The sequence below is a fragment of the Hemitrygon akajei genome, chromosome 25 (assembly GCF_048418815.1).
Source record: "Hemitrygon akajei chromosome 25, sHemAka1.3, whole genome shotgun sequence".
Classification (NCBI taxonomy): Eukaryota; Metazoa; Chordata; class Chondrichthyes; order Myliobatiformes; family Dasyatidae; genus Hemitrygon; species Hemitrygon akajei.
This window is the reverse complement of record NC_133148.1, coordinates 11,910,656-11,982,744: the sequence shown is the minus strand read 5'-3', so window position 1 is coordinate 11,982,744 and position 72,089 is coordinate 11,910,656. Positions and strand designations below refer to the sequence as shown.

At 43.9% G+C, this 72,089-nt stretch overlaps 1 protein-coding gene across 4 annotated transcripts; it reads left to right on the top strand.

Annotated features, from left to right (window-relative positions):
* Positions 1–23,565: 23,565 nt before the first annotated feature.
* On the top strand, positions 23,566–42,419 carry LOC140716375 (uncharacterized). 4 transcript variants are annotated; one of them, XM_073029057.1, is made up of 5 exons: positions 23,566–23,618; positions 25,023–25,122; positions 28,250–28,335; positions 29,091–30,852; positions 42,331–42,419. In XM_073029057.1, the coding sequence occupies exons 4-5, from the start codon at positions 29,820–29,822 to the stop codon at positions 42,408–42,410; spliced, it is 1,113 nt and encodes a 370-aa protein (XP_072885158.1). In that variant the 5' UTR covers positions 23,566–23,618; positions 25,023–25,122; positions 28,250–28,335; positions 29,091–29,819; the 3' UTR covers positions 42,411–42,419. The 4 variants fall into 4 exon arrangements, with proteins under 4 accessions (XP_072885158.1, XP_072885155.1, XP_072885157.1 ...); XM_073029054.1 differs by lacking the exon at positions 42,331–42,419 and having other exon boundaries at positions 29,091–35,777; XM_073029055.1 differs by lacking the exons at positions 23,566–23,618; positions 42,331–42,419 and adding an exon at positions 23,881–24,148 and having other exon boundaries at positions 29,091–35,777.
* The last annotated feature ends 29,670 nt before the right edge of the window (positions 42,420–72,089 follow it).

Below are 72,089 nucleotides of genomic sequence, written 5' to 3'. Positions count from 1 at the left end.
CACACACACACACACACACACACACACACACACACACACACACACACACACACACACACACACACACACACACACACACACACACACACACACACACACACACACTCACTCTACCCCTCTCGTTCTCCCAGTCTTCCATTCCTCACTCACCCATGCGCGCACCGCTCTTGCTTCACCACCTCACTCAGCCACTCTGTCACGTCTTCCCCTCACAACCACTTCCCTGTCCCCTTCGATCTCAATCATCTCTCCTCTATCCTCTTGCGGTCTACACCCCTGCTAGTCAGTGAGCCAGGACCCCAAATTTGGGCCACCGGTACCATCTGGGGGACTAATTCTTATAGTGATTTTTGGCAAGGTATACACCCCTAGTGCTAGAAAATATATGATAGCATTGCAGCGGTGGTAGCTCAGCCATCCTAGGAAAGCCATTTCGGGATGCTAGTCTGAAGGACGTACGCATAGAGGCTGGAATTGTCATAGAAGGGTCCATCAATGCAGCCCTTGGTGGTAAACACCACAATCGTGCTGTCAGGGTCCACAAGTACATCTATGAAGCACTGATGAGACTCGCATGGGCAGAGTTCACACCGTGGGCTGAGGACAACGTTCCACAGAGGAGTGGGATGATCAAATCATTCTTAGACCATGTGATGACATGGCCTGTGACGTGAACCAACAGAAGTTAAACAATATGCCGCAAAGTCCACTCTTGGCTGAGCTGATAACCCTGTGGACAGACTTTCTGGAACACCTCCGTCACAATGGAGAGCTATCCGCATTCTGGATATCAGCATTGACATGGCAGAGAACGTAGAACGTGGGGTTCTGCACGCCTCTCGTGAGGGGGACTGGGAGTTGCACCTCCATGCTATAAGAACCATGATCCCATGGTGCTTTGCCTATGATAAGATGAATTATGCCAGGTACCTGTCCCCTCACTTTGTTCAGATGATGAACCTCCCAGAAAAGAATCCTTCTGTGTGTGAGGCCTTCCAAACAGGCCAATTCTCAGTGCAGCTGTCAAGTAACAACCCCTTTGGGCAGATCCCTGTGGACCAGGCTATTGAAGCCACAGTGAACAAAGACACACAGACTGCTGGAGGCACATCACGGTTCAGCCTGAATGCTGGAGCTATCAAGCGTTACTACATAACAGCTGAGCACCGCAGTGCATTCCTGGGTCAGTTAAGGGAGATGGTGCAAGGCAACAAATCAGAGCTTTGTCATGCAGAGCTACAGCGGCCAAGAATCCAGAAAGATGAGGAAGCTGTTTCAGCAGTGGTTAGCCTCACACACGAATGGGTCAACTCATTTGCAGAGAAGCGGGACCTCCTTCGCATCTCTACAGCAAAGGCAGCCCCCAAGGACATTTCCTCCGACCTGATGAAGACATACGAGATTGGTGAGCAATGCTATGCAACCTTCAAGGATGAGAGGCTAGAGGAAGACCCACCAGCAAAGATCTTCCATGACCCAATGAAAACCAACAAGCTGCAAACATTCAGTGATATGTGTAAGAAGAGAGAAGTGAAATCAAATGGGAGGGCGATCATCTTGAAAGCAGACAGGTCTTTGTTTGGACACATCATAGTGATGGCACAGGGGTGCAGTCTATGTATGGAGGATATCCTTTCTCATCCCCTTGGACCATTGCCCTCGGCCCTGTCCACACCAGAAGGTATTGCTGAGAAAGACAAATAAAGCTACTTTAGCCACAACCTTGCAGAAAAATGTAGCAGTAGAAGAGCAACTCCCAGGAAACTCTGCTACAGTGGCTGATGGAATGAACTTGGTCCAAAGAGTGAAAGGTGATCAAGTTACTTTCAGAGATGTTGCCACAGTGATTCTGGGTATGACTGAGGGAAGGCAGTCAGAGTAGCAGAATAGATGTTGTCTTTGACACATACAAGGAGAACTCTTACAAGAATAGTGAAAGATCTCTACAGGGTGAAGAGACTGGTCATGAGTTGCAAGGTAACACAGGCACACAGATGGTGAGGCAGTGGAGGAGCTTCCTGACCAGAGTTAGTAACAAAAATAGTCTCATTAGCTTCATTGTCCAGGAATGGAGGAAGGCGGAGTACAGAGCAAAGCTACAGGAGAAGATTCTGTATGCAACTGTGAATGACAAATGTTACAGAATCACATCTCAAGACAGTGAGGAGGTGTCAGCTCTTCAGTGTCAACAAGAAGAAGCAGATACTTCTCCATGCTGTCCATGCCACAAGAGAGGGATATCAATCTGTAGTGATCTGCTCAAAGACACAGATGTCTTTATCATCTCTTTACATTTTGTGACAAGATTGAGGCCCCATTGTTCCAGAAGTGTGGCACTAGAACCCGTACAAGGCTTGTAGACATCAGGAAGGTTGCTGCCAGTGTTGGCATAGAGGTCTGTAGGGCTCTCATTTGGTTGCATGCATATAGAGCATGTGACACTGTAAGCACTTTTGCAGGCAAAGGAAAGACAAATGCCCTAAAACTTCTGACCAGCAACAGGGAATCTCATGACATTTTCTTAGAGTTGGGTCAGGACTGGGACCTCTCCCCAGAACTGATGGACAAACTGGAGGTGTTTACATGTCTCCTGTATGCCCCAAAAGCATTGACCACCAAGTGAGCTCAGGTATCAACTTTTTTTGTGCCAAAAAAGGTGAAATTGAAAGTCATCAACTCCCACCATGCAAGGGCTGCTTAACAAAACATGCACAGTGAGCCAACTACCAGGCTGGTATATGGAGAAGATGTTTGGAGAAGGACCCACAAGTGCCAAGCCCTGTTGGCAGAGGATGGAAGATGGAGAGAGAAGAGGAAGCTGAACAGTTGGTGGTGCACTGGATGGAAGGCCAGCCAGCGCTCCATGTCGTCCTGGATCTACTGGCCTGTAACTGTCCAAATAAATGTTCACTCCCAAGATGTATGTCTGTTGCAAGTGGCCTCAGGTGTACTGACCTGTGTAGACTGGCAGACTGTGAGCACCAGGCATCCACCTCAGAGAGTGTAGAAAGTTCAGATGAAGATGTGAAAGATGTGGAAGACTTGAAAAATTATTCTGATTATTAATAGGTTATGAAAGTATGGAAAACAAAGTATGGAAACCAGTCTTTGATTAAATATATTCATTTTATAACCAAATGGGGCCTAGGTTATGGCTGTGTGGAACCCCACATTTGAATTATTGTACTGTAATTCTATATGCTATGACAAAACTTAAGATTGTTTTGATTTGATACAACAATATAGAACATATCATGACATTGATAAAACTCCAGAAATCTCTCCATGAGGAAATCTTCAGATGCTAGAAGTTTAAGCAACACACACAAAATGCTGGTGGAACACAGCAGGACAGGCAGCATCTATAAGGAGAAGCACTGTCGAGGTTTCGGGCCGAGACCCTTCGTCAGGACTAACTGAAAGAAAAGATACGAAGAGATTTAAAAGTAATGGGGGGAGGGGGAAATGCAAAATGATAGGAGAAGACAGGAAGGGGTGGGGTGAAGCTAAGAGCTGGAAAGGTGATTGGCAAAAGGGATACAGAGCTGGAGAAGGGAAAGGATCATGGGATGGAGGCCTACGGAGAAAGAAAAGGGGAGGGGAGCACCAGAGGGAGATGGAGAACAGGCAGAGTGATGGGCAGAGAGAGACAGAAAAAAAACAAACAACTAAATATGTCAGGGATGGGATAAGAAGGGGAGGAGGGGCATTAACAGAAGTTAGAGAAATCAATGTTCATGCCATCAGGTTGGAGGCTACCCAGACAGAATATAAGGTGTAGTTCCTCCAACCTCCATGTGGCTTCATCTTGACAGTAGAGGAGGCCATGGGTAGACATATCAGAATGGGAATGGGACGTAGAATTAAATGTGTGGCCACTGTGAGATCCTGCTTTCTCTAGTAGACAGAGCGTAGGTGTTCAACGAAGTGGTCTCCCAGTCTGCGTCGGGTCTTGCCAATATATAAAAGGCCTCACCGGGAGCACCGGACACAGTATACCACACCAGCCGACTCACAGGTGAAGTGTCGCCTCACCTGGAAGGACTGTCTGGGGCCCTGAATGGTGGTGAGGGAGGAAGTGTAAGGGCAGGTGTAGCACTTGAGCTGCTTACAAGGAGAAGTGCCAGGAGGGAGATCAGTGGGAAGGGATGGAGGGGGAACGAATGGACAAGGGAGTTGCATAGGGAGCAATCCCTGTGGATAGTAGAAAGGAGGGGAGGGAAAGATGTGCTTGGTAGTGGGATCCCATTGGAGGTGGCGGAAGTTACAGAGAATTTTACATTGGACACAGAGGCTGGTGGGATAGTAGGTGAGGACAAGGGGAACCCTATCCCGAGTTGGGTGGCGGGTGGATGGGTTGAGAGCAGATGTATGTGAAATGGGAGAGATGCATTTGAGAGTAGAGTTGATGGTGGAGAAAGGGAAGACTCTTTGTTAAAAAAAGAAGACATCTCCTTCGTCCTGGAATGAAAAGCCTCATCCTGAGAGCAGCTATGGTGGAGACGGAGGAATTGTGAGAAGGGGATAGCCTTTTTGCAAGAGACAGGGTGGGAAGAGGAATAGTCCAGGTAGCTGTGAGAGTCAGTAGGCTTCTAGTAGATATCAGTAGGTAAGCTGTCTCCAGAGATAGAGACAGAAAGATCAAGAAAGGGGAAGGAGGTGTCAGAAATGGACCAGGTAAATTTGAGGACAGGGTGAAAGTTGGAGGCAAAGTCAATGAAGTCAACAAGCTCAGCATGCGTGCAGGAGGCAGCGCCAATGCAGTCATCGATGTAGCGAAAGAAAGAGGGGGACGGATACCCGTATAGGCTTGGAACATGGACTGTTCCACAAAGCCAACAAAAAGGCAGGCATTGCTGGGACCCATACGGGTACCCATGGCTACACCGTTGGTTTGGAGGAAGTGGGAGGAGCCAAAGGAGAAATTATTGAGAGTAAGGACTAATTCTGCTAGACGGAGGAGAGTGGTGGTAGAAGGGAATTGATTAGGTCTGGAATCCAAAAATAAGCAGAGAGCTTTGAGATCTTCCTGGTGGGGGATGGAGGTATATGGGGACTGGACGTCCATGGTGAAAATAAGGCGGTGGGAACTAGGGAACTTAAAATCATTGAAACAATTCAAAGCGTGAGAAGTGTCATGAACATAGGTGGGAAGGGATTGAACAAGGGGGATAAAACAATGTCAAGTTATGCAGAAATAAGTTCGGTTGGGCAGGAGCAAGCTGAGGCAATGGTCTACATGGACAGGCAGGTTTGTGGATCTTGGGTAGGAGGTAGAAACGGGAAGTGCGTGGTGTGGGAACTATGAGGTTGGTGGCAGTGGATGGGAGATCCCCAGAGCTGATAAGGTTGGAGATAGTGTGGGAGACAGTGGCCTGGTGCTCCTTAGTGGGGTCATGATCGAGGGGTAAATAAGAGGAGGTATTAGTGGGTTGTCGCTGTGCCTCGGCAAGGTAGAGGTCAGTACACCAGACCACAACAGCGCCCCCCTTATCAGCGGGTTTTATAGTGAGGATGTGATTGGTGCGGAAGGAGTGGAGAGCAGAGTGTTTGGAACGAGTGAGGTTGGAATTGGAACAGGGTGTGGTGAAGTCAAGACAGTTGATGTCCCATCAGCAGTTATCAATAAAGAGATCCAGAGCAGGCAGAAGATCAGAGCGGGGTGTTCATGAAGAGGAGGAGGGTTGAAGATGGGAGAAGGGGTGTAGGAGAGTCCTTGTCAAAGAAGTAAGCTCGGAGACAGAGACGGCGGAAGAAGAGTTCAGCGTCATGGCGTACGCAGAACTCACTGAGGTGTGGCGAAGGGTGACAAAGGTAAGGCCCTAACTGAGGACAGAGTTGAAGGTTGGAGGGAATGGTAAAGACCCGGCACGGATGAGAGACGGGATCAGAGGGGGGAGGGAGGCTGGTGGTGTCAGTGAAGAGGGAAGGGTTGGGGTGAGAGGAAGATGGAGTCTCTGAGGGTCCAGGAGCTGACGATGGGATCTGAGAGAGAAGGGATTGCAGAGTGGTGGTGGGGGAGGGGGAGACGGGAGTCACAATCACAGCATGTGAAGACCCGGCCTGGAGTTCAATGCTGGAGTCGCAGTTGGAGGCTGCACAATCACTTTGAAGGTGTCCATGCTCGTTGGAACCCGCATAGATGGTGCTGGAGTCCGGGTTTTGAATATGCCCTGGGTTGCTGGGGCAGCCGAGATCGACAACTGGGACAGTGATCCAAAGTTCATGCCTGCTAATGGTGGAGCCAGCAGGCTCTGGGGTCTGCAGATGCAAGATCTTGCGATCCTTGCAGGACATGACAAAGTCAAAGAAACCGCGATTGCATGCATGGATCCGACGGAGGATAAAATAACGGACAGGTCCATTACATACGGAGAAGAAAGTGTCCCGGAGGCGTGGAAGGGATTGTGATAGGGAGGCCAAGTACCTTCTCATGGTGGAGAGTGTCGCCCTCAGAGCTCGACGGGAGAAACAACGGGAGGCAGAGTCAATTAAATGTGAATACCTGCGATCCTCAGAAGGTCCAAATTGAGAAGCTCGAAAATGGATCCTGAAGCCAACTGGAGTCAGTTGGCGGTGAAGACACGGTCAGAGGAAGGATATACGGCTGTAATAGCGGGTCTGGGTCGAAATATGATCAAAAAGTTGAAGGGCCAAAAAAATTATAGATGGGGAGCAGCGAGAGAGGGTTTCACTGTACTCCCATTGAAGAGAAGATTTGAACTTCTTCAGTGTAGGCATCACAGTAGTACTGCATTTGCAGTAGTGATCTCTCCAAATGAGGTTTTTTACCTTTTGGGGGGTGGAGTAACATTTTCTGCAGTTCTGATGTTAATATGGAATAGATACAAAAAGTGATTACTTATTTGAAGTAATAAAGCTAGCACTGGTGCAATGCTATCACATATTACTATGATACTAAGGTAGGTGGCGTTGTGGATAATCAAGTAGGTTTTCAAAGTTTGCAGAGAGATTTAGGCCAGCTAGAAGAGTGGGCTGAACAATGGCAGATGGAGTTTAATGCTGATAAGTGTGAGGTGCTACATTTTGGTAGGAATAATCCAAATAGGACATACATGGTAAAAGGTAGGGCATTGAAGAATGCAGTAGAACAGAGTGATCAAGGAATAATGGTGCATAGTTCCCTAAAGGTGGAATCTCATGTGGATAGGGTGGTGAAGAAAGCTTTTGGTATGTTGGCCTTTATAAATCAGAGGATTGAGTATAGGAGTTGGATGTAATGTTAAAATTGTACAAGGCATTGGTAAGGCCGAATTTGGAGTATTGTGTACAGTTCTGGTCACCGAATTATAGGAAAGATGTCAACAAAATAAAGAGAGTAGCGATAGAAGACTTACTAGAATGTTACCTGGGTTTCAGCACCTAAGTTACAGGGAAAGATTGAACAAGTTAGGTCTTTATTCTTTAGAGCGTAGAAGGTTGAGGGGGGACTTGATAGAGGTATTTAAAATTATAAGGGGGATAGATAGAGTTGACATGGATAGGCTTTTTCCATTGAGAGTAGGGGAGATTCAAACAAGAGGACATGAGTTGAGAGTTAGGGAGCAAAAGTTTAAGGGTAACACGAGGGGGGAATTTCTTTACTCAGAGAGTGGTAGCTGTGTGGAACGAGCTTCCAGTAGAAGTGGTAGAGGCAGGTTCGGTATTGTCATTTAAAGTAAAATTGGATAGGCATATGGACAGGAAAGGAATGGAGGGTTATGGGCTGAGTGTGGGTCAGTGGGACTAGGTGAGAGTAAGCATTTGGCACAGACTAGAAGGGCCGGGATGGCCTGTTTCTGTGCTGTAATTGTTATATGGTTATATTTTCTAACTCTAGAGATGTATACTTTGCCAAAAATCACTATGACCATTATTCCCCTCAGATGGTATCGACCAACCATACTGGCTCACGGACTATGCTGCTTCTAATGTCCCTAAGCTGGCAATGGATAGGACAATATCCTCAGGAATAACACCTGGCAGATCAGGTGGTGAATGTAAGGAGCTGAAGCCCAGGACTGGAGACACTGCGGCCGCTTCTGGGTTGTGCTCAGGCCACGGCTTTATTAATGAACCGAAGCACCGAGGTGACCGGATATTTCACCGTGCTAATCAGCTGCTCCCTGAATTTCGACTGAGTCACTGCATAGATAAATGTGTTTGTGCAGCAGCTGAAATTCATCAGCAAAGCCCCGACGTAGTGGAAGATCTTTTCAGAATCATTGAAATTGAATCCTATGCCCGAGACCTGATAATATATGACATGTACAACGTACGTCATCCACAGGAGGATGAAACTGCCAGAGATGGTGAAGAGTAAAACCACAGACCTCCTCCTGCTAACCATCTCTGGGTCACTACGGTTCTCCCCCTTGCTCTGACCCTTCAGCCCCTTACGGACCCGACTGGCCACTAAAATGTGCCTGACTGTCAGAGCATTGAGCAGAAGAATCACAGCGAAAGGGAGGAATGGAGTTAAAACAGTATTCAGCCAATCATATCCTATCCACCCGGGGTCAGTGAAAACATTGTCCTTGATCCTACAGAACCACGGTACGTTGTCGATGATCACTATGGTTTCCCGCATGAAGTAGCGGGGAACGTTTTTCAGACAGAATATTATGCCGGTTGTTGTTAGAACCACAGCTGCAATTCTCCCGGTGCAATATTTTGTTTTCAGCTTCTGGCAACAAATGGCGACAAACCGGTCAAAGGTGAAAGTGACGGTGAACCAGACAGAACAATCTGGGAATGTGTACCTCGGTATCTCGATAACTCTGCACACAGGGGTAATGTTTAGAAAACTCCATGGAAAGTAATACGATTTGATTCTAATCAAAATGACCTCAGTGACAATGGTCAGTAGATCCGCCACTGCCATGGCCAGCAGGTAGCGAGTGGTGCAGGTAGAGAGGCCGCACTTATCCCGGGACAGGATCACAATCGCCACTAAATTCACTGGAGAGAGAGAAGAGAACAGACACTGGGCATTACTGAGCACATTCTCATAGACTTCGGGTTTCGGCTAAAGATCAGGAGTGCAAGAGTCAGTGAACAGCTGCTAATCTAACATTAGACACTATCTCTGACATGCCTTCTTCGTTGTGGAGATAACACGATGTGTGGGTAATTGTCGGAGATAAAATCAAGCTGCAGGAACAACAATGACTGGTGCAGATCCTGACTACAGTCGCTGATGGGATTGGTTTCAATGATGTAACTGTGACTGTCCAAGCCTCTGGATATTCAACATCTGACAGGGCTGAGGAGGGATCCGGTGGGAAGAAACACACACAAAAAATGCTGGAGGTACTCACCAGGACAGGCAGCATCTATGGAAAAGAGTACAGTCAACATATTGGACAGAGATCCTTCAGCAAGGCTCACTTCCTTTGCTTGTACTCAGTGGAAAATGCCTGCCTACACCCCTCATAATTTTGTATACCTCTATCAAATCTCCTCTCAATCTTCTACATTCTAAAGAATACAATCCTAACCTGTTCACTCTTTCCTTATTACTCAGGTCCTCCAGACCCAGCAACATCCTTGTCATTTTCTCTGCACTCTTTCAACCTTGTTTACAACTGCACACAGTACTCCACATTAGGCCTCAGACAGACATACTTTATTGATCCCGAGGAAAATTGGGTTTCGTTACAGCCGCACCAACCAAGAATAGTGTAGAAATATAGCAATATAAAACCATAAGTAATTAGATAATAATGTTAACCATGCCCAGTGGAAATAAGTCCAGGACCAGCCTATTGGCTCAGGGTGTCTGACACTCCGAGGGAGGAGTTGTAAAGTTTGATGGCCACAGGTAGAAATGACTTCCTATGATGCTCAGTGTTACATCTCGGTGGAATGAGTCTCTGGCTGAATGTACTCCTGTGCCTAACCAGTACATTATGGAGTGGATGGGAGTCATTGTCCAAGATGGCATGCAACTTGGACAGCATCCTCTTTTCAGACACCACCGTCAGAGAGTCCAGTTCCACCCCCACAACATCACTGGCCTTACGAATGAGTTTGTTGATTCTGTTGGTGTCTGCTACCCTCAGCCTGCTGCCCCAGCACACAACAGCAAACATGATAGCACTGGCCACCACAGCCTCATACAGCATCCTCAGCATCGTCCGGCAGATGTTAAAGGACCTCAGTCTCCTCAGGAAATAGAGACGGCTGTGCCCCTTCTTGTAGACAGTCTCAGTGTTCTTTGACCAGTCCAGTTTATTGTCCATTCGTATCCCCAGGTATTTGTAATCCTCCACCATGTCCACACTGACCCCTTGGATGGAAACAGGGGTCACCGGTGCCTTAGCCCTCCTCAGGTCTACCACCAGCTCCTTAGTCTTTTTCACATTAAGCTGAAGATGATTCTGCTCACACCATGTGACAAAGTTTCCCACTGTAGCCCTGTACTCGGCCTCATCTCCCCTGCTGATGCATCCAACTATGGCAGAGTCATCAGAAAACTTCTGAAAATGGCAAGACTCTGTGTTGTAGTTGAAGTCTGAGGTGTAGATGGTGAAGAGAAAGGGAGACAGGACAGTCCCCTGTGGAGCCCCAGCAATGTCATATACAACTTCAACATAACATCCCACCTTCTGTATTCAATACATTTACTTCTGAAGGCCAGTGTGCCAAAAGCTTTTCTTTAAGTCAGCAGGTCTATGGACATTGGTTCAGGTAATCAGACCCAACTATTGACCAACAGGCAGTGGAATCTGTAAGTGACAGACTCCACAGGGAGACGTGAAAAACAGGACCAGGTGTTCACTCTGATCAATAACTCAGAAACAGTGCCTTTCACAATGTAAAACTCTCCCAGTCACGCCTTCCCAGAGAGCTGCTTGTCCACAGCACTGGTACAAATCTGGAAAAGTCCCATTAAAACCCTCTGAGTCACACTTTCCCGGGGAGCTGCCTGTCTCCAGCACCGGTACAATGCTGGAAAAGTTGTCATTAAAGAACCAGGTGTTCAATCTGATCAATAACTCAGAAATGTATAACTCTTCTAGCCACACCATCCCAGAGAGCTGCCTGTTCCCATCACTCATACAACACTGGACACGGTCTCATTAACACCGTCCCATTCTATCTTCCCAGAGAACTGCCTATCCCCAGCACTGGTATAACTCTCGACAAATTGCCATTAAAGGACCGTGTGTTCACTCAGATCAATAACTCAGGAACAGTCAACACTAAAATGTTTAACTCTCCCAATCACACCTTCCTGGAGAACTGCCTGTCCCCAGCATTGGCACCACTCTGGGCACAGTGTTATTAAGGCAAGAATAATATTTGATTCAATCCCAAGAGTTAGACAAGAGACAGAGGTTTAGATTCAATTGTCATTAAATATGAAAAATCAGAATGTTGAGTTAACAGGATCGATATCACTGACAGATATTTGTGCAATGAGCATCAATTTGGAAGCCTGTAAAATGATCATAAACAGGCTCACACCAGTTAACACACAGAAGTACCAAACATAAATTGCTTTGCTCACTTACCAGGAACACCAATGATGGCAATGAACATGTACAATATTTTCTCCACACTCCTGTACCTATTCCACATTGCAAACACTTTCCCTGTCCAGTGATTTGTTCCCCTGTGCTGCAGACGATCTTTCAAGTGGAAATGTTGAGGCAGTACATGCCTAGGGTTTTTAATATCATTTAGCGACTCCCCAGAGACAGATTTAAAAATAACGATTTTTTAATTATTTACCAACCGATTACATCAGACAACTGCTATCCCCATGATGACAGATCATGATTAATTTGGTGAATTAATTGTGAAACTGAAAACACTGGAAATTGTGATAGTACTGGGGCATTCTTTCAGCAAAGGGGATATTGTTTCAGTCACCATTAGACCCAAGTCTTATCCACTGAGCACAAAATGACCACTCCATTCTGATTCTCCACCAATTGTGATCACAGCTCACCTGACTGTAATCTCATCACTCACCAGTAACCACCCTCAGTTTGTTTGTGTGAAGTGTGCCAAACTTTGTCCTGAGTCAAAAACTTGTCTATGTTCTTCACCATTGAGAGAACGTATGCCCTGAGAAAAGAGCTTCGGCCCACAGTGTATGAGCCAAACATGACACCACATTAAGCGGATCCCACCGACAGACATATGATCTGTCTCCCTACGTGCCTTACCTATCCATGTGTCAACTCTCACAACAGTAACATTGGGCAACTGGGTTCTCTGTTCTCAGAAGCTTTTAGACCATTTGTGTGAGTTGGTTTGTCCCAAGAAAGCTGTCTGAACCTTCAGGAGTGTTATTAATTAAATGTGCTTCCACTGTAAATATGCACTTGAAAGAAACTATTTATGAGATATTATATATTATGTCATTGCAGCTTGTGAAATTGTATTGAATCACCTACTGTTACCATTCTCCTCAGGAACATAAACTTTTGAATGAGATGGTCAACCAAGATGGTCTCCAAGAAAATGTCTGTTTGTGGCGATGAATAAACACTTTCATATCCACGAACCCTTCTTCAGTGATTTAGTCTCAGTAACAACATTTGGGGGCTCATGCAGGAACCAGCCCCAATCCTAATGCATAGCCATCAAACTCAGCAGTTTTCGTGGGAGGGCTGCGCATGTTTTAATCATATCACCTAGAGTGTGCCAAAAAAACAGCAGAGAGCTGGATAAGAAAGTGTAGCCATGTCTGTGTATGTGTGCATCCGTGGGTGTGTGTCTGGGTGTGTGTGCTTCTGTATGTATTGTTTGTTCATGTGTATGTATATGTATATCTGTGTGTGAGTGAGTGGTTTGGCTGTGTATGTGCCTTTGCCTGTCATTGTATGTCCACACGTATGTGTGTATATTTGTATGTGTTTGTGTGTGTGTGCATCTTTGTGTCTGGGTGTGAGGGTCAACGTGTGTCTGTCTGTATTGTTACAAACACACAGGTTTCATTTACTGTTGACTGTCACTTTAAAAGAGTGCTTCAGTGAGGCAGGACTATGATGTTGTTCACTGACTGACTCACAGCTTGTTTACCTTTAAAACAAGGACACAGACAGTCACAGTCAGAAGTCAGAAGGAGAGAGAGGGGAGCGAACCTGGAAAAGGTAGCAGCTCCAGCTTGTTGAAGCTGGGGATTTGGAACTCTGCTACACCCACAAGGGTGGGTTTATTATTGATCCAGTGCACATCGAATGTGTGGCTGTCACTTCGTATAATCCACGGGAGTGGATTAAGGAATGTCCTGTGGGACAACTCAAAGTTAACCCTTGCCTGGGTATGTAATGTGGTAATCCCTTGAAGACGACATCCCTGTGACAGATCGCTTTGGTGGTAATTCGTGTGTGGATCTGGAACGGCTCAATGGAGGATCTTCGACAACTGATATTTATTAATACCATCATGGAATGTGTGGAATTCGATGTAACTGCCTTCTCTCTACATTTTACCTTGAATTACAAATATCTTTCTCCCAACATTTATTCCTTGGATCACTGAACTTTCCTACTTTACCATCTCAAGACCCTAAGCCATGTTCCCCCAGACTCAATATTTTGGGAGTTATATTTACACGTATTGATAAACATAACACTGATAACTTTTGTTTATCTTGTTTAAGTTACAATATTATAAGTAGTTACTAATGAAGATAGTGGTTTTAACATCAAAACCAAACTCCAGGTGTAATTTATTGCTGTTGGTTTGTTTCTAAAACGTTACATTTGGTAACAGAATTGGGGGCTCGTCTGGGATATGAACAAATTTGGGGGCTTATTGATTGATTAATTATCGATTTGATTAGGGAAATCCCTTTTGATTTACTTGTGTGTGGAAATAAGCGGCAATGGATATTGAGGCATTCCTGGAAGCGCCAGATCCTACGGAATTAGAGGATGCCAGAAAAGACAAATTGGTGGCTATTGCTGGAAACTGAGACTTGTTTCGATAAAACGGTCTATGAGAAAGCCAGAGATTCCGTGGAAGATAGCTGAGTACTATATTTCTTCGGGGAAGTTTGACGCTGAGGTATTAGAACTGTTCCCTGAAAGTAAACCAGTTACCCCTGAGCTTCAGTTATGGCTGGACCAATTAAGGATCGACCAAAAGAGACAGATTAGAAGCTGCAGAAAAAGACAAAGAGAGGGAATAAGCAGGAAAAAAGGTGTTTTGAAGCTGAGGAAGCAGAAAGACAGAGGCTGTTCTAGTTGGAAAAGATTGAGAAAATGCAGTAAAGGGGGTCTAGTGATTGACCCTGGTGAGAAGTTTGTTGCCAGTCAGGAAGTTAAATTGGTTCCTCCATTTAATGAAGCTGAGGTTGATAAATACTCTTGGCATTTTGAGAAGGTGGCTCAGAGTCAAAATTGACTGGAAGGAAGCTGGTCTCTCTTGTTACCGAGTGTATTTATGGGTAACGCCCAACAGACTTATTCTGCTCTGACAGTTGAAGAGGCAGCTGATTATGACATTGTGAAACAGGCTGTACTCAGAGCTTATGAATTGGTTCTGGAAGCCTATAGGCAAAGGTTTAGAAATTTGAGGAAATTTGTGAACCAGACTTATGTGGAATTTGCTTATTGGAAGTTTGTGTGTTTTGACCGCTGGTGCACATCTAAAAATGTGGATGATGATTTCAACTGCTTGAAAGAGTTGGTTTTAATTGAAGAATTGTGCGTCCCTGATGACATAAAGACCTATTTAGATGAAAAGGATGCTGCCCACTTTGCAGGAGTTTGCTAGATTAGCAGATGAGTTTGCTGTAACCCACAAGTTTAAGTTTACCCCGAGTAAGAGCTTCCGAAAGAGTAGCAGAGATAACCAGGGTAAACCAGAAATTCAATCTGGGGCTAGTGACAAAAGTAAGGATGAAAGGAAGCAAGTAAAGGAGAAATATTCTGGTCTTACTTGTTACTGTTGTAGGAAAGCTGGCCATGTTATGGCTGATTGTTCTGTCCTGAAGAAGAGAAAGGAAAAGGAGGCAGTCCCAAATGCTTGTATTCAGCAGGTTGAAACACCAAAAAACCCACAGGGTTCTGAACATTCTGTTGAGGCTCAGTTAAGGACTGAGGAGTCTGACCAAGTTAAGAAAGGATTTGATTACTTTATGTCAGATGGGTTTGTATCAGTAAAGGAAGGGTCAATCCCGGTACCAGTGAAAATTCTTCAAGATACTGAGGCTCTCAGTCACTTATATTAGAGAGTGTTCTAAAGTTTAATGATGAGACTGACACTGGTGAGGTAAATCTTATTAAGGGCATTGGGAGCAACATTGTTCCTGTAATTTTGCAGTCGGAGTTTGTGAGAGGACCTGTTAAAATAGGACTCTGGCCCAGTTTACCAGTTGATGGTGTTTCTTTGTTGTTAGGAAATGACCTAGCAGATGGTAAAGTTGTTCCTGCAATACAGCTGACAACTAAGCCAAACCACTGATGACCACAGATGGATTTTAACATTTATCCTTCCTGTGCAGTAACTTGAAGTATGGCTAAGAAGTCAGTCAATGCAGATAGTTCTGTGCAGCATGATTCTGGTACCCATGATAGCCAAAATCGGGATTCAGGTTGTGATGACTTGTCAGGGACTTTTCTGCCTTCATTGTTTCAACAGGATTCAGGTAATAAATCTGATGAGAAAGATTTGTCACTGTCTAGGAAGGAGTTTATAGCGGAACAGAACTGACACCCTGAGATTGAAGCTTTAAAAGAACAAGCTCTCTCAGATGATGAGATTAAGAAAGTGCCAGTAGGGTATTATCTCAAGGATGGAGTGTTAATGAGAAAGTGGAGACCACCTGCTATACCTGCAAGTGAGGAATGGGCGATTGTTCACCAAGTTGTAGTTCCTAAAGTTCACAGGAACGAAATTTTAACTTTGGCTCACTGTGTGCCCTTAGGTGGCCATTTTGGTGTGAATAAAACTGTAAACAGGATTATGAAAGAATTTTTCTGGACTAATTTGAGGAAAGATATTGTGACTTTTTGCAGGACGTCACACTTGTCAAGTTGTGGGTAAACCTAATCAGGTCACTTCAGTGGCCCCACTCCAGCCTATACCTGAATTCGGTGAACCTTTTTCTAAAGCTACTGTGGATTGTGTTGGTCCGTTGGCAAAGACTAAAGCTGGCCATCAGTATTTGCTGACTATCATGTGTACAGCATCCAAATTCCCGGAAGCCGTACCACTCAGAAATATCAAAGCTAAAACTGTGTCAAACGCTCTCATAAAGTTTTTTTTTTACTGTATTTGGTTTGCCTAAAGAAATCCAGTCTGATCAAGGAAGTAATTTTACATCTGGATTATTCCAGCAGGTAGTTTATGAACTGGGAGCTAAACAAATTACATCATCTGTGTACCATCCAGAATCACAAGGGGCTTTAGAAAGATTTCATTCTACCCTCAAAACAATGATTGTCATACTGTGTTGAAAATGCAAAAGACTGGGATGAAGGGGTACATTTGCTTTTTGTTCACTGCAAGAGAATCGGTATAGGAATCACTGGGCTTTAGTCCTTTTGAACTTGTATTTGGTCATCGAGTGAGGGGACCTTTGACTTTGTTAAAGGAGTAGTGGCTTAATAAAGACTTACATATTAATTTGTTAGACTATGTGCTGACATTCAAGGACAGGCTGTACAAAGGTTGCAAATTAGCAAAACAACACTTGAAAACAGCTCAAGGGAGAATGAAGGTTTGGTATGATCGACAGGCGAGAAAGAGAATTTTTAAGCCAGGAGATAAGGTTTTAATACTGTTACCTACAAATTCAAGCCCTCTTCAGGTGAGATTTTTAGTTCCTAATGAGATTGAATCTCAGATTAGTGATTTGAATTTCATAATCAAAATACCTGATCATAAATGAAAAACACAGCTTTGTGAGACCAATATGTTAAAACCTTATTATGAGAAAATGACATTGGTGAGACACATCCAGCAGCTGTGGTGGCTGTTGACAGCCGTAGTGAGACTGAAGACCCTGGGAAGGTAATTGTTGATTCTGCTGAGATTCATTTTAAACCAAACATCATCCCAGTAAGACTAACAAATGCAGCTATTTTAGAAAACATTGATAACAACTTGGCCCATTTGCAACCACAGCAACGACAACAAATGAAAGAATTAATTTTGAAGTTTAAGAATTTATTTCCTGATGTTCTGAATCGAACCACAGTCACATCACATGATATGGATGTTGGGGATGCCAAACCGATTAAGCAAAACCCCTATCATATGAATGTGGAAAAATGTAAATTGGCTGAGCAAGAAATTGAATATATGCTGAAAAATGGTATTATTAGGCCTTCAACTTCAAAGTGGAGTTCACCTTGTGTTATAGTACCTAAACCCGATGGTAGTATTAGGTTTTGCACTGACTATGGGAAGGTGAATGCGTTAACAAAAACAGATGCTTATCCCATCCCTAGGGTGGATGATTGCATAGATAAGGTTAGAAAAGCTAAATTTCTTACAAAGATTGATCTGTTGAAAGGGTATTGATGTGTTCCAATGATGGACAGAGGTAGAGAAATTTCTGCATTTGTGGCACCTTCTGGGTTGTATGAATATAATGTTTTGCCATTTGGGATGAAAAATGCTCCAGGAACATTCCAGAGAATGACAAATTCTGTAATTCGAGGGTGTGAACACACAGATGCCTATTTTGATGATTTAATCACAGGAAATGGCACTTGGGAAGTTCATATCTCTGCAGTAGAAAAGCTGATTGATAAGCTTTCCCAAGCCAACCTTACAGTTAATTTAGTTAAGAGTGAATTTGGCCATGCCACTGTGACCTATCTTGGTAATGTGGTGGGTCACGGTGAATTAGCTCCTGTTCAGGCAAAAGTTCAGGCAATTTCTGAAGTTCCCATTCCATTCCCATTCTGGGAAAAGGGCTCTCCTAAGATTTCTGGGAATGGTTGGATATTATCGTAAGTTCTGTAAGAACTTTGCTGATATTGCTCTTCCTTTGACTGAACTATACAGATCATATTCCATTGGTGTTTTTGAGTAAGATGAAGGATTGTTAAACTGGAGTCTGACTTCGCAAGAATATGATGTTATGATAATTCACATTAAAGGCAAGGACAATATAATTGCAGATTGTCTTTCCAGATGTTAAGCTTGCAATGTATTTTTAATAGTGAAGTACAATCTGGTATTTATTTGTATACACTTCTGCAATGTGTTATATAATAACCATATATGTATTGTTTTACATACTGTAGTTTGCAGTTAAAATTTTGCTCTTTTAGATCAAAATTTTCCTTTTTTGGAAGGAAGTGTTACGAACCTGCAGGTTTCATTTGCTGTGGATTGCAACTTTAAAAGCGTGCTTCAGTGAGGCAGGACTATGATGTTGTTCACTGACTGACTCACAGCTTGTTTACCTTTAAAACAAGGACACAGACAGTCACAGTCATGTCAGAAGGAGAGAGAGGGGAGCGAACCTGGAAAAGGTAGCAGCTCTAGCATGTTGAAGCTGGGGATTTGGAACTCTGCTACACCCACAAGGGTGGGTTGATTATTGATCCAGTGCACATCGAATGTGTGGCTGTCGCTTCGTATAATCCACAGGAGTGGATTAAGGAATGTCCTGTGAGACCACTCAAAGTTAACCCTTGCCTGGGTATGTAATGTGGTAATCCCTTGAAGACGACATCCCTGTGACAGATCGCTTTGGTGGTAATTCGTGTGTGGATCTGGAACGGCTCAATGGAGGATCTTCGACAACTGATATTTATTAATTACCATCATGGAATGTGTGGAATTCAATGTAACTGCCTTCTCTCTACATTTTACCTTGAATTACAAATATCTCTCTCCCAGCATTTATTCCTTGGATCACTGAACTTTCCTACTTTACCATCTCAAGACTCTAAGCCTTGTTCCCCCAGGCTCAATAGTTTGGGAGTTATATTTGCACATATTGATACACATAACACTGATAACTTCTGTTTATCTTTTTTAACTTACAATATTATAAGTAGTTACTAATAAAGGTAGTGGTTTTAACATCAAAACCAGACTCCAGGTGTAATCTATTGCTGTTGGTTTGTTCCTAAAACGTTACAGTTGGTAACAGTGTGTATATGTGCTCATGTCTGTCTGTGTTAGTTCCTGTGTGTGTGTGTGTGTGTGTGTGTGTGTGTGTGTGTGTGTGTGTGTGTGTGTGTGTGTGTGTGTGTGTGTGTGTGTGTGCATATGTGTCTGTCTGTGTATGTGTGTGTATGTATCTTTGTGTTGTCCATGTGTATGTGTGTCTTTCTATGTGTGCATGCATACGTCATTGTGTGTGTATTTGTGCATCTGACTGTGTGTTTCAGTGTATATCAACTGTGTGTCTCTGGGTGTTTGTATCTGAATGTTGTGCATATGTGTGTCTGCACATGTGTGATTGTATCTGCATGTGTCTTGTGTGTGTACGTATTTCTGTGTTTGTCTTCTGTGTCTGTGTGTGAGTGTGTGCGTGTTTCTGTGTGTGGGTATTAGTGTGCGTATCTGTGTGGTGGTATGTGTGTTTGTATGTGGATATATCTGTGCATGACTGAGTCTGTGTTTGTATGTCTGTGCTCGTGTGTAATATGTGTATGTGTGTGGATCTGCCTATATGTGTATGTCCATTTCTGCCTTTGTGTGTAGTGTGTCTGCACCCTTCACCTGCGTGCTTATTTACGAGTGTGTGTGTGTATATGTGTGTGTGTGCGTGTGTGTGTGAGTGTGCGCACGCGTGTGTGTGTGTGTGTGAGTGTGCGCACGCGTGTGTGTGTGTCTGTGTGTGAGTGTGTGTGTGTATGTGTTTCTGTAAGTGGCCAGCAAGCAGATAGCGCTCAGTCTTTGTCAAGACGTTATGGCTAGAGAGAACAGTTGGCTAGTGTGTAACAAACCATTCAGAGCACCAGAGGGATGTGTGTATACTGGTCTGGGGAACTATATAGCAATGTGAGTGGTACCTGTGTTCATGTGTCTCTGTGTGTGCGCGTGTGTCTTTGTGTGTTACTGCATGAGCAATGCATTGTTTGTAAGAGTGCGTCTGACTGCATGGAAAAGCCTTAGGAATCAAAACCCAAGTGGGATGTTAATGCAGGAATATTTTATGTGTTACACAAAGGGATGCAGCAATAACATGAGGCTTTGGAGGCAGTGCAGAGGAGGTTCACCAGGTTGATTCCAGAGATGAGGGGGTTAAACTATGAGGAGAGATTGAGTCGCCTGGGATTGTACACACTGGAATTCTGAAGAATGAGAGGAGATCTTATAGAAATATATAAAATTATGAAAGGCTTAGATAAAATGAAGAAAGGAAAGTTGTTTCCACTGGTAGGTGAGACTAGAATGAGGGGACATAGCCTCAAGATTTAGGGGATTAAAGGCAAGAATATGGAATGCGGATCATTTAGACCAATATCCGTTCTTAATGTAGATTATAGGTTATTTACCTCCATCATGGCCAAACGATTGGAGGAGTTTCTACCCATACTGATACATAACGATCAGACGGGTTTTATACAACAACGCCAGACACAAGACAATATACGAAGGACACTTCACATTATGGATCATATACTAAAAAATAAAATTGAAGCAATAGTGACAAGCGTGAACGCTGAAAACGCATTTGATTCGGTTAATTGGAATTTTCTTTAGAGTTTTACATAGATTTGGTTTCCAAGACACAATTATTAAAACTATACTGACACTATATTACAATCCTACTGCTAGGATTAAAATCAATGGATATTTATCAAATAGTCTTACCTTGGAAAGGGGCACGAGACAGGGTTGTGCATGGTCACCACTACTCTTTGCGTTATATCTGGAACCATTAGCTCAATACATCAGACAAAATGAAGATATCAGGGGAATTACTATTAAAGGGACAGAGCATAAATTGGCTTGTTATGCAGATGACATTTTGATCTAGCTAGGGCAACCAACATACTCTTTCCCACCAAGAGAAATTGAAAGTCGATACCCCTGGGCATGGCACACAGCGTCTTTCAAATATTTGGGCATCATTATGCCAAAAGATTTGGCAAAATTATCAGAATGTAATTATCAGCCTTTATATAAAAAAATTAATGAAGATTTGGCAAGATGGAACCTGATTCCTTTTTTCAGTCTCAGTTCAAGGATTGAGTCTATTAAAATGAATATACTGCCCAGACTGTTATATCTCTTTCAGACCCTACCAATAGGGATTAATCAAAATCAATTCAATGAATGGATGCTATCAAGGTATATTTGGCAGGGTAAAAGGCCTAGAGTTCATCTCAAAGCTTTGCAATTAGCAAAGGAAAAGGGGGGATGGGGCCTACCTACTCTTAGAGATTATTATTTTGCAGCACATTTGAGAGCTGTGATATGTTGGTGCAACCCATCATATGACACTCAACAGAAAAACATTGAGGAGCGGGTACTTCCCATCCACATACAAGCAATTTTGGCTGATAACAACCTGCAAAGGTACATAAACAGAATTGATAACCCATGGGTGAAATTGACTCTTAAAATATGGAAAACTACTATAAAAGAATATAATCTAGAGGGAGATATTGCAATTCTTAAATGGAGTGCATTTGACTCAGATTTTACACCAAATAAATTGGATGCTAGATTTAAAGACTGGACAGCTAAAGGAATAACAGTTCTTTGCAACATAATGAAAGAAGGAACACTGTTCAGTTTTGAAATGCTTAAAGAGAATTTATTAGAAAAACAAGATTTTTATCGGTATTTACAGATGCGACAATAAGATGCTTAAAAATGTAACCAAGGCAAATACATGCTTGATAGAGCTCTTTAGAAAAGCATATAATTCAGATAATGGTAGTAGAATCATTTCAAGCATGTATAAGGGGTTGTCAAATCTTAAAACACATTCGACTTCATACATTAAAACAAAATGGGAGAAGGAAGGAGGGACAATTATATCTGAGGAAGAATGGACAACAATATGGAGTTATCAATGGAAGTGTACCAGTTCACAGAAATGGAGGGAGTTTGGATGGAAAAACTTGATAAGATATTTTATTACACTCTCTCAGAAATCTCATTATGATAGTAACCTCCCTGTTTGCTAGAGAAATTGTGGAAATCAAAATGCAAATCATTATCATATTTTTTGGGACTGCCCTGTTATCAAAAACTATTGGAGTGGGATACACAATGCCCTACAAGACATCTTTAAATGTGAAATACCCTTGGAGAGTAAGACCATATATTTTGGATATATACCTCAAGAATGGTTGAAAAGAGATAAATATTTAATGAATATACTGTTGGTGGCTGGTAAAAAGACTCTTACTAGGAAATGGTTATCACAGGAGAGCCCAACTTTAAATACATGGATGGAAATTACAATGGACATTTACAAAATGGAGAAGATAACAGCATCTGTTAATCATAAGCTTGAACAATTTGATTCATACTGGGAAAAATGGTTTAACTACATAATGCCTCATAGGCCTGATTTTATTCTCACAAATCAATGAATCTGTTGTAAAAGAAAAGATCACTCCCTACTTGTACATAGTTCTTTGTACAAGTAGGGAGTGTGTGTGGGCTTGGAGAAAGAGAGAGATGTAAAGAGAGTGGGAGACAGGAAGAGAGAGGCAGAGAGAAAGTGAGAGGCAGAAAGAGATGGAGAGTGGGTGGGAGAAACAGCGAGGGAGGAAGAGAAAGAGAGCAAAGAGATATTGAAAGGGAGAGGTAGAAAGACAGAGGGGGCAGAGAGAGGAAGATGGAAAGAGAGAAGAGGTAGAGAGGGGTAAAGGGAGAAAGAGATGAGAGCAGAAAGAGAGAGGGGCAGAAAGAGCAAGAGAGAGACAGGCAGATAGAGAGAGGAGCAGAAAGAAACTGAGAGACAGTGAGCAAGAGGTATAAGAGAGAAAGTGAGAGGTAAAGTGAGAGGCAGAAATAAGAAGGAAAAAGAGGGAGAGAGAGGCAGGAAGAGGAGATGTGTAAGGAGTGCAGGTGAGAAGTAGAGAGAGGGGCAGCCAGAAAGAGAGGGTGAGAGGCAGAAACAGAGGGAGAATGAGTCAGAAAGAGTAAGAGAGAGAGAGAGGTAGAAAGAGAGAGGGGCAGAGAGAGAGAGACAAGGTTGAAAGAGAGGATGAGAGGCAGGAAGGGAAGGAGGGAGAGGCAGAAAGAGGGGGAGGGGGTTTGGTCTATAATTGCCACTGTAAGACCGTACCAGGATTTCTTGTATCTTATTTGGTCGCCAGACCTGAGAGACATTGATCTGTCCCTCAGCAGATTGAGGATAATATGGTTATAAAGAAATTCTGGCAGTAAATGGTTCAGGATGTATCCCATTTTAAGTGAGTTGGATTTTGATATTTGATACACAGAATATCTGTTGATATTGAGTATATTGTTTGTGGAAGCGTGCTGCACTAAAGTAGCTGTTGAGTGTTCTACATTAAAAACTTGGTCTGGTTTGAGGCATGAGGAAACAGGTGCTTGCAGAAGCCATTAATGGCACCTTGCTTACCCAGAAATCTCCGTGCTTCAGAATTCGCCGTCAATGACCCAACGATCAAATGCGCAGGCGCGTCGCTGTTAGCCCAGAAAATGCGCATGCGCGCAGCGGATAAAAGGCTCTGGAGAATCGGCAGTAGGTAGGAGTGGAACTAACCTCGGGCGCTGATTTTTCTTAAATGATAAAATTTACACCCGCTTTCGCACTGCGTTTGAGGGACAATTGCTGCCAGCTTTGCACACACCGTGACCTGTCAAACCCGGCGTAGAGTTGGTCTTTTTCCTCCGGTGAGGCCACAGTCTATATCCGGGCCCCATGTAGCTTTCTGTGTTGGGCGTAGGTGCTGGCGCCATTTCTGGAGCGCATGCGCATCGATGGGACTGTGGCGAACAGATGAGTATCTGCTGCGTGGGGATTTCTGGGTATATTGGCGGCCATGGGTAACACTTCCGGCTCTTTGCCCATTTGTTTAGAAGCGCAAGGGGAGGAAATGGGAGTGCTTGTATTTGTCTTCCACTACCGAGTTTCAGCTACCTAAATTCAAGGATTAGGAATTCGGAACAAAAATACAACTCTGCGTTAATCTCAGATGAAGAAGCTACTTCCAACCAATGTGAATGTCTGGAATGTCATATGGGAAAAACCCTTTCATCAGTTTTAGTTCTTGAGGTGATCATCTTTGTCTTGTTCTCTCTGGGTATATAATGATATCAAACATCTTTGTCCTGTGTATCTAGTGACCTGCAGCTTTCACATCAAAGTGCCACATTCCATTGAAAAATAGTACTGCCCTTCCCTTCATTGGCATTGCCATTGATTAGTTCACTGCCACCAGTCACCTGAAGCAGAGGTCAGGTAGTTACAAAGTCTCCAGGATCAGCCATGTAATATCAGTCCAGATGAAGGGTCTTGGCTTGAAAGATCAACCGTTTACTCTTTTCCATAGGTGCTGCCTGGCGTGCTGAGTTCCTCCAGCATTTTGTGTGTGTTACTTTGATTTCCAACATCTGCAGATTTTCTCTTAAATAGAAATACAGAAAACCTACAGCACAATACAGGCCCTTCGGCCCACAAAGTTGTGCTGAACATGACCCTACCTTAGAAATTACTAGGCTTACCCATAGCCCTCTATTTTTCCAAGTTCCATGTACCTATCCAAAAGTCTCTCAAAAGACCCTTTGCCGGCAGCCCATTCCACGCACACATTGCTCTCTGAGTAAAGAACTTAACCCTGGCAAATCTGTACCTACTCCCCAGCACCTTAAACTTGTGTCCTCTTGTGGCAACCATTCGGCCCTGGGAAAAACTTCTGACTATCCACACGATCAACACCCCTCATCATCTTGTACACCTCTGTCTGGTCACTTCTCATCCTCCGTCGCTCTTGTATAGAATACAATGACACCCCGTTTTTCAAAATGTTCGCTTTACGACACCTGGCTGTTTCAAAAGACCTGCATTAGTTACATTCTAGCCGCCATTGCTTAAACGCGTGCCTGTGAGTATCTGTGCTTTATCTCTATTTATTTTGTGCATCCGTTAGCAAGATGACACCCCAGTCTCCTCTACCTCCCACCAAACCAACCTCCGACGATTCAGCCTAACACACCATCATCAGTGTGCTCGCTGTCTTCCCAATTCCGGTAAGTGAAACTACACTATACATACATTATTTCTACTTTATATAGGCTGTGCATTTTTATGTGTTTGTGTTATCTGATATGATATGGCAGCTTCATAAGTTAAAGGTTACTGGAGAGAGTGCTTGCGTGAGATTTTCGCTATGCTAGACAGTGCTGCAGTGATTGCAGAAGAATATTTCTACTTTATATAGGCTGCGTATTTATCATATCATTCCTGCTTTTACTATATGTTACTGTTATTTTAGGTTTTATGTGTTATTTGTGTCACGTACCCCGTGACCGGGTTACCGAACCAGCAGAAATTGAATACACATTGGAGTCTGGTATTACTGTAACTAAGTGTTTATTAGTAAACTAAGTAATACAGTACTATAAAAATGCAAATATATGAAACAGGTTAGCAATGATATATACAGAAGTGTGGAAATAGGAATCAAAACCAATCTCTTTAAAAGTCTGGGGTAAATGGATAGTCTTACGATGGTGAAGAGTTCTGTTCAGTTTAGGTCGAGGTAGTTGCTGGTGTAACGTTGGAGAGAGAGAGGTGATGCCATTGCATTGGAACCTTCTGTTATCTTCCTGTTGGTTATGGTCACTGACTGTGACACCCCCCCCCCCCCCAATACGACCGTTCTTCAGTGGTAGACCTGTCACCCAGGCAAGGGTGGACACACAAACAAGTCCCCACCGGTTGCACCCTCACACACTGTGAGCCCCTGATCGATTCCCCTGAATCGATCTTCCAAACCCCCACCTTCATGTGGGTGCACAACGCTCTTTCAGTGTCCTGTGGTGTGTCTGCCTGCGTCTTCGCAGACCTGCTTTTATCTCCCCTCCGCAGGGCACTTGCCATCTATCAGGCCGGTCCTGCCTTGCTGTCTCTGCAAGAATCTAACAAGCAGGCAAAGAAAGTGTCCTTGTAGCGAAGGTAAACACTCAGCCAAGGAGCCATAATATTAAATCATGTCTCTCCCCCTCCATAAGCAGCATAGTTCACAGGGGGGTCATCTTAGTTTGGTTTGCTCATCACACCCCCACCCTTTTAGGAAATTTTTAAAGGGGGGGTAAAAATTTAAACATGAATGCACATTACAGAGTCTAATATACATAGGTAGTCATCAATCAACAGAGTAACACAGATATAATTTCAAATCTAACATCTAGATAAACAATCAGCAATTACATTGTCAATCCCTTTTACATGTTTTATCTTCACATCATATTCTTGGAATATCAGACTCCAATTTAGCAACCTTTTGTTCTTATCCTTCATGTTAGTCAAAAATACCAATGGATTGTGGTCAGTATAAACTATTAGTGGCTTCTGTGCAGGACAAACGTAAACTTCCAAATGCTGTAAAGCCAGAATCAGCGAGAGTAATTCTTTCTCTACAGTGGAATAATTTTTAACTTAGGTGTATATTACAGAGTTTGAACCAATACATGTGTGATTATCATGTAACACATTCCAGAAGCGTATACAAATACTAGTTCACTTTTAAACTTAATGTTGAAACAGTCAATCTACTGTGATATTGTCTTTATCTTTCACAAGCTTTGTCAAAAAAAAGTCAAATTCCTGCAAAACCAAATCCTGTTATTCAAAGTGGCGCCTGGACAACCATTGTCCCTTTTCCACTTTGAAACAGAACACTTAACCATCACGTGATCAGCTTGCTTACCAGCTCGAATAAGGCCTTCATGGACTCCCTGCACAGGTGCTAGCTTATCACCAATGTTTTGCAGACTTAGCCCATTTGCCGAACTTCCAAACAACTCATTAATTTTAAGCAAGTCATTAATTTTATCTTCAAGATATTTAATTCTATTAGTTTCCATAATAACACCAGCAGATGGTCTCTCCAAATCACAAACTTGAACGACATCACCGAGTTGTTTATCTTTAAATTCCAAAAACAAACTGTAATAGACTAGCAGGCACCGTGTTACCAAACCACTGTCCCTTCAGTATGGTCAACGGTCCTGAAACCACTCCAGACTTTAAATTTACCTGATTCAAAAGTCCAGTAACACTTTTCTCAATATCTTCAATAATATTCACATCACCAGCTTTTATCTCATCACTAACTTTTAGAACATCTTCTAACACAAGTGACTGAGAATCCTCACTTTCCACTGGTGCCAGGGTTAATCCCTTACTCACTGAACCAAGTCCATCTAACACAAAAGGACTGCATTCCTTTTTAACCAAGTCAGACACCTCAGACCTTTCCTAAGCCTCAACACCAGGTTCAGTACCTTGTGAATCCACAGGTACCTCAACAACCTGAACACAGGCAAACCTTCTAGGTTTTCAATACCAGTCCTAGTTTCAAATTCCAGGTTCCCCTGATCCTCCCAGCTACTCTCTGGGCAACTCCCATCCGGAGTAAACTCAACCTTGCAGGTTAAAACAACCTCGTCTGCTAACCCAGCAGACTCCCTCAAGGTAGCGGCATCCTTTTCATCTCAGAATGCCCTTCCATTATCGGGAACACACTTAAATTCTTCAATTGTAAACAACCCTTTCAAGCTATATAAATCATCAGTGTCCAACACTGGACCTTCCAGCTGCCACATCTGTTCCCATCTTTGCTCTGTTCCTTCGCAAATTCTTTCCTTGACAACGATAAATCTGCCTCGTCCCTCTTACTTTCCTCAGCCTTACTCTCCTCTACATCCTGTTTGCTCAGGAACGGTAAAAACGTCTCATCTAAATCAAGGTTTGTCTCAGCTAAATTAGTGTTTGTCTCAGCAGCCTTTCTCGACATGCTTCGGGTTACTGCGCAGGCGGTATAAACTTCAGAATCTATGGGCGGGTCCTCAGCACTTACAGGCTTGTTCATTAGCTTCACTGCTGAGTACACATCCCCACCTGCAAGGTCATTACCGAGTAAGACATCCACATCGCATATCGGGAGTGCAGACCGCACCCCTATCGTGACTGGTCCGGATACTAAGTCACATTTCAAAATTATTTTATGCAACGGTACGGCCTCGGTACCGAATTTCCCCCGAATCCATCCTCCAAACCCCCACCTTCACGTGGGTGCACAATGCTCTTTCAGTGTCCCATGGTGTTTCTGCCTGTGTCTTCGCCGACCTGATTTTTATCTCCCCTCCGCAGGGCAGCAGCCGTCCATCAGGCCGGTCCTCCTTGCTGTCTCTGCAAGAATCTAAGAAGCAGGTGAAGAAAGTGATCTTGTAGCAAAGGTAAACACTCAGCCAAGGAGCCATAATATTAAATCATCTCTCTCTCTCTCTCTCTCTCTCTCTCTCTCCCTCTCCCTCTCCCTCTCCCTCTCCCTCTCCCTCTCCCTCTCCCTCTCCCTCTCCCTCTCCCTCTCCCTCTCCCTCTCCCTCTCCCTCTCCCTCTCCCTCTCCCTCTCCCTCTCTCTCTCTCTCTCTCTCTCTCCCCCTCTCTCTCTCTCTCATTAGCAGCATAGTTCACGGGGGGGGGGGGGGGGGGGGGTCAGCTCTGGACCCCAACTTAGCTTGGTTTGCTCATCACATTTGGCATGATTTTTACGTTATTTTTTGGTGTGGGAACGCTCACAAATTTTCCCATATAAATAAATGGTAATTGCTTATTCACTTTACGACATTCCGGCTTACGAACCATTTCATAGCTCTATCTTCAGATAGTGGGGGAAACCTGTATCATGTGTGCTTATGTAGTGCTGTGGGGTCATGAGCAGTACTTGAAACAGTACTAATGGTGAGAGACAAACTTAGCCAATGTCACAGTTTGAAGATGGGCAGGAAAGGCCCATCTGATACAGTCAGAAAAGTAGATAACTGAATGGTCAGTCTGGATGCTTGTGCTGTGCCCAGTTAGAAGATCAGGAGTAATTCTTCTAACTTGGGTTGAACCTCAGTGATGTCAGAGCACAGCACAAAGGCTAAAATTATCTCATCTGAAATGCAACCCTTCACTCATTGATGCCTTTTTGTAAATCTTTTTACAGGTTAGTAACGGCAAAGTATTTATCCATGGGAGCGTCAAACACCACAGCACATCGCTTTTGCTGTCGCTGTCTGGATACTTCCTTTGAAATGCCAATATAAATGTTGTCAGTCTTTGGAGAAGAACTATCTCATCCCAGATGGGAAGGTGCTTTGTGTCTGAAATGAAGTTTTCTGTTGTAACTCAGTGAAATCCACTGGAACCGGGGTGCTGAGAACACGCCAGCATTTGTTCACTGGAGATCAGTTCTTCATCTGCATTGATACTGCAAGGGATTCACTGCATCTGACATCAGACTTGATGAATCACCCAAGAAGAGGTATCACTTACCTATTCTTTGTATGGGAGGGATCTACTCAGTCATTTGCCGAGAAGATACATCAGCAAGTTCACACCATAGTGAGATCGTTCACCTGTTCTGACTACGGGAAGCAAGTCATTCTGTCATCCAAGCTGAAGATCCATCTGAAAATTCACACTGGTGAGAGGCTGTTCACTTGTTCCACATCCGGGAAGAGATTCACTCACTTAATCTACCCACAGACAGACCAGTAAGTTCACAAGGGAGAGGGACCTTTGAACTGTTGGATCTGTGGGAAGGGATTCCTCAGCCATCTGACCTGCTGACGCATTTCACACTGGGAGCAGGCCGCACATCTGCTCAGACTGTGGGAGAGGATTCACTCACTAATTCCACCTGCAGACACAGCGGTCAGTTCACACTGGGGAGATGCCATTCACCTGCTCAGACTGTGGGAAGGGGTTTCTTCACTCATCTCAACTGAAGGTGCATCAGCGAATTCACACTGGGGAGAGGCCGTTCACCTGCTCAGACTGCGGGAAAGGATTTCCTCATTCATCTCAACTGAAGGTGCATCAGCGAGTTCACACTGGGGAGAGGCCATTCACCTGCTCAGACTGTGGGAAGGGATTCACTCAGTCATCCCACCTACAGAGACACCAGCAAGTTCACACTAGGGAGAGACCGTTCACCTGTTCAGTGTGTGGGAAGGGATTCACTCAGTTATGCAACCTACATGCACACCAGTCAGTTCACACTGAGGAAAAACCATTCATCTGCTCAGACTGTGGGAAGGGATTCGCTCGGTCATCTCAACTGAATGTACATCAGCGAGTTCACACTGGGGAAAGACCATTCACCTGCTCAGACTGTGGGAGAGGATTCTCTCGGTCATCTGACCTATTGGCACACCAGTCAGTTCACACTGGGGAGATGCCATTCACCTGCTCGGAATGTGGGAAGGGATTTCCTCGGTCATTTCAATTGAAACTACACCAGCGAGTTCACACTGGGGAGAAGCCATTCACCTGTTCCGAATGTGGAAAGGCATTCAGTCAGTCATCTGACCTATTGGCCCACCAGTCAGTTCACACTGGGGAGAGGCCATTCACCTGCTCTGAATGTGGGAAGGGATTCACTCGCTCATCTGACCTATTGGCGCACCAGTCAATTCACACTGGAGAGAGGCCATTCTCCTGCTCAGACTGTGGGAAGGGATTCTCCCGGTCATCTCACCTACAGATACACCAGCGAGTTCATACAGGGGAGAGGCCGTTCACCTGCTCAGACTGTGGGAAGGGATTCACTCGCTCATCTCACCTGCAGACACACCAGTCAGTTCACACTGGAGAGAGACCATTCATCTGCTCAGAATGTGGGAAGGGATTCACTCGGTCATTTCAACTGAAGGTACATCAACGAGTTCACACTGGAGAGAGGCCGTTCACCTGCTCACACTGTGGTAAGGCATTTACTCAGTCATCCAGCCTGCAGATACACCAGCGAGTTCACACTGGGGAGAGGCCGTTCACCTGCTCTGAATGTGGGAAGGGATTCACTCAGTCATCCACCCTTGTGGCGCACTACCGAATTCACACTGGAGAGAGGCCGTTTACCTGCTCTGAATGTGGCAAGGGATTCACTCATTCATCCAACCTTGTGATGCACTATAGAGTTCACACTGGGGGAAAGTTTAAATAAGCTGCATGCCGGATATTTGACCATCACGGTTGCTCAATGGAGAAGCAACTTCAAAAATGACTGCTGGTGTTGTAAACTTAAATTTGCCGGAACCAATAACCACAACACACACAGTTCTTTACTTTATCCTTTCACCAGTTTATTTGTTCAAACACAGCCGGCGAAAAGCCTGGGGCCAAACATCAGGGAGACAGAATACCTCTCTACACCTCTCTCTCTCTCTCTCTCCCCCTCTCCCCCTCCCCCTCTCTCCTCTCGTGACAAGCTTCTGACTAACATGCAGAAACGACACAATTTATAGAACTAGGAAACAAAGAGCACTTAGAGAAACTAGTATTCTTCACCAGGTCTGTTGAAGCAAAATTTAATTACTTAGATAACTAAATCAGAGCTTTAATTAAAATAAAGGAATGTTCTGTCCAGTCTTTATCAGTTACTCCCTTTCATTAGAAGCAAGGAGGGAGTTTAGTTCAGTGGTGCGAAACTGTGAGACATAGTATGCCCAAAGGGACAGCTGTGAGTTGTTAATCTAAACAAACTGAAGGCAGATTCTTCAGCGAAGGACAAACATTGCACACTCTCCAGAATGGAGCACACACAAGCTGGCACTTAATTTTAACCCGTTATTTACAAGAATCCGAGAATCATTTCTTAGTCCCCCAATTCCCTTAAAACTTAATCAGTGTCGCACTCTGCAATTATTGCTGCTGTTCAACACAGCCATTTCTGCACCCTGGCCACTGGGCATAAAACAAATTTATTCTGGTAATGTTCACTTTCAATGGGAGAGGAGTTTCTGGATCTGTGCAAATAAATCAGTTTTATTTTAAACTGTGTTTCAGGTTTAAAATACCCAGTGTACACCAGGGAGTCTACTCAGCCCAGCTGGTCCCTGCCAGTGTTTCTGTTCTACAACAGTCCTTTTAAATCCTTCCCTACTGTTCACTCCTAGCTCTCCCTATGATGATGGTCACCACTGTGGGTGAAGAGGTATCCCTTAATTTTCCTGCATGTCTTTCTGCTGACTGCATTTATGCCTGAAATACTCTTCATCCCTCAAATCTCTGCGATGAGGCAAAATTACATTGGTAAAGAACCTCATTAATCCCTGCTCTTTTCGATATTATAGGTCATTCTCAAAGCTTCTAAAGGGATGTGTCTCACACTGCTGGGTTGTTAGGATACACCAGTGTCCTCTAACATCTGAAAGCATTAGTTGGGGAACCTTCAGTTGGATATTGAATGGAGCAGGGCCAGAAATCAGAGACAAGTCAGCGCAGGGCAGAGTTTTTGGGCATATGATGATGACTGTGGAAACAGCCAGGGGGTGGGGGCAAAGGTGTAGCAATGAAAGACAGTAGCAACATTTGGAAGCTGACAGGGAAAAAACTTGGTTAATTTGACTACTGACAATGCCTGTTAACATTGATAATATTGCTTGTGGAAGCTTCCTGCATTCAGCCGGCCACTGAGTTCTCATAGACATATTGACTGCATTGGTACCATTTGGCAGAGGGGAGTCGTTGCTTGTAAATGCTTTCAATAGTAATGATCTTATCCAGAAATCTGAGCTTCAGAATGTACTATCACTGCGAATCAAGTGTGCAGGTGCCGAGAGTCCCAAGTTGTGTCGAAAGGCACCCATATGACAGGAGTAGGAGCAGAATTAGGCCATTCAGCTAATCAAATCTGCTCCACCATTCCATCATAGCTGATCCTGGATCCCACTCAATCCCATGCACCTGCCTTCTTGCCATATCCCTTGATGTCCTGATGTTCAGAAAACTATCGACTTCTGCCTTAAATATACCCACAGAATTGGCTTCCACCACAGTCTGTGGCAGAACATTCCACAGATTCACTACCCTGGCTAAAAAAAATTACTCCTTACCTCAGTTCTAAAAAGGTTGTCCCTCAATAAGAAACATCCTCTCTACATCTAAAGCTTGCAGGGAGATTTATGCCGGTTAGAAGAATGGGCTGAACGTTGGCAGATGGAGTTTAATGCTGAGAAGTGTGAGGTTCTACATTTTGGCAGGAATAATCCAAATAGAACATACAGGGTAAATGGTAGGGCATTGAGGAATGCAGTGGAACAGAGAGATCTAGGAATAACAGTGCATAGTTCCCTGAAGGTGGAGTCTCATGTAGATAGGGTGGTGAAGAAGGCTTTTGGAACGCTGGCCTTTATAAATCAGAGCATTGAGTACAGAAGTTGGGATGTAATGTTAAAATTGTACAAGGCATTGGTATGGCCAAATTTGGAATATTGTGTACAGTTCTGGTCACCGAATTATAGGAAAGATATCAATATATTAGAGAGAGTGCAGAGACAATTTACTAGGATGTTACCTGGGTTTCAGCACTTAAGTTACAGAGAAAGGTTGAACAAGTTAGGTCTCTATTCATTGGAGCGTAGAAGGTTGAGGGGGGATTTGATCGAGGTATTTAAAATTTTGAGAGTGATAGATAGAGTTGACGTGAATAGGCTGTTTCCATTGAGAGTAGGGGAGATTCAAACGAGAGGACATGATTTGAGAGTTAGGGGGCAAAAGTTTAAGGGAAACACGAGGGGGTATTTCTTTACTCAGAGAGTGATAGCTGTGTGGAATGAGCTTCCTGTAGAAGTAGTAGAGGCCAGTTCAGTTGTGTCATTTAAGGTAAAATTGGATAGGTATATGGACAGGAAAGGAGTGGAGGGTTATGGGCTGAGTGCGGGTAGGTGGGACTAGGTGAGATTAAGCGTTCGGCACGGACTAGGAGGGCCGAGATGGCCTGTTTCCGTGCTGTGATTGTTATATGGTTATATATGGTTACATCCACACTATCAAAGTCCTCAACATTGGGTAGGTTTCAATGAGATGCTCACGCATTCTTCTAAATCCCAATGTATAGGACCAAAGATGCCAAGCAGTCCTCATATGTTAACCCCTTCTTTCCCAGAATCATCCTTGTGAACATCCTTTGAACTTGCTTCAATGACACTGCCATGAAACCTGAAACCTGCCCCCTTGACATTGTCCCCCACTGCCCTCCTGAAGGATGCCTTTGACATAACCGGTCCCAGCATCCTCTCTATTATGAACAGTTCCCTGGCTACTGGTACCATTCCAACCTGCTTCAAGTGTGCCATGGGCCAGCCCCTCCTGAAAAAACCCAACTTAGACCCTACCTTACCCAGTAACTACAGTCCTATTTCTAAACTTCCATTCCTGTCAAAGGTTCTTGAAAAGGTTATTCTTAGTCAATTGCTGCCCTACCTACACCAAAACAACATCCTGGAAAGATTTCAGTCAGATTTTAAGGCTTATCGTAGCACAGAGTCTGCCCTGCTGAAAGTGTACAATGATCTCCTCACAATGATCTCCTCCTCTCTACCGACTCAGGTGACTCTGCCATCCTAATTCTTCTTGACCTCAGCACAGCGTTTAATACTGTGGATCCTGCCTTTTTAATAGACCGTCTCCGGTACGGGATTAGTGTTTATGGCACTGCCTTGAACTGGTTCACATCCTACTTCAAAAATAGAAGCTTCTCCGTCAACATAGGCAGATGTTTCTCTTCCCCAGCTAGTTTCTCCTGTGATGTCCCACAAGGTTCCATCCTAGGTCCCATTCTTTTCTCTGTATACATGCTTCCCCTCTGCCAAATCATTCAAAAACACATTTCCTTCCATTGTTATGCTGACGACACACAGCTTTATCTTCCCTTGAAACCAAACGACCAGTCAAATCTAGTCAGCCTCGTGAACTGCCTTGAGGACATAAAGTGTTGGATGGCACAAAGCTTCCTACAGCTGAATGAAGGCAAGTCTGAAGTTATCCCATTTGGACCCCGTGACTCCATCAAAGTGATTACCAACAGTCTTGGTAACCTGTCCACCCTTGTCAAAACCCATGTTAAAAATCTTGGTGTGATATTTGATTCCGCGTAAGTTTGACGAGCAAGTTAATGCAGTAGTAAAAGCCAGTTTTTTCCAGCTTCATACTATTGCCAAAATCAAGCCATTTCTCTCTTTCAAAGATCTCAAAGTCATCCACGCCCTTATATCCTCCAGCTTGGACCACTCCAACTCCCTGTATATTGGGATTAGTCAGTCATCCCTGTCCCGCCTGCAACTAGTCCAGATCTTAGCAGCCAGGCTCCGAGGGACCATATTACTTCTATTCTGGCCTCTATCCACTGGTTACCAGTACAGTTTAGAATTGATTTTAAGGTTTTCCTGTTTGTTTATAAAGCCCTAAATGTGCTGGTCCCCTGCTATATCACAGACTTTCTAACCCGTTATTCTACTTCCAGGTCCCTCAGGTCGGCTGACTTGGGGCTCCTGACTGTCCCGCGATCTAAATTTCAGTTCAGGGGTGACTACGTCTTTGCTGTTGCAGCCCCTAGACTCTGGAACAGCATACCCCTCCCTATCAGATCTGCCCCCTCCATTGACTCTTTTGTCCAGGCTCAAAACTTACCTTTATTCACTAGCGTTTGATTCTTCCTGATGTGGCTGATTTTTGGCTTGTACCTAGGTTCATGTGTTGTTTATTTTGTGCCTGTAAGCTGAGCGCCTTGATGTTTAAATCTGTGTTTCTTGTATTTGTCATTTTAGCTACCTGTTATAGTTTGTGCAGCACTTTGGTCAACATGAGCTGTTTTTAAATGTGCTTTATAAATAAATTTGATTTGACTTGACTTGACATTCTTTCTGAGATATGGGGCCCAAAACTGTTGACAATACTCCAAATGTGGCCTAACTAGTGTCTTAGACTCAGCATTTCATATTCTTTTATATTCTCTTCCTCTTGAAATAAATGCCAACATTGCACTTGCTTCCTTACCAACCTGTAAATAAACCTTCTAGGAGTCTTGCACAATGACTCCTAGGACCCGCTACACCTCTGATGTTTAAACCTTCTCCCCATTTAGTCAATAGTCCACACTATTGTTCCTTTTACCAAAATGCATTATCTTACATTTCCCAACACTATATTCCATCTGCACTTTTTACCCATTCTTCTATTTTGTCTAAGTTCTACTGCAATTATATTGCTTCACAGTACTACCTATCCATCCACCTATCTTTGTATCATCCACAAACTTTGCCACAAAGCCATCAATTTCATCATCAAAATCATTGACAAACAATGCGAAAACTAGGGATCCCAATACTGGCCCGTGAGAAACACCACTAGTCACCAGCAGCCAACTAGGAATTCCCACTTGCTGCCTCCTGCCTGTCAGCCATTCCTCTACCAATGCCAGTATCTTTCCTGTAACACTGTAGGGAGATCCAAGTAAATGGTATCCACTGCCTGTCCTTTGTCCACCCTGCTTGCTACTTCCTCGAAGAACTCTTAACTGATTTGTCAGGCAAGATTTCCCTTGATAGAAACTATGCTGACTTTGCCTTATTTTACCATTAGTCTGCAAGTACCTCGAAACCTCATCCTTAATAATAGACTCCAGCACTTTCCCAACCACTGAGGTTAGGCTAACTGGCCTGTAATTTCTTTTGCCTTCCTCCCTTCTTAAAGAGTGGAGTGACATTTGCAATCTTCCAGTCCTCAATCAAGTGATTCTTGAAAGATCATAACCATGGCATCTTTTATCTCTTCAGCAACCTCTCTCAGGACTCTGGGATGTAGTCCACCTGGTCCAGGTGACTTATCCACCTTAAGTTTGCCTGTCATGTTTTCCTTTGTAATAGCAATGGCGCTCACTCCTACTCCCTGATATTCATGGACCTCTGGCTCACTGCTAGTGTCTTCCACAGTGAAGAAAGATGCAAAGTATCCATTGTTCATCTGCCATTTCTTTGTTCCCCATTACTACCTCACCAGCATCATTTCCCAGTGGTCTGATATCAACTCACCTCCCTGTTACTCCTTATATAACTGAAAAAACCTCTGGTCGTCCTGCTTTATATTATTGGCTAGTTGCCCTCATATTTCACCTTTTCTTAAAACTTTTTTAGTTTCCTTTTGTTGGATTTTAAAAGCTTCCCAATCATCCAACTTCCCAGGCATGTAGATATATGCCCTTTCCTTGGCTTTAATGAAGTCCTTAACTTACTTGTCAGCCACGGTTGCCTACCCCTGCCATTTGAGAACTACTTGTTCTGTGGGACATATCTATCCTGCGTCTTATGAACTATTCCCAGAAACTTCAGCCATCTCTGCTCTGCCATCATACCCACCAGTATCCTCCTCCAATCCACCTGGGCAAGCTCCTCTCTCATGCATCTGTAATTCCCTTTATTCCATTGCGATACTGACACGTGTGACTTGAGAGAGAGAGAGAGAGAGAGAGAGAGGCTTCTCCCTCTTAAATTGCAGTATGAATTCAACCATATTGTGATCATGACCTCCTAAGGGTTCCTTTACATTAAGTGCCTGTATATGAATCGTGCATTCAGTGGACAAACGGATCCACAAATCAGTGTGATGGACCTCCTAGGCACAACTGAGATCTTGCTATCAAAACCTTAGGAATTGGGACTCAAATGAAAGATAATAGTTCTGAGTTTATCTTGCATGCAGAACTCACATATATCCTCCAGATAAATAGATACACAATTTTCTGCCATTTGAAATGGAACATTGCGAGCAGGTCTGTTGGACAGAAGCAGCTGATGTCCATACCTCGGTAGATAGCTAGAATAGTTAAGACTAAGGCTTAAAAGAAGAACTGGGTTCAGCATCTAATGAGTTAAAATCTCAATTAGAGCTGAAAGGGGAAAATGAAAACACCTTCCTTCACTTTGGTACTTTAGCAAAACACTTTTGTTGAACATCATCTAGTTCTGGATCCTTCTGCCAAGCGAGACTTTTGTTTCACCTATTCTCTCTATAATGATAATCAACCCCTCTGTCTTGTGTAACAATTGACAATCCTTGGAAAAGTGGGCATATCTCACCCCAGCTTGAAATGTGTATCTGCTTTGTGTCTAAAATGAAGTTTTCTGACACAACTGTTCAATAAAACCCATTGGATCCCTGAGAACACTTCATCAGAGATCAGACACTTAACTCCTTGAAGCATTGGGGCTGGGGGATGGGGTAGGAAATTCTCTGTCATCTTACCTGATGATATACTAGAGAGTTAACAGCAAGGAAAAATCATTCATCTATCAGATTGTGGGAAGGGGTTCAGTGTTCATCCAGGCTGCAGACATACCAGTGCGTTCACAGTGGGAAAAAGTTTGTGCACCTGCTCTGTGTGGGAAGGAATGTAATTCAGTATTTCATCCGGCAGAATCATCAGCAAGTACATGCTGTGGAGAAGCTACTCTATTGCTAGGTGTCTGGCTGGACATAAACTGAGTCATCCTACCTGAAGGTATATCTGGAAGTTTACACCACCGAGAGAGAGTATGCTGCTGTGCCTGCGGGAGGGGATTCATTTAGTTGTCCAACCTGAAGACACTTCAGAGTTCACATTGGGGGGAAGCCATCATCCTGCTCCATCTGTAGGATGGGATTCACTGTTATCTGAGCTGTTGGCACATCAGAGAGTTTACAGTGGGAAGAAGCTGTTCAGCTGCTCTTTGTGTGACAGAGTTTCCTCACTTTTCCCGCATGCAGATATGCTAGCAAGTTCACAGTGGGGAGTGACTGTTTATCTACTCCATCTGTGGGAAGGGACTCACTCAATCCTCTCCGCTGATACACACTGGGGAGAGGCCGTACTGCTCAGACTGTAGGAACAGATTCACAGTTATCCAACGGCCTGAGGCAGCGAGTTCACACTGAGAGGCTGCACACCTGTCCTTCATGAGCAAACAGCTTTGCTCAATCATCCCACCTGCTCAAACACCAACAAATTGAGTTTAAAGAGCTCTGTTAAATATTTAACCATCACGTTTAATGAATCCATTTGCAAGTTCAAGAGTGACTGTAGGTGCCAGTTATTGCTGTTCATCACACCTGGAACCAAACCCTGGTCACTGGTCATGAGAGGGATTTGTTTTCATGACACGAGCCTTAATTGGACTAGAGTTTAATATTGTGGTTCTGTCATAAATAAATAATTTATATTTTAAATCTCATTCTTTAAATCAGTTCTTTTTTATTTTTAAATTGCATGTAAATCTACACAAAACTGCACAATTTACACGCAAATTGCTGGAGACAGCATATATGGAGGGAAATAAAGCAGTTCGACCTTTTGATTTGAAACCCTGTATCACTGCTCTCTGGGTTTCCTTGTTCTTCCACTTCACCTCAGCCTCTTGGTTACACCTCTTGCCAGTCAGTGCCTCGTTGCACACACCTCTTCCCAGCCCTTTCTTCAGGTTGTTTATTTTCCTCTCCCCCACATCTCTGGATGCCCCCCTAAGTCCCTGCTTCTGGGCTGCCCCTATTCTTTCTCACCCATCCCCAATTCACTAGATTGCTCAGTTCCAGCATCCCCCATCTATTGCTCTACCCATTTGCCCACTGAATTTGAGACTCCCTAACCACTTCACCACTGCCTTCATCTCTTCGATCACTGGGTTACCCTACCACTTTTAAATCCATGTTTACCCCTGTCTGCGGGTCACCCCTCCTCCTCTTAGCTCCATCCTGTATCTCATAGCCATGTCCTGCAAGCTGTTTTTGGGTTGTCACCCCCCCCCGTCCTTTGGTACCCCGCTTCCCACCCCTAACTCACAGTCGCCCTTTCCCTCCACCTGCCCTTACTCCCACCTGCTAATGCTTCTCAGAGCCACCCTGTTCCCCCGCATCCCTGCCACTTCTGAGCCACCTGACCCACTGCATTTGGATTGCCGCATTCTTCCCCCATGACTCTGGGTCACGCCTTTTCTCCCCTTTCTGCTTCTCATCCTTCCACACATTACTTATGGTCTCCCATTACTCCCTCCCCTTTCCCTTGTCTCAAGATTTCCTACTCCCTACCTTGTCTCCAAGTCTCCCTCCTTCCCTCGTCTCTGGGTTGGCCCCTTCACCCCATCTCATTTCCCCACATTCACTCCATGTTTCTGCACTCCCTCCTTGACTCCAGGTGACCCCTCCCCACTGACAATGGAATGTCCCCTTCCTCCTCCTGTCAATCCTAATGCTGTCTTTGGACACCGAATCCCTTACCATCTTAGGAAAGGACCACTCCTGCTGCTTTTTTTTTTGGAACCTCATTCTCTCTTGAGACTACCAAGCACCTTTTCTGGGACGCAATCCCCTCCCCATCTTTGGAACTTCACCATCACTCCTTCCCCGCATCTCTGTAATTACCCTTTCCTTTCTCCCTCGCCTGTCTCTGGGATGTCCCTGTCTCCCTCCTGATCCATGACTGTGACGCCTATTTCCTCTCCTTCCAGCACTGCCTCTCGCTCACCATTCGTGTGTCAGCCATTTCACCCAACCTATAATCACCTTCCCTCTCCTTTCACCATTCATAATACCTGGCCTGGGGCACTCCCATCCCAAAACATCATTACTCTCCACATACAGTATGTAGAAACCCCGTTTCCCATCCTCTTCCCCAGAGTCCCTGAGGGGTCCTCTTCTCCACTATGCCCCACTTCCTGACTCTGAAGCACTCTTCTAATCCTCTCCACCCCCTTTTCGCCCTCTCACTATCTGAAATGCAAACCCTGGCCTCAGGATGTCTCTGCCCTTCATATATTGGATTCCCAGTCCCACCCTATTGCTGAGACGACTCAATGCATGCTCGATCTCTGATGTCCTTCCCATTCTGTCTGGGACTCCTGTGCCCCACCCACCACCACCCGGCAATGGGACACCCCCAGCCTCTTTTTCCACTCTGCACCTTTTCCCTTGCCTTCCATCTACAGAACACCCACAGCCCTGTAAACACCATTTCTGAGTTGCTCAACTTCCACCCTTCCACGTCTTCCTCCCATCCCCGAGATGACTCCTTTCCCATCATCTGGCTTCCCCACATCTCGGGATGCCCCTCTACGCTGTCTGGGATTTCCCTGCCCACCCTCCCATCTGTTAGTTGTTCACTTTCTGGCTCCCAACCGCTCCTATCAGTTCCCCATTCTCTGTGATGTACCATTCTCTCATCATCCTACCCTTGAATGACTCTTTACTCACCCCCTTCTCCTGTCTCTGGACTTCAATCACCTGCATGCCCCTCCCCACTCTCTTTCTGCCATCTCTGGATCACTATCTTACCTTTCCTCCAACTCAGGTCCCATCTCTGGGTTGCCCCTGCACCCTCACCTGTGGTACATAGCTTTCCATCTTCCCTTTATCTCTTGTGGCCCTCCATCTATGGGATGCCCACTCCCATTCTTCCCAGTATCTGGGATGCCTTACTTGCACTCATTCCTCCAACTCTGGAAAGTCCTCTTCCCCTACATTATCTCCACACTGATATGCACAAACATGCATGCATACCCCAACATATCAACACTCGTACACATACTAAATCAAACATGTACAGCCACCTGCCACACGTGAACATGCCGACATACACACAGAAACACACACAGGTGCAAATCTACACAAATATTGGTGCAACCTCTCACAACACTCTCTAAGTCTGATGGTGTTTCTGACCTCAGAGCTGGTTAACTAGGGAAACTTTCCTGAACACATTTGACAAACTTTATCTCACCCAGTCCTTTGATAATATGGGAGTCCCTGTCAATATATGGAAAGTTAAAATTACCAACTATCACAACCTAATGTTTTTTGCAACTGTCTGCAAACCTCTACATATTTCTAAAGGGGGCTGGTGAGTTGCCAGAAGTCTTGCTACATATTGGCATCAATGACATAAGTAGGAAAAGCGAGAAGGTCCTCAAGAGAGAATTTAGGGAGGTAGTTAGAAAGATGGAAAGTAAGACCTCCAGGGTAGCAATCATTGGAGTCACACACAAGAGAGGGTCAGAGTAAAGTGATTTCACAGATGAATGTGTCACAGAGAAACTGGTACAGGGGGCAAGTTTTCATATTTCTGAATCATTCGGATGTCTATTGAGGAAGGCATGACCTGTACAAAGAAGATGGGTTGCACCTGATCTTGAGGAGGACCAATATAATTGCAGAGAGGTTTGCTAGAGACCCCAACAGCTCTAGCAAACTAGGGCTTCCCAACATTTTTTAATGCTGTGGACTAATACCATAAAGCAAGGGGTCCATGTACCCCAGGTTGGGAACCTCTGGATTTACACTAATTGGGCAGGGTGATGGGGACTAGAAACCATGAATTATATTCTTTTTTTCTCTTGTGCATTGGGTATTAGTCTTTTATTTGTATTCTTTTTTGCTTTCAGTGGGTTATTTTGGGTTTCTTCCTTCGTGGCTACCTGTGAACAAACAAATCTCAAGGTTGTATAATTTATACATTATTTGATAATAAATGTACTTGAATCCTGATTATATTGTCATTTATTTTTTTTAATTATTAATTGTGCTCTGTTGCTGGTGCAAAACAACAAATTTTATTACATTTGTCAGTGCTATTAAACCTTATTCTGAACTTTTACCACAACCACTCCACTATCTGCTCTGGCACTCTGATTCCCATTCCCCTGCAACTCTAGTTTAACCCTTCCCTCCACCTTACATCACTAGCTCAACTTTGCACTAGGATATTAGTCCCCCTCAGTTCAGGTGCAAATCATCCTGTCTATACAGGTTGCACCTTCTCTGGTAGAACCCAATGATCCAAAGATCTGTAGTTCTTCCTGCTTTCATCATCTCCTTAGGGTTGTTATAGCCGGGGGTGGTAATGGGGACAGGTTCTGCATACCTTTTAAATGCTCCCAAAGGCATTCACCTCAAATAGCCGCTGCCAACCAAGTCCAGCTCCTGGCCTTCTCGTACAGCTTAACTACTAAGTCTGGCAGAACCCTTTCTACTGAGGCAAAGATAGGTTACTGGTGCCTTAAAATCAGTTGACTCGGCAGATGGGGCTTGTCAGCCGTGGTTGGCAGCTCATCTAGGAAAAGGAAAACTCTGATCTCAAACCTCCGCTGCCTTGATAAGGGCCTAAAACTTCTCACAATTCTCCAAGTGAGGCCTCACCAGTGCTTTATAAATTCTCAGCATAAAATCCTTGCTTTTATATTCTCGTCCTCTTGAAGTGATTACTTCACACACACTTAACCTGCAAAGTAACCTTCAGGGAATCCTGCACAAGGGCCCCCCCCACCCCCCCCCATGTTCTTTTGTGCCTCGTGTTTTGTATTTTCTCTGCATTTAGAAAATAGTCAACCCTTTCATTTCTTCTACCAAAGTGCATGACCATACACTTCCTGACACAGTAATCCATCCACCTCTTCTTTGCCCATTCTCCTAATGTTCTTATTGCTGCAAGCTTTGCAACAAAGTCATCAATTCAATCATCCAAATAATTAACGTATAACGTAAAAATAATTGGTCCCAATATAGACCCTGTGGAACACCATTAGTCACCGCCAGCCAAACAGCCTCTCTACTTCCTGTCCTTCCACCTATCTTCATATCATTCACAAACTTTGCATCAAAGCCATCAATTCCGTTATCCAATTCACTGACATATGATGTTAAAAGAAGCAGTCCCAACAAAGAGCCCTACGGAAAACCACTAGTCACCAGCAACCAATCAGAAAAGGCTCCCTTTATTCCCACTTTTTGCCTCCCTGCCAATCAGCTACTGCTTTATCAATGTTAGAATTGTTACTGTGATACCATGGGCTTGTAGCTTGTTAAACAGTCTCATCTGTGGCACCTATCAAAGGCCTTCTGAAAATCCAAGTACACAGCATTCAGTAATTCTGCTTTGTCTATCCTGCTTGTTACTTCTTCAAAGAATTCCAACAGATATGTCAGGCGAGATTTTCCTTTGAGGAAACCATGCTGACTGTGGCCTATTTTATCATGTGCCTCCAAGTAGCCTGAGACCTCATCCTTAATAATCAACTCCAACATCTTTCCAGCCACGAGACCAGACTAACTGGCCTGTAGTTTCCTATCAGTTTTATTCTGCTGCTGTTTAACATAAACCTTTATGATGACTTAATAGCTAGGTATTTCTAGGCTAACTGCAAATTAGTTTTTATCTCAGATTACATAAACTGTCAGCTCCCCCCAAACACAAAATAAGTCCGTACTCTCATCAACACACTGGAGGGCAACTGTCTCTTATGGACTGGTCTTGAAACCGTCAGCATAGTAAAATGGATTTAGAATGAGGCTATGTATAAAAGTGGTGTACAAATATTGTGAAAGATCAAGTAGAGAAGAACTAATTTAGAAATTCAACAAAGAATAAAGTCCTTGCCTGCCCAACCTCTTCCTTTAACTCAGGTCCTTGTGTCTGTTAACATCTTCCCATTTTTTCTCCACACCTTCTCCACTTCAATGACATCTTCACTTCAACAGGGTGATCAAATAAGCTCTACTCAATATTCTAAATACAGACTCAACAATGTTGTATAGAGCTACCACATAAAAGTCCCTACTTCTGTTCTCAATGGCCTGACTGATGATTGGCCTGCCACCTTCACCACCTGTCTGCCTGTCACTGCTTTCAAGGATTCATGGACTAGTATTTCTAGGCTCTCCCAAGCTCAACCATTCACTGTACAAGTCATTTGACTTCCCAAAATGCCACAGCTTCCACTTACCCCAATTAAATGCCATTTGCCAAACTTTGGCACGTACAAGCACCCTCCTGTAATTAATTATAATGTTCATCAATTTCTTTGATACATCTGTTTTAGTTTTATCTTCGAGCTTACTAATTATTCATTCTACAATCACACACAAATCATTGATATCAAAAAATCAGAAACTCACAGGATTCCAGTGCAACAAACAACTTTCACCGTCACACTGAGCCAATTATGAATCCAATTAGCCATCTTTCCCTGCATCCCATGGGATTTAATCTTCCAGACTAGCCTCACATGCAGGACCTTGCTAACATCAAAATAGAGGGTTTTTTTACATTAATTCTCATCAAAAGACCCAACAACATCTCTTCCTTGATCTCAAAATACTCGTTCTCACTCTCACTCTCTTCTTGTCCTTGTCGTTAGTGAATGTAAGTGAAAAGTACTTGTTTAATACTTCATCAACATGCTCACACTCCAAACATAAATTCCCTCCTTCATCCTTGAACAGTCTTACCCTCTGGCAAGTTAACCTCTTGTATAAATGCACATAAAATGCCTTGGATTCTTATTTAATGTCCCACTTTTGTCTTCCTAATTCCTTGTTTCTGTTCCTCACAGCATTTGTTTATTTTCCTCCAAGGTCCCTCATAAACCTTATGTGTGTCCCTTGCTGTTCTGATTAAAACATAGAAAACCTACAGCACAATACAGGCCCTTCAGCCCACAAAGTTGTGCCGAACATGTCCCTTCCTTAGAAATTACTAGGGTTACCCACTAAATTCACCATCTCCCTCATCATCTGTTCCTTTACCTTACCAGCATTGTCCTTCCTGTTCACTGGAACATGCCTGTCCTGAGTCCTCGTCAGCTAGTTTCTAAATGCCTCACATATGTCAGATGTTGAATTATCCAATGCAACTCTTCTCAATTCACTCTGCCAAGTTCTTGCTTAAAAATGCTGTAATTTGCATTTCTGTACTCTACCTTCTCCTGTTCCGGACTTATTAATAACTATTAGAAAACTTTAATAGATTGTGATCACTCTTTCCAATATCCTGTCCCACTGAAATCTGGTGAGACTCATTTCCCAGTACAGAGTCCAGTACTGTCCCTCTTCTCGTTGGTATTATCCTTGTACTGTTTCAAGAAGCCCTCTTCAATGTACCCAATAAATTCTGCTGTTTCTATGCTTCTTACACTAAGGAAGTTCCAGTCAGTACTGAGGAGGTTAAAATCACTCACTACAACCTGATTTTAGATCTTTCTACAATGCAACTATATATCAGTTCCCTCTACTCTAGTGGTTACGTTAGGGTGTCTCATATAATGCTATCAGAGTGATTGCACCTTTTCTAATTGAGTTCTACCCATTTTGACTGAGTGGAGGAGCCCTCCAGTGCGCAGCTGTGACATCCTTCCTGGTGAGTAATGCAACTGCTTCACCTCTTTACCTCCCTCTCCATCATGTCTAAAACATGGATATCTGGAACGTTGAGCTGTCAGTCCTGTCCCCCTCACAACCAGGTCTCTGTAATGCCCGCACCTTCGTAATCTTGTGTATTGATGCAGGTACTAAATTCATCTGCCTCACCAGGAATACTGCTTGGACTGAGATCAACTTCCTTCCGCCCATCGGTCCCAACACCTTACTGAACCTGTTCCTGACCGTACCTGTACCTTATAAATCAGTCTATGGCTTTATGATTTAACAATAACCCCTTCATCTACTGATCTGCTGTTTGTTTCCCAGCACTTTCTCACACCCTCACACTCTAGTTTAAACTCTCCAAATCAGGAGCAACATCAATGAAGCTCCTTGTGAAGATATTTGTTCCCCTCCATTTTAGGTACAAACCATCCCTTCCGGTACAGCTCCCACCCATCCTAGAGGGAACCAGCAATCCATGTAACTGAAGCCATCCCTGGCACACCAGCTCCTTGACCATATATTCACTATCTTTATTTCTTGCTGAGGAGAACTGCAGCAGGTCCCTCCTCCTGCTCCGTCCCATGCTGTGATATGTGGACAAGCTGTGGAAAGGGATGGTCAGGGTCCAAGGGGCAGGACTAGTTTTAAGGAGCAAAGTTTCAGGTTCCCTCCCTCATGCTCTCCCCCATTGTGACCTCACAAAGGTCCAAGTATGTCTCTCATATATTCTGTGATTTGAAAGACTTCCCAGCCCTTGCAACCGTTTATCAGATGGAACATCCTCTCCCCAACCCCAGTGGGAATGGGCATTAGAAATACCATTTTCTTACAGCGCTGAAAGCTTTACAAAATCCTGTGTAGACAGAATCCACTGCTCCACTCACATCAATCAACTTTGTCGTCACTGCAGAAGGTAACTAAATCCTATCTCTATTTCCTCCAGTAATTTCCAAGCCACTGATGTTAGGCTTAGCCCCTCATTGGCATGTCACATCTGTGAAAAGAAAGAGGGCTAAGAATATTTACAACAAGGCTTGAGTTATCAAGAGAATTTGGTCAGGCTATTTCTCTGATTTCCATCTCTAAAATGTAGGAGAATGAGAAGCAACCTTACAGAAGTGTTTAGAATTATGAGAGAGATCAATAAGGTGGCTGGTAACAGACTTTTCCCCAAAACTAAGGGGGTACTGCCTTAGGGTGGGAGAAAGATCTAAAAGGGACCTGAGGGGCAACGTTTCCATGCAGATGGTAACAAGTGCATGTAGAGATGGAGATTGTCTTTATTTGTCACACATACATTAAGATATCAAAACGTGCAGTGAACTGCAACCTTTTCATCAAATCAAATCATCGAGGATTGTGCTGGGGGCCCGGCAGCACCCCACAAGTGTCACCATGCTTAGAGAGCCAAAGTAGCAGGCCTACAACTCACTAACCCTAACCATACATCTTTGGAATGTGGGAGGAAACTGGAGCACCCAGAGGAAACCCACGCGGTCACAGGGAGAACGTACAAATTTCTTACAGATCGTGGCAGTTGAACTCCAATCAATTGTTAGCACTGTAATAGCATTACACCAACACAGATGTCAGAAGAAGAGGTTGAAGCAGATGCAATAGCATCATTAAAATACATGGACATGTTAATGGAGGGGAGGTTCTGTGAAAAATCTGGGCCAAATGCAGGGAATTTGGACTATCTACAAGGATTGACTGGTTGGGCCAGAAAGTCTGTGTCCTTGCTGTATTCTATCACTGTATGGTCTATCTCTAATAGAATTATACACTTCTACCTGGTCTCCTCGCATTCTCTTGTTCTCCAGGGAAAGCAAGAACAGTTTATCTAATCACTTCCCAGAACTGAAGTTCTACAATCTGCGTAATGTCTTGGTGAATTTCATCAGCACTTTTCACTTGCTCAGCCACATTGCCCAGAACAAATGAGGTGCTTGTCGGGTATAAGAACTGCAACGGAACACTTAAGAAAGGCCTAAAGAAGGCACGAGAATGCCCAATAAGACAAGGTGAAGGAGAATCTTAGGGATTCTACAGATCTGTTAAGACCAAACGAACTGCAAGGGAGAAAATTGATCCTCTGGAAGATCAGAATGGTAATCCATGTGTGAGCCAAAAGAGGTGGGGGGAGATCTTAAATATATATTTTTTGCATCTGTATTTAGTCAGGAAATGGACACAGAGCCAACAGAAGTGAGGCAAAATAAGGCATCAACTTCATGGATCCTGTACTGATTACAGAGGAGGAGGAGGTGTTTGCTGCCCTGAGGCAAATCAGGGTGAATAAATCCCCAGGGTCTTACAAGGTGTTCCCTTGGATCCTATGAGCAACAAGTGCAGAAATTGCCAGGGCCCTAGCAAAGACATTTAAATCATCTGTAGCATCAGGAGAGGTACCAGAGGACTGCAGGATAGCCAGAGTTATTCCACTGTGTAAGAAAGGCTCCAAAGATAAAATAGGAAATTATAGGCCAGTGAGTCTGACAACAGTTGTGGGAAAGGTACTGGAAGGTATTCTAAGGGACCAGATAGATAAGTTTGGATGGACATGGACTGATTAAGGATAGTCAGCATGGTTCTGTGGGTGTTAGGTCATGTCTAACCAATCTTTTTGAGTTTTGTAAGGAAGTTACCAGGAAAGTAGATGAAGGCAAGGCAGTGGGTGTTGTCTACAGGAACTTTAGCAAGGCATTTGACAAGCTCCTACATAGGAGGTTGGTCAGTCAGCTTCAGTCACTCAACATTCAAGAAGAAGCAGTGAATTAGATTTGACACTTGCTTTGTGGGAGAAGGCAGAGAGTGGTAGACAGTGGGTGCCCCTCTGACTAGAGGCCTGTCACCAGTGCAGTGCCGCAGAGATCGGTGCTGGGTCCTTTGTTGTTTGTCATTTATAACAATGATCTGGATGATAATGTGGTTAACTGGTTAGCAGCTTTTCAGATTACACCCAAGATTGGGGATGTAGTGGACAGTGAGGAAAGCTATTAGGCTTGCAGTGGGATCTGGACCAGCGGGGAAAATGGGTTGAAAAATGGCAGGTGGAAGTTATACAGACAAGTGTGAGGTGTCCACCCAGAAGCTGACAGTGGGGGCTGCAGTAAATTAGTACCTCAGTTACCACATCATCCGGTGTGATGGTGGCAGTAGAGGTCACTGGTCAGTTAATCTGCCCATCAAACCTGAGGGTGGCAGTAGAGGCTGCAGTGAATCAATGGTTCAGTTATTCTGCATCTTCTAGTCTGAAGGTAGCAGAAAGGCTGCAGTAAAAACACTGGCTTGGTCATTCTACATAATTTGGCATGAGGATGGCAGGAGATGCAATAAATCACTGGCTCAGTTATTCTGTGTCATCTGGCCTGATAGAGGCAGTAGAGGCTCCAGTAAATTACAGCCCCAGTGATTCTGCATTATTTGGCCTGAGGGTGGTTGTAGAGGCTCCAATAAATTACTGGCTCACATATTCTGTACCACTGAAATTGAGTTCACCAGGCTGTCACCTAGCATATCAAACATGATCACAGGCAGATTTGATCTAAGAATAGTTGGGATGTTTGTGCACCCAGAGAGCCAGCCATCACAGTATTAATTCTGGAAGACTGAGATCCATTTCTGCAGAAGCTTTGGACAATCTTTGTGGACTACTTAGCCCCAGCAAAGGTTTTAGAACCTTCAGAGATGACCCATGTATAGATATACAACTCAATGGAAACTTTGTCAGACTCAGGATATTGAAGTAAATGATATCATTGTAACCACTGAATTTGTATCGAATCACCTGCTGTTAGGTTTGGGAGACTCTGCCAGGCTGTGATGAGTAAAGACTTTTACATCCCCAGACTTCTTTGTTTAAGTATAGTTTTTCATAAGGTTTATTGTATTTCTTGATTTTTCTCTAAATGCCTGGAAGAAACTGAGTCTCAAAGTAGGATATGGTAAAACGTGTGTACTTCAATAATAAATTTACATTGACTTTTGACGTTGAGCTTCAGTGTCTCTCTGGTGACTCAGTTCATAGTCTCAACATGGAGGAGGTCAGAAGAGACATGATTGAGATATAATCAGGAGATGAAATCAAAAGTCTTTTCCCCAAATCAGAGGGGGAATAGCGATCAAACAAAAAGTTCAATTCAGAGTAAAGGGGTAAGAGATTTACAGGAGATCTGAGTGGAAACTATTTCACTCAGAGAGATCAAGATTCAAAGTTCAAAGGAAAATGTATTGTCAGAGTACATACATGTCACCACATACAACCCTGGGATTCTTTTTCTGTGGGCATACTCAGCAAATCTGTTGAATGACTCTCAACTGTAAAGGTCAGGAACTATTAACTGTAAATGAACTGTGCACGTACAGATATAAATAAATATCAATAAATAACAAGTATGAAATAACAATATAACAAAGTCCTTAAATGAGCGTGGTTGTCCTCTTTTGTTCAGGAGCCTGATGGTTAACGGGCAGTAACTGTTAGAAACATAGAAAACCCACAGCACAATGCAGCCCACAAAGTTGTACCGAACTTGTCCTTACCTTAGACATAGCCCTCCGTTTTTCTAAGCTACATGTACTTATCCAGGAGTTTCTTAAAAGACCCCATTTTTCCTGCCTCCACCACCACCGCTGGCAGCCCATTCCATGCACTCACCACTCTCTGCATAAAAAACCTACCCCTGACATCTCTGTACCTACTTCCAAGCACCATAAAACTATGCCCTCTTGTGCTAGTCATTTCAGTCTGGGGGGGGGGGGGGGATGCCTCTGACTATCCACACGACCAATGCCTCTCATCATCTTACACACTTTTTGAACCTGGTGGTGTGAGTCCTGAGGCACCTGAACATTTTATCTGATGGCAGTAGTTAGAAAAGAGCATGGCCTGGGTGGTGAGAATCTTTGATAATGGTTGCTGCTTTTCTACGGCAACATTTCATGTAGATGTGCTTAATGGTTGGAAGGGTTTTACCTTTTGTAGTATTTTCCACTCCAAGGCATTGGTGCCCCCATACCAGGCTGTAAAGCAGGCAATCAGTACACACCCCACCACAGATTTTTAGAAGTTTGCCAACATGACATGCTGAACCTCCACAAACTCCTGAGGAAGTAGAGGCACTGTTGTGCTTTCTTCGCATTTATATTTAAATGATGGGTCCAGGACAGGTCCTCTGAGATAGTGACACCCAAGAATCTAAAGTTACTGACCCTCTCCACCTCTGATCCTCTGATTATTACTGGCTCAAGGAACACTGGTTTCTCTCTCCTGAAGTCTACAATGGTCTTACTGACATTGAGTGAGAGGTTGTTGTTATTAAACCACTCAGCCAAATTTTCAATCTCCCTTTTGTATGCTGATTCATCACCCTTTTTGATACAGCTCACAACAGCAAACTTGTACATGGTGTTGGAGTTGTACTTCACCACACTGTCATAGGTGTAAAGCAAGTAGAACAGGGAGCTAAGTACACATCCCTGTGGTGTTCCTGTGCTGACGGATGTTGTAGAGGAGATGTTTTTACCAATGCATATTGGCTGGGATCTACAGTGAGGAAATCCAGGATCCAATTGCACAAGGGGGTATTGAGGCCCAGGACTTGGAGTTTACTGATTAGTTTTGAGGGGATAATGGTATTAAACGGCGAGCTGTAATTGATAAAGAGCATCCTAATGTATGCATCTTTGCTGTCCAGATGTTCCAGGGTTGTGTTAAAAGCCAATGAGATAGCATTTGCTGTAGACCTGTTGCTTCAGTAGGTGAAATGGAGTCACCATTCAGACAGGAGCTGATCTGCTTCAATACCAGCCTCGACTTGAAGCAGGTGGGTACCGCGCACTGCTGGAGTGAGAGGTTGAAGAGATCCGTGAATACACCAGCCAGTTGGTCAGCACAGGTCTTCAGTACTCAGCCAGGTACTCTGTCCAGGCTGGTTGTTTTCTGTGGATTCACTCTCTTGAAGACAGCCTGCACATCATCTTCAGATACTGGGACCAAAGGATCATTGGGAGACATGGGGGTGCACGAAGGTTCTTCCCTCTTCTGGTGGTCAAAGTGAGCATAGAACACATTGACAAAATCTGGATGCAAAGTTCTGCTGGCCCCTATGTCGCAAGATTTACCTTTGTACGAGGTTATGGCATTCAAATCCTGCTAATGCTGTTAAGCATCCCTCGTGATTCTAGGCTATCCCAGAATCTGCACTTCACCCAAGAGATGGCTTCCCGGAGATCAAACCTGCAGCAGTTGTAGCATACTTGACTTCCAGACTTTAATGGCTCTGATCTGACTCTCAAGTCCCAGATTTCATTGTTCATCCAGGGTTTCTGATTGGGGAAAACCCTGAATGATTTTGCAGGGACACACTCATCCACAGCTGTTTTATTGAATTCTGTAACGACCCTGGTGTGGTCACTCAGGTCCTCAAATGGGTTCTTGAACATAGCCCAATGCACTGACTCCAAAAACTCCTGCAACTGTTGTTACGATACTGCAACAATGAATATAGAATTGAGAGAGCGTTTTTAATAAATAAACAAACATTTATTTAAACTCTGCTCAATAAAAATGAAAAGTAAACAAACGACTAACTTAACCAGAAGTTAACTGCTGTACAACAACTCGAACAGTTCTTAAAAATGCGAAGACAGTTCTTAAAGTGATAAATGCGGAAGTGCAAATGATTTGTACAGTCAATTAGGAGAGACTTCCCTGTAGTAACGAATTCCTCAACGTCGTGACGTTACTGCTCATCCCAGCTGAAATATGCCTTGCCCAAAGGATTCATGATGAAGGAAATAAAAATGGCTTGAAGGAACTGACCTTTCCCTTGGTGAATAACACTGCGCCCAACCCTTTCTGCTCTTACAGCAGGGATTGTCTCGGATGCAGGTTACTATTTCCTTGAATGAAGATCCAATAAGGTCAATCGCCGACAACACCAACTTTACTCGATCCTTCGGGTTTCCGTACTTCGGTAGATCTTCACTCTCCTATACTTAGACTTTAAAATTAAATCAAAGATACATCAAACATAACTGGCAGTGATTTTCAAAACTGCCAGCACAACAATAATGTACCTTACAGTAAGAATTAAAACTCCACTTTAAAATAAAACTGTGTCATGAAACCAAATACGCAGTATAACGGAGTAACGGACAACTTAAACGATGTCCCAACAAAAACTCCTGCGTCACAGCAGGCTTTCCCTTCTTTATACCTGTTGAAACATGTCATCACGTGACCTCACACTGGCGGGAAATTACATCACCCCACCATCACAAGACCATTACATCACGCTCACCAGATACGCAATTACATCATGGTCATGAGACAGTCACAAGATACCCACATGGTATGTAGCACTGATGTTCAGTTTTGATCTCTGGACCCTTGCTCTTTAGACTCTGTCTGTATGCAGGTAGCAGGGATACAGTCAAATGATCCAACTTGCCAAAATGTGGTCTCGGGAAGGAACGACAGGCATTCCTTGTTGTAGTATAGCAGTGGTTTGATGTGTTGGAACAGATTACATACTGGTGATAATTGGGCAGGGTTTTCTTCAGACAGGCCTGGTTACAGTCACTGAGTATAACTTGACAATTTCACCAATCAACTTCCATTACTTCACAACCTCCCCCTCTGCTGGTTTCACTGATCACCTGCCACCTTGTATTGCTTCCTCCCCTTCCCCCACCATCTTATTTTGACTTCCTCCCTTGCTTCCCAGTGCTAATGAAGGGTCTCGGCCATAAATGCTGTCTGGTCTGCTGAATTCCTCCAGCATTTCATACGTGTTGTTTTGGATTTTCGGCATCTGCAGATTTTCTCGTGTTTCTAAGTTTGTAAAAGAGGTAGCTAGAGACACTTTGGATGGATTAACAATGATCTTTGAAGAATCACTATGTTCTGGAATGGTTCAGGAGGGCTGTTAATTTGCAAACGTCACCACTCTTTAAAAAGGCAGGGAGGGAGAAGAAAGAAAATTCTAGGCCAGTTAGCCTGACTTCAGAGGTTGGAAAGATGTTGGAATTCATTATTACGGTTGAGGTTCTGGGATACCTGGAGACTCATGCAGAAGTATGCCAAAGTTAGCATGAATCCCTCAAGGGAAAATATTGCCTGGCTAACCTATTGCAATTCTTGTGGTAATAATCGACAGGATAGGTAAAACAGAACCAGTGGGTTTGTTTATTTGGATTTTCAGAAGGCATTTGGTGCTGCAAATGAGGCTGAAGGGATAAGAGGTAATGGAATTACAGGAAAGGTACGAGCAAAGATAGAAGATTGGCTGACTGGCAGGAGGCAAGAGGCAAAGGGGGTCTATTCTAGTTGGCTCTCAGTGACTGTACTGTTCTGCAGGGGTGGAATGTTATATGTCAATGATTTAGATCATGGAATTCAAACACGAGGAAATCTGCAGATGCTGGAAATTCAAGCAACACACAGCAGGCCAGGTAGAATCTATAGGGAGAAGCACTGTTGACGTTTCGAGCCAAGACCCTTCGTCAGGACTAACTGAAAGAAAAGATAGTAAGAGATTTGAAAGTAGGAGGGGGAGGGGGAAATCTGAAATGATAGGAGAAGACCAGAGGGGGTGTGGTGAAGCTAAGAGCTGGAAAGGTGATTGGCAAAAGTGATACAGAGCTGGAGGAGGGAAAGGATCATGGGACAGGAGGCCTACGGAGAAAGAAAGGGGAAGGGGAGCACCAGAGGGAGATGGAGAACAGACAAAGAGTGGTGGACAGAGACCGAAAAAAGGGGGGAATAAATAAATCAGGGATGGGGAAATAAGTGGAGGAGGGGCATTAACGGAAGTTAGAGAAATCAATGTTCATGCCATCAAGTTGGAGGCTACCCTGACGGAATGTAAGGTGTTGTTCCTCCAACCTGAGTGTGGCTTCACCTTGACAGTAGAGGAGGCCATGGATAGACATATCAGAATGGGAATGGGATGTGGAATTAAAATGTGTGGCCACTGGGAGATCCTGCTTTCTCTGGCAGACTGAGCATAGGTGCAAGCAAGATCTCCCTTGGTCCTTTCCCTTCTCCAGCTCTATATCCCTTTGGCCAATCACCTTTCCAGCTCTTAGCTTCATCCCACCCCCTCCGGTCTTCTCTTATCATTTCGCATTTCCCCCTCCCCCTCCTACTTTCAAATCTCTTACTATCTTTTCTTTCAGTTAATCCTGATGAAGGGTTTCGGCCCGAAACGTCGACAGTGCTTCTCCCTATAGATGCTGCCTGGCCTGCTGTGTTCCACCAGCATTGTGTGTGTGTGTGTTGCTAGATAATGGAATAGATGATTTTGTAGACAGGTTTCCAGATGATACAAATATAAATGGGGAGACAGGTAGCGCTGATGGAGCAGGGAGTTTGCAGAAAGGCTTGGACATATTGCAAGAATAGACAAAGAAGTACACAAGGGATGTAGTGTAGGGAATTGTACACTTTTCTGCCTTTGGTACACTTTGGTGGAAGGAATAAAGGGGTGCACTATTTTCTAAACGGGGAGCGAAGTTCAAAACTCATAGATGCAAAGGGACTTGGGAGTCCTTCTGCAGGACTCCCTGAAGGTGAACTTGCAGGTTGTGTCGGTGGTATGTAAAGCAAATGCAATGTTAGCGTTCATTCTGAGGCGACTACAAGATAAAAGCAAGGATGTGTTGCTGAGGTACATAGGCTTTCATCAGTCTGCACATGGAACATTATGAACATTAGGGGTCCCGTATTTGAGAGGAGGGCTATCCGGATGCGGATCACAAAAATGAACGGGCAGCGTTCGATTTCTCTGCACCCGTACTTGCTGGAGTTTATAAGAACGAAGTGGAGCGGGTGGTTTCACAGAAATATGTCGAATATTGAAAGGCCGAGACAGAGTGGATGGGGAGTGTATGTTTGCATATATGTCAAACTCAAGGCCCGCGGACCAAATCCGGCCCGCGGTGGAATTATCTTTGGCCCGCGAGATAATATCTAATTACTATTAAAGCTGGCCCCAGTAATCGAAGCGCCTATGGCGTATGATATGGCTAATGCTGAGTTTATTCAGGTACCAGGTTTTCAGGGTTTTTAGTGTTTATTCGGCAGTCTTGCTCGGCAGTCTTCTTCATAAGAAACGGAATTTGTAAAGTGAAACACTTTGTAGTTATAGCAGAGACGGAGACACATGAGAGCAGGCTGAAAAAACGGAGGCAACGAAAGCTGCGTTCGCACGCGTCCGACTGATCCGGCCCGCATGAAGCTGCATTTTGCTCAATCCGGCCCGTGACCTAAAATGAGTTTGACACCCCTGCGTGGTTGAGTCTATGTCCAGAGGGAAAGCCTTAGAATAGAGGTTTGTGGTGATCTGTGTAATTCTTTACAACGGATGATTGTGGAAGACAAATTACTGAGTATATTTGGTATATTTCTTTCAGAGCTTCAAAGGTTACAACGACAAGGTAAGAGAATGTGAGTGAGGGGGATAATTAGTCAGCCATGATGGAATGGCGGAGCGTACTCGATAGTCTGGGTAACCTATTTCTGCTCCGATAGTTTCTGGTATTCTTGTCTGATCTGAGATGGACTTCGTTTCATTTTACAAATAACGAATAGTTGACGTCTGCAGTTCGCTGGAATTAAACAATCACTACGTCACTACGTTTCAAAAGACTTTCGGAGAAGTATTTAAATGGTACTCTAGCAGAAAATTATCCCAATGCAGGCGGCTGGGTGGTATATAGAATGGACGCGATTTGTCAAAAGGTCTGTTTCTCCGTTGTACGACCCATGCGAATCATTGTGTTCCAGACCGATCTGTTCGGTACCTCCAATGGAGACATAACCCACTGGGGGAAAAGCCGCATTCAGTTGTCTCCTCTGTTAAATACCAGTGGGTTCTCCACCCAATCAGGCCCATAAGCAGCTTGTATGTACGGTCTCTCCACGGCTGCGGGTCTTGTGCTTTCCGTCGGCCCCTGTGGTTTCCACCGTCCTCAGGGCTGTATAGACTCATTGGGCAAGAGGGAACTGTTTCTGACGTGTGTTCCTTTAGAAAAAAACTACTGCCCATGCCTATTGTTTTAATACTTCAGATTTCACAACGATTCAAAATCTGAATGTTCAAAGCCAGCATCGTGTCACCGTCTATTACGTTAATTTCATGATGAAAGTTACAGTTCATTGTTAAATTCAAGAGCATCGGTGAGTCGCGTTTCCCGTTTTCTAAATCATTTTGATTTTCTCTGCGCTGGTTAAGAGTTCTCCTACTAGGAATCGGATATTTTTCCATCATGATCAATGTCAGGTTTGCTCGTTAATAGTTCTTTGTTTTCGCTCGGCATTCCTTTTTCGGATCATTCCGGATCAAGGAACTGATCGGCTAGAATTCATGCTCCGGCTTCTCCACCAGCGCACAGAGAACTTTAGTAACCAACAAGCAATGAATCAGCCTTTATCTGAACATTATGTGTTTAAAGATGCAGATGGTTTGGAGCCGCGGAAATACTTCCATCCCACGTTGATTTCCTCGGCATATTACACTGCTGAAGGTTACAGTTGAATAGGGAGTTGCTGGGGAGGCGCGGATCGAACAGCTGGAAGGATCTGTTCCATGTAGTATCTCTAAATAAAATAAAATAAGACGGCGATGGTGTCTGTAATCATTAGTTAAATGTTGAACTAAGATCATTTCTACACGGGAGATCTGCATAGTAGTAAGAGTTACGTACTAAAGTTACCAGAATGTTCTGTGATCCTGGTAGCATAAAGGGCGCGCGTATCTCCTGCCTGAATTAGCAATTTCAAGTGTTTCAAAATGGTCAACGTGACCATCGTCATGTATTACCAACTCAGAAATGAGGAAAGGCAGACAAATGACGCCATGTTACAAGTTGCACGTTATAAGTGCCACAAATACCTAAATGGACTAAATCTGAGAATTCGAGTAGCTCTGCCTAACTGTGTGTCAGCATCACTAAACACAGATAAATCAGACTTGTTTCTTGATGTCAGCGTGAGGAAGCTTTCATTAGCTGTGATATCGAATCAGATGAGATACAGGTCCTGCTACAACATTCTTTAGGACACAGCTGGCGCGCTGCATCTAGATGTGCTAGCTAATCGAAATGGCAGAACTGAATCCACTCGAGCGGATGTACAGGGTATTCTGAAAGGTAGTGATGGTTATCGAGTTTTTCAAAGCAGCACACACCGATAAAGGAACACGGCCCGAAACGACGACGATATATCCATCTCCATGGATGCTGCCTGGCCGGCTGAGTTCCTTCAGCATTTTGTTCGTGTTGCCTTGGATTTCCAGCATCTGCAGATTTTCTCGTGTTTGTGATTGAAGCTTTCGGTTGTGAGGGATTGTTTGTAGTGTGTGTCTGTCTCCTTGCTGGAAAACACAGTGGTACACGCCGCCTTAGAGACGGAGACACAGGGAGGAGTGGGAAACGTTCTCCAGTAATGGAAATATCCGTCGCCAGAGGGCCCATGCGTAAATAAGTAAAGAGTCGGGGGATTTCCGAGGAAATCAGCCGCGCTAAACAGAATGTTGGAAGTACGATAGATCCAAACCTAACCTACCCAGTGTATTCCTGCAGCTACAACACTCCATCTCGGATGACAGACCGGTGAATATCCCCTGCAATTCCTTCAGTGCAACCTCTCCCTTCCTCGAATGTGACGTCTAGATTTGTAGACTGTATCCCAACTCTTTCCAACTTCAGAACACTTTCCATCCTGAGTATTCGTTGGGTCTGGAAAGCACTGTCTGAGTGTGTGATGAAGATTTTCCGCAATCCAATTTGGAACGTCGGCTTTAAAGGGAGAACACGGGATTAATGGCAGGATACTCAGCAGGGTAGAGTACAGAGGGATCAAAGTAGTCGATCTGTCAAAGAACCATCTGAGTATGAAGATTCTAGTAACCATAATTGCAGAAGTAAGCGGTAGGATATTGAGCGGTATTGAGTTCGATTTGCAGCCGCTTACCTGAGTGATGTAGGGAGACTGCAAAATAAATATCACTGTTCTTTTTAAAGTAGAGAAGATGAAGAATCTAGGAGGACAGAGCCTGAACGCTGAAGAGTTAATGGACATGATATCACCTGTCTGTATCTGCCAATGTGTATTGAGAGATTACTGTTTTTCTTTCTAAATTATAATCGTTAATGATTGATGCTCGCAACAGTCCTTCCTAAGACTACTCATTAATTCGATGCATATTCTCAATTCAAAGTCCAACCAATCTATTTGCTCCTTTAACATCAACTTTCTGCCAGTGAGGTCATAATAGCATCTTGTAACATGTTTCCTGTTGTTTAACTCTTTCTACGCTAAGGTTAAAGCTGTAATTCATTTATACATTAATCACTCTGTCAATGATTTTGCCGCCTAGATAATACACTGTTTGTTATTGGAATTATTCAAAAATAAAGTCGCACTTTCTCACATTGTGTCAGCTTGGATATCGTTCTAACAATTCATCTCATCTCTTTTCATCTGCGGAATCCAACTTCAGCACCCACATTCCATGTCCCTTGCCAATCACTCCGTCCGTGTTAGTTCTGTGGATGACGATGTAACTTCTGCACCAGAATATCCACTCGTGCATTTATCAAACGCAACACCTGCATATATTGGCCCTCCTGTAATAACCTCCTGATTGAATCCTTATCAAAATACGGAACACAAGGAATAGCTACAGTCATTAGACCGTCAGCCCAATGGATTATATCTGATTCAAAGAAAAATAATTCCCGCGGGATGCCCTCTTGGCTCTGAGGGGAGAAGAGGACTGCGCGCTTCGAGCGTACTCTGCTGCCTGCCTATTGATTCTTCACTAAGAATGCTCTTCCTTTCTTTGGAGTTGGTAACACGCGAGTCTCTGCGAAAACTGATAGTTTTGCCACAGCTATTCAATCAGTGGTTGCATTAATCACAGTTTCGGTGACTCTCCACGCCTCCTTTGCACCAGAACATCAAAAATAAAAGTAATCGGTCGGAGAGAGAAAGAACCAATGACGCAGCTGTGAGAATCACAGCAAATATAAACAATGAAAGGGGCGGGGATGAGTTGTACACGACAGGTCGGTGCGTTTGTCCCGTGCGACAACTGTGCATGTTGGAAACAATCAGGATAATGGGGCTACTTGCCCAATTGCCTTACATCCGAGATCCTTTCTCTAACGGTGCCCGATACGCGAAGCTTTCCAGTGTTTTACAATTTCATTTCCTCGGCTACGGGACGGTAAAACTGCCGTTGCGAGCTCACAAGAAGGACTGAGAAAATGACTTCATGGCAAAATGGAAAAACTTCATTCGTACCTGACATTTCATATCTAGAGATAACTTATCAGAACTGAGGGACGAAAAAGCGCTTTTCACAAAAATTAAACAATCAGAACAACTCTTTATATATATATCACACACACACACACACACACACACACACACACACACACACACACACACACACACACACACACACACACACACACACACACACACACACACACACACACACACACACACATATATATAGAAAGGAATTCTCATGTCACCGGAGACATCTAACAAATTTTGTTGATGCCACACAGAATACATTCGGCTTGTACAACACGCTGGAGGAACTCTGCAGGTCGGGCAGCATCAGTCGAAACGAGCAATCAGCGATTCGGGCCGAGACCCTTCGTCAGGACTGAAGAAGGAGGGGGCAGGGGCTCTATAAAGAAGATGTGGGGAGGGGGGAAGTGCCAGGTGAGAAACCAATCAGAGGAAAGATCAAAGGGTGGGGGAGGGGAAGCAGAGAAGGGATAGGCAGGAGAGGTGAAGAAGGAATGAAAGGGGAAAGCACTATGGTTAGTAGAAGAAGGCAGAATCACGAGAGAGGTGATAGGCAGCTGGAAGAGAAGGCAGAGTGAAAGTGGAATGGGGGAAGGGGGGAAGGGGGAGGGAAGGAATTACTGGAAGTTGGAGAATTCGATGTTTCAACACCTCGTATACCGTCTGGGTAGTCTCCAGCCCCCTGGTATGAACATCGAATTCTCCAACTTCCGGTTATTCAATGCGATCAATGAGATCCCCTCTCATCCTTCTGAATTCCGGCGAATACAGACCCAGGGCCACCAAACGTTCCTCGTATGATAACCCTTTCATGCGTGGAATCTTTCTTGTGAACCTCGTCTGGACGGTCCCCAATACCAGCACATCTTTTCTCAGACGAGGGGCTGAAAACGGTTCACAATACTCAAGGTGAGGCCTCAGCATCACATCCTTGCTCTTCTATTCTAGACCTCTTGAAATGAACGCTAACATGGCATTTGCCTTCTTCACGACTGGCCCGACCTGAAAGTTAACCTTTACGGTGTCCTACACAAGGACTCCCTGGTCCCTTTGCATCCCAGATACTTTGTTCACTCTCATTGCTCTTTTATTTTTAACATACTTGAAAAACATTTTCTATCCACTTTGACATTATTTGCTAGTTTGCTTTCAAATTCCATCTTTTCCCTTCTAATGATTTTTTAGTTGCTTTTTAGTAGCTTTTAAAAACTTCCCATTCCTCTTTTTTCTCACGATTTTTTCCTTTCTTGTATGCCCTATCTTTTGCTTTTACAATAGCTTTGACTTCCCTTGTCAGCCATGGATGTGCTAATTTGCTAGTTGAGTATTTCTTCATTTTTGGAATACATACTGTATGTCCTGCACCTTCCTCATTTTTCCCAGAAACGCACGCTCTTGCTGTTCTGCTGACATCCGTGCCAGCAGCTCCTTCCAATTTACCTTGGCCAGCTCCTCTCTGATACCACTGCAATTTCCTTTTCTCCACTGAAATACCGCTACATCAAACCTTACTTTCTCTCTATCCAATTTCAAGTCGAACTCAATCATATTGTGATCACTGGTTCTTAAGCGCTCTTTTACCTTAAGCTTCCTAATCGCCTCTGGTTCAATACGGAACACCTAATCCAGTATAGCTGATCTCCTAGTGGGCTCAATGACAAACTGCTCTAAAAAGCTATCTCTTGGGCATTCAACAAATTCACTCTCTTGAGATCAATTACCACCTTGATTTTCCCAATATACCTGCATGCTTATGTCTCCCATGACATTTCCCTTTTGACATGCCTTTTCTATGTCCTGGTGTAATCTGTGGTCCACTTCCCAGCCACTGTTGGGAAGCCCGTATCTAACTGCCATTAACGTGCTTTTACCCTTGCAGTTTCTGAGCTCAACCCACAAGTATTTAACATCTTCTATCGAGCAGAAGTTAGAAAAACCAAAAAAAAAACACAACGGAACTCTTCAACGTACCTTTTTTACATAGGATGAACAAGGAGATTTACAAACTATGTTATCCCCTTGCACTTAATCGTTTCTATGCACTGCACCATTTTGATTGCTTTCGTTATCCGATATATCAAAGCAGAATCGGGCCATTTAGCCCATCGAGCCTGTTCCGCCATTTCCTCGTGGCTGATTCATACTCCCTCTCAACCCAAATCTCCTGCTTTCTGCCCAAGTCCCTTCATACTGTGACTAATCTAGACTCGATCAAACTCTGCCTTCAGTATGCACAATGATTTACCCTCCAGGGACAGCAGTGCCAACGAATTCCACAGATTTACCGAACACTAGCTAAAGTAATTCCTCCTCATCTTTGTTCTAAAAGGACGCCCCACTATTCGGAGGTTATGCCCAATGGCCTTAGACACCCCAGAATGGGAAACATCCTCTGCACATCCACTCTAGAGCCTTTCAACATTCAAAGGGTTTCAATGAGCTCATCCCTTATTCTATGAATTACAGTGTGTACAGCCCCAGAGCCATCAAATACTTTTAATACAACAACCCTTTCAATACCAGGATCGTTTTCGTTAACATCCTTTGAATTCTATCCAATCACAACATATCCTGTCTCATATAAGCGGCCCAAAACTGCTCACAATACTCCAAGTGAGGCCTTACCTGTGCTTTAAAACCCTTCAATATTACATTCTTCCTTTTATATGACCATACACTTCCCGACACTGTATTCCATCTGCCATTTCCTTGCCCACTCTATTGATATGCCTAATACGTTCTGTAGCTTTTCTACTTCCTGATAACTACCTGGTCCTCCACCTATCTTAATATCATTCACAAACATTGCAACAAAGTCAATTTCATCATCCAAACCATTGACATATAACGAAAAAAAAAGATGCTGTCCCTATACAGACCCCTGTGGGACGCCACTAGTCCCTTTATTCCTACACTTTGCCTGCAGTCTGTCAGCCACCGCTTTTTCCTTTTATTAATTTTTTTCCTTCCGTGGCATGATTTTTCCTATAAGACTAGGGATCTTAACTTGTAAAGCAGCCTCATGTGTGGCTCAGGTACACAACATCCACAGATTTTCCTTTGTCTATCCTCTCTGTTGTTTCTTCAAAGGACTCCAACAGATTCATCAGGCAAGATTTTCCCTTGAGGAAACCATGCTGACTACGGTCCATTTCATCACGTTTCTCCACGTACCCCGAAACCACATCCTTAACACTCGACTCCAGCATTTCGCTGAACACTGAGGTCAGACTAATGGGCCTATAATTTCCTTTCCTCTGCCTCTTCCTCTTCATGAAGTGTGCAGAGGCAATTGCAATTTTTCAGTGTTCCTGCAGCATTCTAGAACCTAGTGATCCTTGAAAGATCATTACTAATGCCTCCACAATCTCCTCAGCCGCCTCTTTCAGCACCCTGGGGTGTACACCATCTGGCCCCGCTGACAGATCCACCTTTCAGGTCCCCAAGTCTCTTCTCCCTAGTAATAGCAAATTCACAGGCCTTTCACCCCTAACGTTCTGCACACTTCCAGTATACTGCTGGTGTTTCCACAGTGAAGGCTGATGCAAAATACTTGGGTAAGTCTTCCTGCCATTCTCTTGTCCCCTATTACTGCCTTTCCAGCATCATTTTCCGAGGCACCAATATCCACTCTCGCTCTCTTGCACCTTCTCTAAATCTGAAGAATCTCTTAACATCCTGTTTAATTTTATTGGCTGGCTTACTTACGTATTCCGTTATTTCATACTTCATGACATTTTAAATTGCCTTCAGCTGGTTTACAAAATCTTCCCAGTCCTGTACCCACACAAATTTCTGCTCTGTTTTAAGACTGTTTTTTTGGCTTTCCCGTTGGACTTGACGTCTCTTATTGGCCATTGCTGTGGTACCTGCCTTTAGAATACTTCTTGCTCTTTGGCGTGCATACATCCTGTGCCTTCCAAATTGCTTCTGAAAGTCCAGCCATTTTGGCCATCATCCCTGCTAGTGTTCTTTCTCAATCAATTTTGGCCAGATGCTCTCACATGCCTCTGTATTTCCCTTTCCTCCGCTGCAATATTGACACGTCTGCTTTAGCTTCTGCTGCCCAAATTCCAGAATGATTTTTTATCATATTATGATCACTTACCGCTAGAGGTTCCTTCACTTTAAACTCGCTAATCAGTTCTGGTTGATTGTCCAGTATACATTGCACAATACCCGAGTGGGCTCAGTCGTGAGCTGCTCTAAGAAACTGTTTCACAGGCATTCGAGAAATTCTCAGTTTTGCAGTCCTGCACCAACCTGATTTTCCCAATCTACCTGCAACATTGGCCTTCTGGCGTGCGTTTAATATCTCCCGCTGTAATTTGTATATTACACTCTTTCTTCTGTTTGGGAGTGTGCATATAACACCAATCAGGGGTTTTTTACACTTGCTCTACCCACAATGATTCTGCACTTTCCGACTCCATTTCACCTTTTTCTAAATAATTGATATTATTTTACCGACAGAGTAAAACAACTCTGCTACTTGCCTACACATTCCATACAATCTGCATCCTTGGACGCTATGATGCCAGCTATTATCTTCTTTCAGCTATGATTCAGTGATCCCCACAACATCAAACATGCCAACTTGTAACTGTGCCACAAGTTCATCTGCCCTATTTCCTGTACTGTACACATTCAAGCATAAAACCTTCATCCTTTAATTAAGCCGTTTCAATTTTGTCCACCTTTTACATTACAAGTCATCCTGATGACTGCACGCCTGCTGGGAGCGTCATTACACACTGCTTCCATTTGAAATCCTATTACCTCACCCTCAGCACCATCACTCCGGTTTCTATCTCCCTGCTAAATTAGGCTAAACCCTCCCGAACAACTCCAGCAAAGATGCCTAAGTTATTTTGGCATATTCTACATCATCATTGTGTGATGATTTAATTTCTATGAACACTATGCAAGGCACGCACTTCACTGTATCCTTGCACATGAGGAAGAAGTAAACTAATACCATTGCAGATAAAAATATCTTCCTGTGGTGAACTACATATACCTGTCTGGACACGCCCCTCTGCTGACTGCTCCTGTGGCTCCTCCCACAGACCCCTGTATAAAGGAGATTGGAGGCACTGCCCCTCCCTCAGTCTCCAGGATGTTGTGTGATGGTCTCTTGAAGCTAATAAAAGCCTATCGTTCGCCTCCCGTCTCCGAGAGTTATTGTTGGTGCATCACTTCCTTAGTACCAATTCATCCTAGGTTAGCCTTCAGCGGATATTCTACTAGGACGCTCAAACCCTTTGCACACCAGCTTTCTGAATTCGCTGCCCGTTAATAAAACAATCTACGACATTTTTGTTCAGCATAAACTGCATGACCATTTAGCTACGCCAACCAGCATGGCTGCCGTCACGTTCTATCCAATACAGAGTTCATTCCCGTCAGCCAAGTGAAATCAGATTTGTTAGATGTCTTCGGTGACATGAAAGTTCCTTATGTATATGTATAAATGTGTATTATAAATATACGTATGTATAATGAAGTTTTTCTGATTGTTTAATTTTTGTGGAAAAAAGCGCAAAGGTCAATCTTGATGGCTTCTTTCGTCTCTCCATTCTGATGTTATTTTCTAGGTGTGAAATATCAGGTACGAACTGTGTTTTGCCAGTCACTTTCCCAGTCCGTCTTGTGTGCTTGCAACGGCAGTTTTACCATCGCGTAACAGACGAAATTAAATTGTAAAAAGTCGGAAACCTTCGCATATTGGGCACTGTTAGAGAAAGGATCTCGGATGTAAGACAATGAGGCAGATAGTCACAAGTATCCTGAATGTTGTCGCACGGGACAAACGCGCTTGCAGGTCGTGTATTACTCATCCCCGCCTCTTTCACTTGCTGTGATTCGCACAGCTTCGACAATGGTTCTTTCTCCCTCAAACATTTTATTTTTTGTTATTATTCGCGTTCTGATACAAAGGAGAAACGGAAAGAAGCTGAAACTCTAATTATTGCAACCACTGATATTAATTGCCGCAGCTGTTCAATCAGTTTTCTTAGAAGCTCGCGTTTTACCAATAGAAAAGAAAGGAAAAGCGTTCTTAGCGAATATTTCACTTTTGATAAACAGGCATGCAATAGAGTTCGTTGGAAACGCACAGTGCTCTTCCCCCCTCATAGCCAAGAGGGCATCCTCCGGGTCGGCAGAATCAGTCCACGAAACCGGATGCTCGGCCTAGTTTTAAAAAAGAATGAATTAGACCCGGATATATTTTTCAGTGTGGAACTGTATTTCCCACTTACCAACTTCACTCTGTATCCTGTCAACGTACGGTTCTACTCAACGTCCAATTTCTACACGATCCATAAATCCAGTATCATCTGCCATCTTACCCTTTCAGTCGCACATCCAAGTCAGCACTCAGCCAGCCTGTTTGCTGAGATATTTATAAATGTACATACCCATTCCCATTTCACGTCTTTCGGCTCGCCTCCCTCTGTGAACGGCTGAGACATCACCAACAAGACGACGAAGATGAGCGCGTTCAGTATTCTCTGCTCCGCTCGGTAGTAAGGACCAGAGAGCCAGAGAAGGCGACCTGGGATGTTGTCGGCATTTATACGGAAATGGATTGTACTGTGCTTTGTTCGGTGCAGAGTAATAAGGTGTCTGCTGTCCATCTCATAAATGCAACTCTGTTTTAACCAGAGCTGGAGTACAGCGTACAAATCTAGACGTCACGTTCGAGGATGGGACAGCTTGCACTGAAGGAATTGTAGGGGATTATTCACCAGTCTGTCATCCGAGATGGAGTGTTGCAGCTGCAGCAATACTCTGGGTAGATGAGGTTTAGATCTACTGCACTTCCAAAGTCCTGTTTAGCGTGCGCACGTTCCTCAGAAATCCCTGACCCTTTATTTAATTACGCATGGGCCCGCTGGTCCTGGATATCTCCATTTGTGGAAAACGTTTCCCAGTCCTCGTTGCATCTCTGTCTGCGAGCTGATGTGTACCATTATATATTTTTGTTTCCACACGGAGACAGACCCGCACAATACAATCATTCCTCATAAATGAAAAGAAAATCAATCCCAAGCACGAGAAAATCTGCAGGTACTGGAAATCGAAGCCAGCACGAACAAAATGCTGAAGGAAATCAGCAAACCAGGAAACATCCATGGAAATGAATGAACAGAATACTCATTTATACTGTAATCGTTGCTTATGTATTCTTTCATGTTCAGTTGAATTGTGTATGTTTGTAATCCCATTATCTATGTATCAATTTTATTTTGTTGATATTAATAACAATAATAAAAAGATTGAGAAAGAAAGGAAATGAATAAACAGTTGTCGTTTCGGGCCGTGACACTTCAACAGGATCTGTTGCTTTGAAAAACTCTATATGCATCATTAGCTTTCAGAAAAGCCTGTACTTCCGCTCCAGTAGATTCATTTCTGTCATTTCGATTAGCTAGCACATCTACATAAAGCGCGCCAACTGTAACCTAAAGTATTTTTTATAATATTGTAGCACGGCCTGTATGTCATTTGATTCGATACCCCAGCTAATGGAAGCCTCTCCACTCTGTCGTCCGGGTACTGCCGGTATCCCGCTGCATTCATCGTCTGCAGCAGGCATGTGCTGCACTGATACCTTCTGACGCATGCTCAACAGATTGGCTGTTGTTCCCGCGGTGTGCGTTACCGGTGAAAACACCTGCACGCTCCACCAGTCGGATCTCATGCTGACGTCATGAAACAAGTCTGCTTTATCTGTGGTTAGTGATGTTGGGCAGAGCGACTCTAATTCTCAGATTTAGTCCATTTAGTTATTTGTGACACTTGTTACAGGCCGTCATTTGTCTCTCTGACCGGCTGGTGGCGCAATGACACCAGTTCGAATCCAAGTCGGGCCCCCCCACCCCCGCCATCCCTTTCCATCCCTGCCTCATAAAATAAAAAAAAGGGTCGAATCTGGAACGTTCATTTCGTGACGCGGTTGATCCGAACGGAGACCAATCCTGACACGACGCGCCAGACAAGAATGACTGACTGTCTCGTGCGACACGCTTAAAAAAAGGATTGTCTCTCTTTCCTCATTTCTGTTAATTGTAATACATGACAATGGCCACGTTGACCATTTTGAAACACTTGAAATTACTACTTCAGGCAGAAGGAGATACGCGCGGTTCTTTATGCTACCATGATCACAGAACATTCTGGTAATTTAATTACATAACTCTTTCTACTATGCAGATCTTCCACAAGTGGAAATTAACTTTGCTCACCATTTGATTACTTATTCCAGACAGCATCGCGTCTTATTTTATTTGATTTAGAGATACAACACGGAGTAGATCCTTCCAGCTGTTTGATCTGCGCCTCCCCAGCAACTCCCTATTCAGCTGTAACCTTCAGCAGTGTAATATGTCAAGGAAACCAACGGGGGATAGAAGGTCAATATTTACGCGGCCCCAAACCATCCGTATCTCAAAACACATGATGTTCAGATAGAGCAAACAAGGCAGATACATTGCTTGCTGTGCAATGGTGGAGAAGCCAGAGCATGAGTTCTAGCTGATCAAATCCTTGAATTATTAAAAGGAATGCCGAGCGAAAACAAAGAACTATTAACGAGCAAACCTTACATTGATCATGATGAAAAAATATTCTGTCTAATAGAAGAGCACTTAAATAGCGCAGGGGAAATCAAAACGATTTAGAAAACGGGGAACGCGAATCAGTAATGCTCTTCATTTAAACAATGAATTGTAATTTTAATCATAAAAATGGTTCGGCACTGCCAAGAAGGGCCAAAAGGCCTGTTTCTGAGCTGTAATACTCTATGGTTCTATGAAATTAACGTAATAGACAATGTCGATTGAACCCGATGGAACAAGATGGTATCTGTAAACATTCAATAGATTTTGATTTGATAACATGTAAACGTTGTGAAATCTGAATACCTGTCCACAAACCGATTAATTCCATCATCCAAAGCGTTAAAATATAGTGTGGAATTAATTTGTCCCGAAACTGACCACGGCGGAACAATACAGTCTCCTACAGCCAACTAATATATCTCCGAGCCACCACCCCCTCCACCACTTCCACTTTTTCCGACTTTGCCCTTGCCAGTATTCATACCTCGCTCGTGTCTTTCCTGTAATACCATGGGCTCCTATCTTGTTAAGTATCCTCACGTGCGGCGCTTGTCAAATGCCTTCCAAATAGACAACTCCCAGACTCTCTCTTGCCTATTCTACCTGTTATTCCCCAAGCGAACCCAACAGATTTGTCGGGTGAAATTTTCCCTTCAGGAAACCCGCAAGTATCGCAAAAACCTCGTCAGTAATGATGGACTCCAACATCTCAGAAAACACAGAAATCCTAAAGCACAATTCAGGCCCTTCCGCCCTCAAGGTTGTGCCGAACATGTCCTTACCTTAGTAAGCCTAGCGATTTCCAAGGTAGAGACATGTTCGGCACAACTTTGCGGTCCGAAGGGACTGTATTGTGCTGTAGGATTTCTATGGTTCTATGTTCTATGCTTACCCATAGCCCTCTGTTTTTCTAAGCTACATGAACCTATCCAGGAGTCTCTTAAAAGACCCTATCGTATCGACCTCCTATTTCACGCACTCACCACTCTCTGGGTAAAAAACCTACCCCTGGCATCTCCTCTGTACCTACTCCCCAGCACCCTAAACCTGAGTCCTCTTGAGGCAACCATTTCAGCCCTGAGAAAAAGCCTCTGACTATCCAAACGATCAATGCCTCTCATCATCTTATACACCTCTATCAGCTCACCCCTCATCCTCCGTCACTCCAAGGAGAAAAGGCCGAGTTCCCTCAACCTGTTTTCATAAGGCATGCTCCCCAATCCAGGCAACATCCTTGTAAATCTCCTCTGCACCCTTTCTGTGGCTTCCACATCCTCCCTGTAGTGAGGCGACCAGAACTGAGCACAGTACTCCAAGTGGGGTCTGACCAGCCTCCTACGTAAAATTACCAGAATGTTCTGCGATCCTGGTAGCATAAAGAGCGCGCGCATCTCCTTCTGCCTGAATTAGTAATCTCAAGTGTTTCAGAATGGTCAACGTGGCCATCGTCATGTTTTATAAATAACAGAAATGAGGAAAGAAGGACAATTGACGCCATGTCACAAGTGTCACGAATAACTAAATGGACTAAATCTGAGAATTAGAGTAGCTCTGCCTAACTGTGCGTCAGCACAGCAGACTTGTCAAAGCAGACTTGTTTCATGACGTCAGCATGAGATCCGACTGGCGGAACGTACAGGTGTTTTCACCGGTAACGCACACCGCGGGTACAACAGCCAATCTGTCGAGCATGTGTCACAGGCTATCAGTGCAGCAGATTATGAATGCAGCGGGACACCCACAGTACACGGAACACAGAGTGGGGAGGCTTCCATTAGCTGGGATATCGAACCAAATGATACACAGGCCGTGCTACAACATTATAAAACATTCTTTAGGTCACGCTTCACGACGCGCTTCATGTAGATGTGCTAGCTCATGGAAATGACAGAAATTAATCCACTCGAGCGGATGTACAGGGTTTTCTGAAAGACAATGATGGGTTTAGAGTTTTTCAAAGCAACACGCACTGATGAAGGATCTCGGCACGAACCGTCAACTGCCTGGCCTGCTGAGTTCCTTCAGCATTTGGCTTCCATCTCCAGCATCTGCAGATTTTCTCGTGCTTGGGATTGAATTTTTCGGTTGTGAGGAATAATTGTATCGTGTGGGTCTGTCGCCGTGAGTGAGGAGTGGGAAACGTTCTCCAGTAATGGAGATATCCATCACCAGAGGGCCCATGTACAAATAAGAGACATGAGACTTCTGAGGAAAGCAGACACGCTAAACAGAATGTTGGAAGTACAGTAGATCCAAGCCTTATCTACCCAGTGTATTCCTATAGCTACAACACTCCATCTCGGATGACAGACCGGTGAATATCCCTTGCAATTCCTTCAGTGCAAGCTCTCCCTTCCTCCAACGTGACGTCTAGATTTGTACACTGTACTCCAGTTCTGGTTAAACCAGATTTGCATTTATGAGGTAGTCAACAGACATCGTATTACTCAAATCGTCTCCAAAACTCAAGAACTTTTTCCATTCTGTGTTTTCATTGGGTCTAGAAAGCACTGTCTGAGGGTGTGATGGAGACGAAAGCACTCTGAACATTTAAGGAGAACTTAGACTAGAAACATTGACACATAGAAAACTGTGGACCAGCTAGCAGTAAAATTGGTGTCGATATGTCTTTAGCAGTCAGCAATAGGATCATGACCAATGTGGCTATTTCTGTGCGATATCATCAGTGGCTTTGTTGCGCTAATGCTGTTTCGCTGAGTACAATTTGAGAAAAATTAATCTATAAAGAAAAACGAACAACTGTCTGAAAGAAATTAATACTCTATAGCTGGGCCACAGCACGCAGAGCCATTCTTCCATCCCGTGTGGCGGCATACTTAGAACTGTTGAGATTTCTGATCTTCAGAATGAAGATCAGATTTGAGACACTCTATCCATGTTGCCACAATGATTCATATGTCACCGCCCACCAGGACGACCTCACTACAAAAAAAAATGCTATAAAACCGCCCATTCCCCCACGGTAACCTTCATTAACTCATATCTGCACCAAACAACTCATGATACTAACCACTTACTG

Excerpts from the sequence above, each read along its gene's own strand:
- LOC140716375 (XM_073029056.1), top strand. The coding sequence starts at position 29,820 with ATGCCATTCACCTGCTCAGACTGTGGGAAGGGGTTTCTTCACTCATCT.